This window comes from Cannabis sativa, chromosome 3, assembly GCF_029168945.1.
Source record: "Cannabis sativa cultivar Pink pepper isolate KNU-18-1 chromosome 3, ASM2916894v1, whole genome shotgun sequence".
NCBI classification, from domain to species: domain Eukaryota; kingdom Viridiplantae; phylum Streptophyta; class Magnoliopsida; order Rosales; family Cannabaceae; genus Cannabis; species Cannabis sativa.
In genome coordinates this window covers 50110347-50181095 of record NC_083603.1, presented here as the reverse complement: position 1 = coordinate 50181095, position 70749 = coordinate 50110347, and the positions used below count along the sequence as shown (strand labels likewise).

The window sequence follows — 70749 nt, the reverse complement described above, 5'->3', positions numbered from 1 at the left end:
GATTTTGTGATTGATCTGGCATCTGGAGCCGAACCTGTTTCTAAAGCTCCATATAGAATGGCTCCAGCAGAACTCAAGGAGCTTAAGTTATAGCTTCAGGGGATGCTTGATATTGGGTTTACCCGACCCAGTGTATAGCCCTGGGGAGCTCTGGTTCTGTTTGTGAAAAAGAAAGATGGTTCCCTCAGAATGTGTATTGACTATTGGGAATTGAACAAGTTGACAATTAAGAACAAGTACCCGTCACCCAGGATCGATGATTTGTTCGATCAGCTTTAGGGAAAGACAGTGTTTTCGAAGATTGACCTACGATCCGGTTATCATCAACTCAGAATTCGGGAAGAGGACATACCAAAAACTTCGTTTCGAACCCGATATGGGCACTATGAGTTTCTGGTAATGTCATTCGGATTGACTAATGCTCCTGCAGCCTTTATGGATCTCATGAATAGGGTATTTAAGGATTTCCTCGATAACTGTGTCATAGTGTTTATCGATGACATCCTTGTATACTCTTAGTCAGAAGAGGAGCACGAGCATCATCTTCGAATGGTATTGCAATGACTTAGGGATAACAAGTTGTATGCAAAGTTTAAAAAGTGTGAATTCTGGTTGTCAGAGGTGTCTTTTCTAGGACATATTGTCGGAAGGAATGGGATTATGGTTGATCCAAGCAAGATTGAGTCTGTGAAGAATTGGCCGAGGCCAAAATCAGTAATAGAAATTTGTAGTTTTCTCGGTTTCGCAGGGTATTATCGACGTTTTGTCAAAGGATTTTCTAAAATATCTATGCCACTGACCGAGTTAACTAAGAAAAATCAGAGATTTGTGTGGTCAGACAAATGTGAAGTAAGTTTTCAGGAGTTTAAACAACGTTTGATAACAGCTCCGGTGTTAGCTTTGCCATTAGATCAAGAGAAATTTATTGTTTATTGTGATGCATCCAGACAAGGTCTGGAATGTGTTCTGATGCAAGCTAATAGCGTCATAGCTTATGCCTCTCGTCAACTGGAAGATTATGAACAACGCTACCCAACTCATGACCTAGAGCTTGCTGCTGTAGTTTTTGCTCTAAAAATATGGTGGAATTATCTTTATGGTGAAAAGTACGAGATTTATACTGATCATAAGAGTCTCAAATACTTTTTCACCCAGAAAGATTTGAACATGAGGCAGAGGAGGTGGCTGGAACTGGTTAAAGACTACGACTGTGAAATTCTGTATCACCCCGGGAAAGCCAATGTTGTGGCTGATGCTTTGAGTAGAAGAGGTCCCGGGCAGGTTTACACCACAGTTTTGATAGCCCCTCAACTAGTCTCTGAGATGGTTAGTTCAGGGATTGAGTTTGTAGTTGGAAAGTTGCACAACTTAACACTTCAATCTAATCTGTTAGAGAGAATCAGAAAAGCTCAACTAGAAGATCATGAGCTAGTGAATGTTCGAGATGAGGTAATGGCTGGTCGGCCTAGAGACTTTTCAGTCTCGAATAATGGAATATTGTTGTATAAAGCTCGAGTTTGTGTTCCTGGTGTGGATGAGCTTAAGAAAGAGATTCTTGATGAAGCTCACACCACACCTTATTCACTGCATCCGGGAACCACCAAAATGTATCAGGATTTGAAACCCTACTTCTGGTGGTATGGGATGAAAAGAGATGTGGTGGACTACGTGTCCAAATTCTTAACCTGCCAGCAAATCAAAGCTGAAAATCAAAGGCCGACAGGGTTATTGCAACCTTTAGTCCTTCCTGAGTGGAAGTGGGAGGACATTGCAATGGATTTTGTAATTGGTTTACCTAGAACCACAGGAATGTACGATTCGGTATGGGTCATAGTGGATAGATTCACAAAATCAGCTCACTTTCTGCCAGTGAAAGTTAAATATTCAGTGGATCAGTACGCTGAACTGTATGTTAAGGAGTTAGTTCGTCTCCATGGAGCCTCTAAATCTATTATTTCAGACAGGGATCCAAAGTTTACATCAAAGTTTTGGGTGAGTCTTCAGAAGGCCATGGGTACCAAGCTGAAGTTTAGCAGAGCCTTCCACCCTCAGATTGATGGTCAGTCAGAAAGAACAATTCAAATACTGGAAGATTTACTGCGAGCCTGTGTCATGGACTTTGAGGGTTCATGGAGTAAGTACTGTTGGAATATTTTTACCAGGATCTTAGATCTACTCACAAGTATGTTGTTTAAACACCCTAAATATGAACTTTCTAAAACGATAAATTAAACACATATAAAGTTAAGAAAACCTTACATTGATGCAGCGGAATTAATGTCTCCTTCCACTCAGATCTCTAACCCTTGAATCCTTTCTGTAGCAGAGTATAATCAAGATCTGAGCCCGAATGTCCTTCTTCTTCAAGTTTGATCCTTCACAGTCTTCCAATCTATGATTGAGTTACTGCTTGCTGTGTGTGGGCACTTACTCTTTCACTAGGGTCAAAAAAGATGAAGGAGAAAAGAGGAGAGAGGGTTTCGGCCAGGTATAGAAAGTGGGGAAGGCTCAGTTTTTCTGAAGAGAGAAATTTCTGTCAGAAAGGCTTGTGAAAAACTTATGAATTGACTGAGCCATCACTTTCTATTTATAGGCAACTACTAGGTTTAGGTTAGGAATGATTTGGCATTAAAATAATGAAAATATTAATTTGAAAAACCTATTTAAGTGGCCGGCCATGGTGTGTTATTGGGCCTCACTTAATTTTGCAGTTTTATCAAATTTTATCTCTATTTTCTCAAAAACGCCAATTTTCTAATTCTAACCTTTTAAATGCCAAAACTAATTATTTAATAACTAAAATAGATTATTAAATAATATTGTCATTTAATTTAATTATTAATTAGACATATAAAGTCTATTAATAAATAAATAAACCTAGAAACTCTTTTCTTTACAATTTCACCCCTGCTTAGTGAAAATTCATAAAATTAGACATAGTCTAACTTTAGAATTATAATTGATCAATCACGAATCAATTAATGAGTCTTACAAGCAGAATATTCTCAACTAGAATGGGGACCATGGATCTATATGCTGAGCTTCCAATAAGTGAACCAAATTTACCAAGTAAATTCCTACTTATTAATTCTTCGTTGAATCCACTCTTAGAACTTAGAATTGCACTCTCAGACTTATATAGAGCATATTGTATGTTCCACGATATCAATATACTATCTCATTTAACCATTGTTATAATCTTATTGTGATTTAAAGATCCTCTATATAGATGATCTACATCGAGATGGGATTTCTTTACCGTTCTCACCCCTCAATGTATTTTGCCCCTTAAAACACTTAGCTACCTATAAATGGTGTTTAGTGATCTAATAATTAGTCAGTTAAACAAGAGCTCATCCATTTACTTCTATTTGCTAAGCTCGAAGGGAATCATCACTTGACTTCTATACACCAGTAGAAGCTATAGATTCCATATTTATGTTCAGCACTCCCACTCAATCATACTATCATGTTCCCAAAATATACGTATCACCCTGACCCAAAAGTAGGCTTAACTAATAAATCAAAGAACATGAATAGCACTCCTGAGTTGAGCCCAAGCATATCAGGATTTAGATTCTTTTAATCTTAAGATCAACTACTGATATTGACTTGGAAAGATATGTGTAACGGTAAGTTTGTAATATCTTAACTTAGTTGCAATATCGGTCCAGTCCAATGTATACTCCATACATTCGAAACTAGTATACTTTACTAATGTCCTGGAAAGAACATAACACTTACTCCAAGTGTAAGTACACATCATCGCTGATTATCACATTAGTGTAAATCCAATAACACTGATGAAACAGGGACCAAAACTTTTGATTCATATGATCACAATCACATTCCACTGTGTTGACGATACTGTAATTGTGAATAAACATATGATCTGGATTTAACTGATTTTGTGTGTATGAATGTAATAAACATATTAAACCATTAGCATGTAAAATTCATGCAAACATCAATCACTTCAAATTTCTTATATTGATAACTAATTAGATTGTAAAGAGTTTTATTTAGGGCATAAAACCCAACAAGTACTTCCCTTTGATTGAGTTCTCCTACAACAATAGCTACCAGAGTACAATAAGGATGGCTCCCTATGAGATGCTATATGGTAGGAAATGTCTCTCCCCTATTCATTGGGACGAAACTAGAGAAAGGAAGTACTTGGGTCCAGAATTAGTTCAGAGGACCAACAAAGCTATTGGTAAGATCAAGGCTCGGATGCTTGCTTCTCAAAGCAGGCAGAAAAGTTATGTTGATCCGAAGCACAGAGTTGTCACATTTAAGGCAGGGGAACATGTTTTCCTGCAAGTTTCACAAATGAAGGGTATTAGGCGTTTTGGGAAAAAGGGTAAACTGAGCCCTACGTTCATTGGGCCATTTCAGATACTTGAGATGGTCGGGCAGGTAGCGTATCGGCTAGCCTTACCACCAGCACTTTCGGCTGTCCATGATGTATTCCATATTTCAATGTTGAGGAAATATGTTTCAGACCCGACTCATATCTTGAGTTATGAAGCCCGTGAACTGCAAACAGACTTATTCTATGAAGAGCAACCTGTTCAGATCCTTGATAGAAAGGAGAAGGTTCTTCGGAACAAGACCATTGCCTTAGTTAAACTGCTCTGGAGAAACAGCAAGGTGGAAGAAGCCACCTGGGAGTTAGAGTCTGACATGAGGACTCAACATCCAGAGCTATTCAGGTTAGATTTCGAGGACGTAATCCTTTTTACGGGGGGATAATTGTAATGATCGCTTAAGTAATTTGGATTAGTAAAGGAAATTAACACTAATTTCTGTTATTTTTATAATTATTTATGAATTTAATTATTTGTGGACCCCATTATTAGAAATGAGCATTAGAGTTATAATTTCTCAATTAAGGAGATTTCATTAAACTCTAAGGGTATTTTATGAATTATATATGAAATATGTTATTTTTGTAATTTTTGCTCGGCGACAACGGAAAATGTGATGGATGGCTAGTTTGATCACATGGGTAAGTTTAGAACCTTATTTCTCAGTGGGAAATATGTTAGAGAAAATAAAATATTGGGATTAAGCGGGGTTATGGAATTTGACCATTTTACCCCTAGCTTTAGAAATACCTAAGTTATAACCTAAAGGGCATTTTAGTCATTTATTCTTAAGGTGGTTAGGTGGCTGCCTAATTAGAAGACACCTAGCAACTAATGTTTTCAGCAAGAGATTGATTAATCTCTTTTCATTTGAAGCAATTAAGGAAATTGAAGAAAACCAAAAATTGAAGGAAACCCTCTCCTTCCCTTCTCTCTCTTTGAACTAGCCAAGAACAAGGGAGTTTGTTGCTAAACTTTGGTGATTTCAGCAAGGGATTCAAGGAGGTTTAAGCTAAGGTAACCCTAGTTATTTTCTAGTTGTGTTTTCTCAAGATTTTTATTAGTTTCAAGTAGTGATTTTACAAATTGGTGGCTGTTAGGGTTAGGAATGTTTAGGGTTTGAATATTTGGGTTCATTTGAGTTGAATTTAGTTTCTAGCAGCTGGTTTTGATGTTTGGATTAGGTTTTGTGCAAGTTTGAGCTTTGAGTTCAAAGCTTTGATCTTTAATGGCATAATGTGATTCATTGAGTTTTTCTGTGAAATACTGGTTGGAAAATATTGTCTATGCATTATTTAGGTACTCTGGAAGGTTTGGTTGCATTTGGTGGAAAATTGAGCAAGAAATGGAAAGTTTGGGGTGAACAGGTGCAAACCGGTTAGCCGGTTTTACTAGTACCTCTAAAACCGGCTAACCGGTTTTGGCAGGGTCCCCAAACGCTTCATTTTCTCGATTTTTATCCATTTTAGTGCCGAAGTTGGGTGTTTCCCTATTTCTAGAGTTTGAGTAACCTCTAGAGAGTATAACAGAACCTAGGGTTATGGGTTCAGGTTTCCCAAATTAGGGCTTTTGATCGTGTGATTTACCCGATTGCATTATGTGATTAGGGCATCCATCTAGCGCGAGACTTTCCGTTCAGGTCGGCCAGCACACTTGAATCTGGAAAGAAGGTAAGAGCTGTATATAATGTGTGATATTAATAACTGAGTGTATGTATATGTTATGTGTATATGCATGCTTATGGTTTAGTTGCACTACCAACACTTGTACAAGTTATGGTACAGAGTGCATTGGTATAGTGAATATTGTTTATGAGTACAATACAGTGATACCAGCACAAGTACGGAAAAGTACTGAGTGTGTGTGGTACATCACTCAATGGTACTCAGGGTACGAAAGAAACCCCACCAACACTCGTACAGTGAGGTACGTGGTGTATGTGGTATAGTGGCTATACCCTAGTATGGAACGTTCTTACTCATCTATTGAGCCTTGTAAATAGGTGTATGGGCGCCTAAATACAAGTCAGAAATTATATGATATGTTATATGCTTTTCTTACTGAGTCTGTCGACTCACAGTTCTGCTTCCATGTGTAGGTAAAAGAAAGGCAAAGCTGAACATGAGTGAACCTGAGCTGGGATGAGGTTGTACATGTCGAGGCAGCACGACCTGGAGTGTTCGGTCTCGGGACATCTGGGGATACTATTTTGGTAGTCGCTGTGGGACCAGTAATGTATTTTGGTATTTTATGTATAAAAGCTTTTAAACGGGATCCCGTTACTTATAATAGGGTTGTAAATTATAAAGTTTATTAATCAAAATAAAAGTTTTAATTTGACACGTTTTTCAAGAAAATTCTTTGATTAGCAAAGACAGCACTGCAATTGTAAAAGCACTATAGCGTGCCTTAGCATTAGGGCGTTACAAGTACCTTGAGTTTAATTTTAATGTGGTCTAGGGTCATTACCCTAGATTATTATATAGGTAAGAAAGCGTTAATATATGGTAATATTATTAATCCAGTGAAAATATGAGTTAGGGTTATTACCCTAAGATTTTATATTATGTGGTGAATATTGAATACATCCATATATGTTAAGAGGTATTTGTATAAGACATAACTGGGTTAGACCTGGTATATATCACCAGGATAAACCATCGAAGGAACGTAATGTATGGATTACGTATATATTTGAATAGGGTTATGCGAGCAAGGCATAACCAGGTTAGGCTCGGTAACCAAAACCAAGGTAAACTGTACTAAGGCCTTATTTTATATAGACGTGTGAGAGAAACACGTAGGTCTACGCCACGTAGACATAAATAGGCATGTGAGCGTAATATGCAGGTCTATAACAAATAGACAAATAGTGTAGTGGCACCATTAATTATGTGTTATACATATTGAGATTAAGGGCTATGCGTACAAGGCATAATCAAGTTGGACTCGGTAACCAGAACCGAGATGAACTATTCTAAGGCCTTATTGTATTTAGACGTGTGAGAGCAACACGTAGGTCTATGTCATGTAGACATAAATAGACGTGTGAGCGCAACACGTAGGTCTGAGCGCAACATGCAGGTTTGTGTCACACAGGCATATATGTATGGAATTATTTTTTATATAGTACGATAAGCATGATATTGATATTTTATACTGTCTTGTTGGGCTTGGCTCTTGGGTGCTCTACTGTGCAGGAAAGGGTAAAGTTGTTTCTGGTCAGCCATGAGTGTAGGAGCTGGACGAAGAGTGTACATGTTCAGGCCACACTAGACCAAGCGAGTTGGGGTCTAGAGGAAACGAACTTGTAGTAACATTTTGTAAATTATTTTTGGGATCCCAACACATGTATCTTTTATTTGTAAAGTGAAAAAGTATTACAAGTTTATTTTCATTTCGTTTATAATTAAAGTTTAATTTTCGCACTAATTTTAATAGTAATCCCGATTAGGGGATTAGGGTTTTTGTAAGTATATTGGGTAGCGTGCCTAATGAATTAGGGCGTTACAATTTGGTATCAGAGCGCCAAGGTTTTCAAACTTCTTGTAGACCGGCCGAACATGTACATTCATCGTCAGAGACAAGCTCGACTCATGGTGCAGTAAGTATTGAGAGTCAATACTTTACTGTTTATGCAATCATGTGTTTACCGCTTTCCATTTTACGCAGTATGCAAGCATCTAGAGTATTTATGTGTTATGTGATGCCATGCTTTAAATGCTATATGATTAAGTGTTTATGTATATGGAATAAATAGTTAAGTTAGGATTTAAGGCAATACGTGCGTAAGTGTGGGATTGGTGCCTGACTTGCTGTGGTTGTTGATTATTGGGTTATTTGTAGAATGGACCCTCTTTAATCATCTAGACCATAGGGCGAGCTTGTAGAGCCTGGTGTAGACCAAACCAATCCACCGGCACCGCCTCCACCTCCGCAGAATCTGAGGGATAATGTGGGGGGTTGGCAATGCTAATCCTCCTGCTGACTGGCAGCAGATGTTTCAAGAAATGCGAGGTATCATACTTTGTCAAGAGGAAGAGTTGGGACGATTAAGGCAACCGGCACCGGCTGCCCCTGTTGATCAAGTGTTACCACCAACACCTGTGCCAGTGGTGGGTAACCAGGGTTTTGTAATGCCACATAGAGACTCGGTATTTGAGCGGTTCTTGAAGCTGCAACCTTCGACTTTTCTGGGAGGTCCTAATATATTAAAGGTCGAGTAGTGGATGAGTACTATTACCCGTATCCTCAATAATATGGGAGTGACGGGAACAGAGAGATTGAACTGTGCATCCTTCATGTTGTAAGACCATGCCCGCGTCTAGTGGGATAACTGTTGGGTTTTGTGCCCTAAATAAAACCCATTTCAATATAATCAGATTTACTAATAAAGATCAGAAATCACATTTTATGTTGCATGGTTCACATGATTTATTTCATGAGGTATAAATTGTATTAAGTCCAGAACATATGTATTTGTTCATGATTATAGTGTTGTCAGCACAGTGGAACATAATCAATGATTAAATGTTCAAAAGTTTATTTCCCTTATTTGTCAGTTCAGTGGATTTAGACTGGCATGATAATCAGTGATAGGTATACTTACACCTTGGATAAGTGTTATGTCCTTTCCAGGGCATTGACAAAGTTTACCAGTATCGGATGTATGGAGTATACATTGGAAGGGACCGATATTGAACTTTGATTAGATATGATAATTTTACCGTGATATCTATTCAATCCAATATAACCTAGTTGATCCTAGATCAAATGATCTTAATCCTGACATGATTAGTTTTGATCTCAAGAGTGTTATACGTGTTCTTTGATTTGTTAGTTAAGTCTACTTTTTGGTCAGGGTGATACGTACATTTTGGGAACATAGTAGTGCAATTGAGTGGGAGCGCTAATCATATATATGGATTCTATAGCTTCTATCCAGACATAGAAGTGAAACGATGATTTCCTTTGAGCTTGCTAAATAGAGATAAATGATTGAACACTCATTTAGTGATATTAGTTCACTATAATATCATTTATAGGTGAGCAAGTGTTTTAAGGATAAAATACATTGAAAGGGTGTAACGGTAATTTTATCCCTATGCAATGTAGATAATCTATAGAGGATCATTGATTATTGGGATTATAACAATGGATAATTAATAGCGTATCTATATCGTGGAACATATAGAGCGTTCTATATGAATGAGAGTGCAATTCCAAGTTCTATTAGTGGATGCAATGAGGAATTAATAAGTCAGTGAATTTACTTGGTGAATCTTGGGACTGCTTATTGGAAGCTCGGTTATATAGGCCCATGGTCCCCATACTAGTTGAGACCATACTCCTTGTAAGACTCAGATAATTGATTTTAATTAATCAATTATAATTCTAAAATTAGACTATGTCTAGTTTATGAATTTTTACTAAGCAAGAGCTTAATTGTGAAGAAAAAAGATTGTAGGTCTTATTTATTAATTGATAGATTTTATTAAGTCTAATCTATATATATAAAAGAGAAGTATAAAGCGGTGACGTGATGCTCTAAAATCATCTCAAATGCTTCGATATAAAAAAAAATCCTACTCCTTAACTAATATATATATATCTAAACTATTATTTATTTTTTCTTCTCACCTTTTTTATTTTCTCTCAAAAAGAATTCCTATTCCTTAACTAATATATGACTCTAAAATACTATTTCTTTTCTCTGCTCACTTTTTCTATTTTCTCTCTTCGTTATTATCATCTAGAATAACTTTCTCTCATACTCACAAATAATTATATAATTAACAGGTATATGTTGAATAATCTCACAATCAATTATCATATTTACAGTAATTTCTCTCTCCCACCAAGTCCTGGCATAGTCTATCACAAGAAAAGCATTCGATAAATAATTGAATAAATTGTACGTCACTTATCTTAGTTTTATATAACGTAAGAGTTTTTAATTTTTGTCATTTTTAATTTAAAATTGTATCAATATATAATCTTAGATTTTATATAATTTTATAGTTTTATTTTTAACTAAATTGTATCTTCCCTTCTAAATTCTATGAATTTTTTTTTCGGAAAAGAATATACTTCTTTAATTTGAATTATTTATTTTTTTTATAAACATTTTATTTTAATTCTATGATTTTAGATGAAAATTTTTGTCAAAACCCTCATCAGAAAAGACCATCACTTTAGAGGTCGAAAGCTTAGCCATTATTGAGACTATATATATATTAGTAATTTTATCTCAGTAATTTCACATTAGTTTTTAATTGTTATTTTTTTTCCCGGACTCTACTTTTTGTTTGGTATTTTTACTTCATCTATTTTACAAATGGTTTGCTTGCATGTGTTATAAATGTACATTTCATTGTCTGTACTATAATTTTTTTTAATTACTTTGCCTTAGTAATATCATTTATTTATCATAGAAAATATATGATATGATAACCATATAAAATCTGATTTTTGCACCAAAATTTTTAATTGAAGGAATATAATAGAAATTTTTACATGAAAAATCCTTTTTACACACTTTATTACAAAATTACCCTCACACGCCTATTACTACATTTCTACTTACAAAGTTATTTTTATTACACATTTACCACTTACTCATCATACCATGCATACACGTGTGCTCTCCCCATGCATCATCAATCAAATCATACTCTCTTCCCTCTCTTTTTTCTTTTTGTTTTCATTTCATTTTCGATTCTTCATTTCTGTTCTCTAAGTTCATTTTGAATTCAAGTAACCTCCATTAACCACCCATAATTTATCACGTTTTTCCCTCTTATTTTTGGTTCATCCACGAATTTTCAACTTCCTCTTAGCCCACGATTTAGCAACTGTTTTTCCCTCTCTGTTTCAGTTTTTTTCAATCTTATTTATAGGATGGCAATCACTCGTTCATCTTCATCCCCTTCTCCAGTTCTCAAACAGAAATAAAAAATGGGCAAGAAATCTTTGGCCAACAAATCCAAGGGTAAACGCCCAATCATTGATGATTTTAATTCTGATTTTGAAGCTCCAATGCCGAAGCGTGTGAGACCCCATTCTTCGAAGAAAACGAAGCTGAACTTGGAGGAGCACACGCTTCCAGAAATTTCTGGGAAAAAATTTCAAAAATCTATTACACATGCTGAAGATCGGACTGAGGTTGGTTTTTAGTTTTATTTTCGTTTCCCCCTTTCTTCCATTTATGCTTTACCCAGATTTTGGCGTTTTCATGTTCATTATGCTTTGTGTAATTTTAGGGTTTCATTTGCGCATTTTGTTTCATGTTTTTAAATTTTTTAGTTATTTATTGTTGCTTTTGATCATTTCATTTGATTGATGCAGGTGTTGTTCTTTAATTTGGTTTTGTTTTCTTTATTTTCAGTGTTTTTTTGTGCTTACAGGTTATGTGTTTTGTTTTCGTTTTTGGTGTTTTCAATCAGTCGTCTGTAGTTTCTTTTCGAGTTTTTAATAGTTTATTCTTGGTATGTTTTGATGTGTTTTCGATTTTCATTAGGTTTAGTTGTTTGTTTGTTATATTTTAGATTTCAAAACGATTTTCAAATCTTTGCTCTATATTTTTCTATAGTTGTATATGTTTTTTAGTTTGTTTGTTGTTTTAATATAGTTTTATTGTTCTTTTTATACTGCATTTTCCAATTTCTTTTAGGGTTAGTTGTTTACTGTTTTTTTTATGTTTCCAAACGATTTCAGGTCTTTACTGTTATTTTCTGTGTAGTTGTTTGTCATTGATAGTTTGTTTTTAGTTTGTTTGTAGTTGTATTACAGTTTTCATACTGTTTTATTCAGGATTTATAATTTATCTTGGCCCTTTTCGTTATGTTGCGGGTTTGGAATTTGTAAATTTAGTCCTTCGATTTTTACGGATCTAAGTGTGTATGCACCAGTGTTTATTCTGTGATAGATAATATTAAAAACACTTTATCTGTTAATTTGCTTTCTTTGTTTCGTCAGACTCAGTTTGGGCATTTTCTGGATATGCCTGAGTTTGTTTTTCATCCACAAGTCGTACATAGTTTATTACTAAGGGAAGTTTCTGACCTAATCCTAAGGAGTTTTGGGCTAAGGTTCCGGCCGTTGCATACGGTTTAGTGCGAAGAATTTTACCTGATTTCTGGTTTAGATTGTTTCGGTGATTGCAAAAGTTGTTGTTTTCACAGGAAACAAATCAATTGGTAGAAACATGTTTCCGTGGTGTAAAAACTATTGACAACAAAGCCATCGAGGATGCTTTTTTGGGTAGTCGGTGGGGTTTGGATGAGTCTATTGGTTTGAAAATGGCTGTTTTGTATTTCATTCAGTGTTTTCTTCTTAGCAATACTCCTGACAAAGAAGTGTCTAGGTTTGTTCTAGATGTAGTTGATAGCGGTCGGTGGGATGAGTATTGTTGGGGTAGGGAATCATTTGAATTGACAATTGACTCATTCAAAGGTAGGATTGAGCATGGGATCATTATGAAAAATAGAAAGGCGAGAGAAGGGAGGCCAATATGATGGGTGGTATAGGGCATTGGGATGTCCTTGGGTTTTCACTTTGTTTGGTTTTATGAATGCCGTCCCGCAATGGTGAACTCTTTACGTAAGAGAGTTTCATCTTCTATTCCCGGGATTCGAACGGAGCAACACCATCGTCACCAAAAATCCAACCCTTCGAGACTTGAAGGGCAAGATTTTTGATTTACCTTTGGAGAAGGTACTTTACAGTTTCTTTACTGTTTTTTTCTGTTTCTTTTCGGTTTTATTTATGTTGTTGTTTTTTGGTTTTTCCAATTGTTTTAATTTTTTTTCATATTATGTTTGATTATCTTTGTTCGGTTGAAGATAAAAAACATGCGTCCTGCGATGAAGAGAGGCGGCGGCTTCAACTTGACGGTCTATTTATCGATCAATCTATTGATGAACGTGGTGTAGCGAAGCAATCCTTCGAGGGTGGGTCATCTTCAAAGAAGTCGATTCGGCGGATATTGATTGGATGAAATCTAAGTGGAGATGCTCATTTCGAATCAATCTTCATTGGCCGAGGACTTCATTTCATTGAGGTGTTTTGTTGATTTTAATTTCAAATCCGTAATGACTGTAATTAAGGATATCCAAGAGAAAGTTAATGCCATTCATCGTCGTCCTTCTGACGAGGTATTTATTCTTATTTTATTGTTTAGGTTTTTTTATATTTTTTTTGTATAGTTTCTTTACTGTTTTATTTAAGTTTCATTTATGTTGGTTGTTACAGGGAAAGTCATCGGATGAATTAGTAACTCAAGATTCTGATGATGATGCTGATGATGATGATGATGATGATGATGATGCCGAGGATGATGAGAAGCAATTGCCTGATCCAGAAAATATTGATTCCGACTTCGACGATGGTGGTGAGTTGGTTAAAGTTGGTGGGGATGCTGATGATGCTGACAAGGCATTACCGCCGTTCCTTCGCCGATGTGAATCCTTCTGAGGATGTTGGAGGGAGTGATAAAAATGTTAAGGATGTTGAGAAGCCGAAGGGCGATGAGTCTCGATTGAAGGGGGACGATTTCTTTGATGGGTTGAGCCAGCTTGTAATAGATGATGATCAAGTTGTGTTGGCTGGCTTGGAGGCTGTTGCTAAAATCAATGTAAGTTTACTTTTAATTGTTTTCAAAAAAACTAGGTTTCTTTTTGGTTGCTCATTAGTTTCTAGTATGTTTTGCAACTGTTTTAATGCATTCTTTATTTTTTAGGTCCCCGCACCCAATCCGTATGTTGTTGGTGAAAAGTCGGATGCCCTTCATGCCGATGAAGAAACCGAGGATACCGTCTCTCGATACACCTCTCGTTGGATAAGAGGAAGCGTGCTCCGCCTTGAAATCTCCATTTGTTGATTTCGGGTCCGCGATGTCGGGAGCACTCCAATGGAGCTTATGTCCTCGTGGTTCTCAATCATTTGGGGATGATAGGGATTTCAAAATGGTGACTTATGTGAAGGGCCTTTATGCTCTTAATGATGCTTTTGCTGATCCCGTATCTACCGAGATTGAGGCAAAATTTGACTCTTGGATTGGTGAAGGATTGCTTAAACATCCTAGGTCACTGTTTTTATTAAATCTGTTTTTGTATTATTTTTTTTTTCAGTTTTATTCCTGTTTTAATGCTATTTTTTTGCTGTTTTTTTGTTGTTGTAGGCATTATAATTGTTATGAAGACGGCGCAAAGAAATTTACCCCGGGTTTTAGGCTAGGTGTTGATTATGTTGAGGATAAAACTTGGTTTTACCATTTGGCCACATGCGACATGTTTATGAACGACTCGGTAAAGTTTCCAATTTATATTGTACTTATGGTAGTTTGTTTTTAGTTGCTTTATAAATGTTTTTTAGTTTTGATACTACATTTCAGTTTTTTTACAGTTGTTAAACCTTTTCATTTGTGTTTCTGTGTTGTTTTTTTTTTCTCAGCATATGAACACCATATTCTATTACCTTCGGAAAAAAGGTAAGTATTCTTCCGCTGTGACGTTGAATTTCGCAACTACTGATTGTCTTTTTGATGATTCCATCCAAGCATTGTACCACAAATTTAACAAGGCCAAGTCAATGAAGACTAAGATGTCACACATTCACGCTGCCCACCCAATTGCGCATTACATCCGAGGTATGCACATTCCCTGTTCCAAGCCTTGGTATGAAGCCGATCACGTGCTTTTCATCATCAATTTAAGAAGGGAAAGTCATTGGGTTTTTGGGCGTCTTGACGTGAACGAAGGGACGTTGTTTCTGTACAATTCTTTGAGAACCGCGAAGATGAATGCCGCGGTAGGAATGCGATGAAGGCTTATTCCGTGTTGTTGCCTTTGTTTTTCGATTTACTTGGGTTACGGAAAAATAGAGCACAAGCTCCTCGCCTCGGTTTCGACCTACAGCTCCATTCAGAATCGTGGAGCTTAGTGGTCTTGCGTCTCAGCAGAAGAAGTGAGTGTTTCTTTTAAGTTTCTTTTATGTTGTTTTTTAGTTTCTAAACTGTTTATTTTTTCTCTATGTTCTTTAACAGTGATTGTGGAGCATATGTTGCTGCCTTTGCTGAATTCTTTATACACGGAAAGGATGTCCCTGCAGACTTTGACATCGAAGTTTATCGAACCCGACTTGCTTCACTTTTCTACTCGTACGGTCAAAGGAAAATTGACGAAAGTATTGACAGCGAGGATGAGAAGCAAACCAAGTCTTCTAAGGCATCTAAATTGAAGAAATAGGATCTTTTAATTTGGTGGCTCTATTCTGTTATTTGTTGAATCTATTTACTTGACAAGTTTTAGTGTTGTTGTTTCAATGTAGGTATTATATTTGATTTTTATACTATGTAGCTGGTTTAAAACTTTTAGGATATTTGACATTCACTCCTTATAATATCTTTATTGTATAGGTTTGTATTTCCCAAAGTTGTTTGTTTTTTTTAATTGTTTAAGTTCTTATATACGGTCGCACAACTATAGAGAAACTATTAAACAACTAAATACAAACTATGTTTTCATTTTTCCTAAATAGTGCTATGAATGTATATTTATTCTTCGTATTCCATTAATCCTTTTCCCTTATTCAAGTTATATTTTATCAATTATTGACTGACTGCCTTTAAAACTGTGAAGAAGAAGTCATTCCGCCACTTAATATTTTACAAAGGGTCGCAACTGTAACAAAACGATTTTGAAACTATTAAAAAACTGTTTCAAATTTCATAAAAATGAAATCCCATGTATTTAGAACATCACAGATCAACCTATTTGAATTTGCACACAAAATTAAACATTTCAAATATTTCATATGTATCTATTTTATTGCTTGATTGTTGCATGTCTTTCGATTGTGTCCGTGTTGTCCACATTTGCCGCACCTGTTATGTTTTTTTGTATCCCATTCAGATAAAAACCTTCGTTTCCTTGGTCTTCCAGATCTTATTTTTTGGTTTGGTGGCAGAACAATGATATCGTTTATGTTTTGTGGCACATCCCAAGTTGTGTGATTGTGTACCGGATATGTTGAGCCGATGTATGTTTCAAGCCATGTTCGCGTGGTGTAATAACCCGAACAGTAGTTGTAAACATTCAAGTTCATCTCTTTTATAACAGCAAGCGCATGAGCACACGGTAACTCATCAAGTTGGAATCTGTTGCAACTGCATGTTTTCTCCTTCAGGTTGATGACCCATGATCTGGTTAGTTCAATGACTTCGAACATGGTCTCGTTTATTGGTTTTACCTGCGTATTAAGTGTAAAACTATTAATATGTATAACAACGAAAAACAAACTATAAATAAACTATAATGCAACTAAAATATTAAACATGTCATTACATTTTCTGTCAATGATTCCACAAAGTTGTCGACTAATTTCTTTTCTGCTGTAGGTGTTAAAAATGTTGTTGTTTTATGTGCTTTTTTCCTGTTTGTGTATGTCCATTGTTGAACCAATGCTCTCAATGACTCCATCAGTGTTGTGATTGGTAGCTCTCTAGTCGCCAAGTTTGTCCGCATTTAGAGATTCGGCAATGTTTGAAGTCATAGTTGAATACCCGTTGTTTTTGCAAAGTGGTATCTTGACCATTTGTGGTATCCAACTTGTTGTAAATATGGTCTTACACGGATGTCCAAGCCGTCCAACTCGCTCATATGGTATTCAAATTTCCTCTCTCGTGTATGCTGCGGCTTGCGGCGAAGAATGGTTTATCCGGCTTTTGCTTGCATTCTTCTTGAAGGTTGCTTTTAGGTTGCTTAACGGTAGTATACACAATAGCAATGTGTGATTTACGGAAATACTTGACAAGCTGCCTTACTTATGCTCTCATGTCTATCTGAGATCAAGCACTGTTCCTCTCTAATCCCATATGTTTCTCTCACTTTTGTGAAAAACCATTGCCATGAGTTGTTGTTTTCTGAATCCACAACAGAAAAAGCTAGTGGAAAAATGTGCCCATTTGCATCCTGTGTACAAGCGAGAGAGCGAGTGTACCTCCATATGTTGATTTAAGGAAAGTTCCGTCAACAACTATTATAGGTTTGCATTTCTTCCATCCTTTTATTGATGCATCCAAAGGCGACAAACAAGTACTTGAAGCTGTTGTCATCCTCTGTTTCCATGTGCACTATTGTTCCGGGATTAGTTTTTTGCAACATGTGCAAAAAGCAGGCAAAGAACTCCGTATGATTCGTTGGCTTTTCCTCGTAATTCTTCTTGCGCGTGCTCTTTGCTTCTCCATGCTTTCATGTAGTTCATTCTGACCCCATACTTGTGTTTCATTTCTCTCTGATGTCTTGTGGCGTTTGAGTTGTTTTTATGTTGGTGAACCGTGGCTTGATGTAGTTTCCAATCAATTTCGTTGTAGCTTGTCTCTTGTCGGCAAATGCGATGTTTAGATCACAAGTGTGTATCACCTACGTCGTACTTTCGAATGATGAATGACTTTGTTGGCCCGTTTCTGGATGCTGTTAGTGCCCACTTGCATTTTGGATCCAAACAACAAATCTTGTATGTTCTTGCACATGATTTTTTAACTCTGAATTGGAAGTTGTTCCTAATTGCACGTAAACCAAGCACACTCTGCAGTTGTTTCTTTGTCTTTGTATATTTGTGCTTCTTCTATTTACGGATGATGCGGATCCGTGATTAGTAGTTCGTCATAATCTGTGATTTACGGTTCCTTTTTTCTGTTGTTTTCCAGTTGCTCAACCATTTCCTCTGCCACAAGTTTTGCATAGTCCATGAAGTCAAAACTTTCTTCCCCAAATTCCAGTACTCTTGCTTCAATTATATGTTGTTGATTTGTTGAGTCTTCTGTTGTTGCTGCATTGTATTCGATTGGTTGGAAGGCGCTTCTATGTGTAATTAATGAATTGTCATTTCCAAAGAATGTTGCATCGATGGTTGTTGTTGGGTTGTTGATGACATTCACACACATTGGGTATGTTGTGAAGTCGGGGTCTTTCAGTTTGAGTTGTATGTAGAAATGCAGGCTTTGATCATCCTTTATCCTCAATGGTTGGTATCCTTCCTTCACTTGATATTTCAGTTGCAAAACAGTGTTTTCTTGGTTGCATTCCAGGGCATCTTTGAGTTTCTGTTGCAAATCTTCATAGTTACAATTGGCAGAAATGTAGTGTCCACTGGCTTCATAATTTTCATAATTCATTCGATCATCGAATTTTCCATTGTAGAAGACTAGGAATGGAATGTCTTTCCTTTCCTGTGTTTTTGCAATGGTTATTAGTCCGAGGCAACGAATTTTAAAACTGGTTTTATTATGTTATGAAATAGAGTACAAACTTACTTCTATCTCTGTTCCTTTGTTCAAGCATTGTATTTCCTGTCCTGATTCCTGATTTTGCCATTTTTTGGTTGTTAATAAACTACAAAGAAACGAGAATAAAACTATTAAGAAACTTCATTTAAATTTTGGGAAACTAACCATTTCTCAAACTGTTCTGTCCTCTATCTTTTCCACAATAAATTCCTGCAAAAAACGTAATGAAACTATTATTAAATGATTATGCAACTGTAAACCAACTGAAAAACCACAATTATATTCCCAAAATTACATAGTTCTTACTCATTGTCATTTTTCATCATGTTTATTCGAATCAGATCGATTTACAACTATTATAAAACTAATTTGCTACCATTAACATACATCTTACCTTGTATATATGCTAGCTCTTGGTACTTGTCATATAACACTTCTTCATGATTTCTAAACCTTTTTCAAACGATAATGCAACTGTAAGCCAACGCAAAAAAAATTAAAAAAAGTTATTAGTATCCCTTGGTTCCTTAATCAGAATCAGTTCTTGTTCATTGGTTTTACCATATGAATTGCCTGTTGCACACCATTGAATCAACCAGAATGCAACTAAAAATGTTGTGTATCATTGTTGAAAAAAAAATTCAGTTCATACCTTTTTTTTGGATTTGAGGGGGAGCTCCAGATCTGTTCAATACAGATTTACATTGCTTCAATCTGAATTTTCGACGATCGTTTGAGTGATATTGCACTATAAAAACCGAAATCAAATGTTGAATTTCAGTTTCTCCACGGTTGTCCTGCTATTTTTTTAAAAAAATTTATGTTTAGATCGTTGGATTTGATCGTTTCCTATTGAAATTCGACGGGATTTACAGCTGTTTTACGTTCGATCTGGTTTCATTATGGTTGCGTGGCCGACTGCATCGATGGAGCTTCATTCATTCTCTCCGTTTGTGACGTGCGGCTGAAGGTAAGGGCAAGTGGTATTTTTGTAATATTTTCCTTTTGGGCTGTACAAATGTTCATTGGGCCGGCCCACAGTATTGTTGTAATATTTTTCCCTTTTTAGAATATTCCTGTTTTTTTCCCGAGTTTATGACTACAACTAATTTATAATGATTTAAAATTTAAACTGAAAATATATATTCTACTGTTATTATAGAATTTTATTATTGTTTTATATACACTTTATAATGTTATTAACTAAATATTATTTTTATAATTATAAGATTGATCAAATATTTGGTATAGAAAAATAGAACTTACTAAAATTATTTTTCTAATTTTTTTAATTATTTTTTCTAAATTTTTATTATTAATATATAAAACAAAACATTAAAAAAATTTACATTAAAAAAAAAAGCATTAATATACACGTATGGTTTTTTTTTTTTTTTAAATCTATTTTTTGTCTTACATATAACTAATTAAAGTTATGAATATGAATACAAAGCTTCACACCCAACAAAAAAATTCTACCATATTTTTTTTTTTTTAAAAAAAAAAACTATATACATGTGATCAAATATTTATGTTAATTAACCCAATATCAACAAAAAAATATCTTAAATTTAAACAATATAACCATGAATATATATAATATTTATATTAAATAACCAATTAATTAATAAAAATATCTTAAACCTAAACAATATAACCATATTACCTTATTTTTTAATATAAAATAATAATTTTAAAATATAATTTTTACTCTCAATCTCACTTTTGAGATTTCAAAATTAACTAAAATGAAGAGACATGTACCTCCCTTGAAGATTGAATATTCATTCATTATTTTTTTTTTTAAAAAAAATCAATTATTTTAAGTTATATATTATGATTTAAATAAAAAATATAATAAATCAAATCAGAATTTAAATTTAAATTACATATATTTTTACAATATAGAGTGAAAAATATAAATAAAATCTTCCTTTTTTTAAAAAAAATAATTTATAATAAATACACAAAATATGAGATACGATCCATAAAAAATATTATAATATGTAAATATTTTAAGCTAAAAAATTAATCGAGAAAATAGACTAAAAAGATTAAAACAATGTGTGATAACTTCTTTTTTTAAATGTGACACTTTAAAATCTTTCAAAATCATTGTATTTTTGTATTTTTTTATTATCAATATTTTCAAAAAAATATTTAATATCAAATAAAATATCAATATTAATAATATTAACAAATTAAGTAAATATAAATAAATTTATTTATTTATTTTAAATTAATATATAATTTTATTGTTCAATTAATATTCACACATATAATTTAAAATTTATATAAATAGCCATGCGAAGCGCGACCTGTTTACTAGTTAATAAATATGTTAAATGACAATATTATTTAATAATTAATTTTAGTTATTAAATAATTAGTTTTGGCATTTAAATGGTTAAAATTGGAAAAATGGTATTTTTAGAAAAATAAGGAAAATTGTGATAAAATGGAAAATTCCAAGTGGGGCCCAATAATTCCTATGGGCGGCCACTAAGGAAAGGTTTTCCCACTTAATATTTTTATTATTTTAATGCCTAATAAATTCTAACCTAAACCTAGGTGGTTACCTATAAACAGATAGTGATGGCTCACACTTAAAGATTGATGATGGATGAAATTTCACTTTCAGAAAAATTTTCTCGAGCCTTCTTTCTATTAGGCTGAAACCACTTCTCTCTTCCTTCTTCTTCATAATTTCAAACCTTGAGTGATAGAGTGAGTGCCCACACATATCAAGTGGTATCTCAATCATAGTATGTAAGACTATGAAGAATCCAATCAACAAGAAGGAGAGAAAGAGATCCCGGTTCAGATCTTGATAATGCTCTGCTATAGAAAGAAATCAAGGGCTAGAGATCTGAACGGAAGGAGTCATTATATTCCGCTGCACCCAATGTAAGGTTTCTTAAACTTTATATGTGTTTATTTCGTTGTTTTAAAAATTCATATTAGGATGTTAAGGAAACATACTTGTAAAGCCCGCTTAGTTAATTTGGAAATTAGCAGTTGTTTATGTTTAATTATGAAATTATTTATAGCTATTTAAATAATTTATTACTGTTATTTATGGAATTCAGAAATGCATGATTATGTCATCAGTAGTTTTTTTTATATTTTGCATTTCCGGTGTCCGGTATTTTGGAACTCGGCGTTTGGCTCAGTAGAAATCACAACTTAGTATGTTAGTAATTTGAGGACGGCTTTTAGACATTGGGAATGTCGGGAATGGTCGGGAATTTAGAATTTCCCAAAAATACCCCTTTAGTATGATTTTCATGATTTTATGGTGGAGGGGCAAAATGGTCTTTTTGCCCCATTAGTGTTTTGTCTTATGTGACTTTATGAAATGAAAAATAAATGTTATTTTATTTAATTGTTGGCTGAAATATAAGTTGATAAGTGGATTTATACTTATTTCTTTATTTTTACAAAACATAACACTTAGAAAAATTTACAACTTTCAAACACTCTCTCTCAAGCCTCTCTCTTTTCGGCCCTCTTTGAGCAGCAAGGAGGAGGAGTTTTCCTTGGTGATTCAAGTCCTTTTTGTGTTGATTTTATGATCCATAGTTGCTAGTAAGTGGTTCTCAACCCTTCTTTTTGTTCTTGATGTTTTTGAGGTGAAAATGGTAGGTTGCATGTTAGTTTGTAAAGCTGTATGTTGCTGTGTTTAATTGTTGTTTCCAGTAGCTTAATTAGGTTTTAAATGGATGGATTATATAGGTTTTAATGCATGCTAGTGGTGTTGTTTAAGCTTTGAATTTCCTATGCAAATATGTGATTTTTGAGAGAAAAGGTTCTATTTTGTTGCTGTGATGTTGAGGATGTTTGCTTGAGTTTCCAGAGGTTATTTTGAGCTTGATTATGTAGAATTAAGTTGGTTTGATTGCTTGTTAGGTGGATTTGCTCAAGTTTGAGTTTAGAACTCAAAGCTTGAGCTCCAATGGTGATTTTTGATTCTGTGGTTTCTGGGTTAGTTTGAGGCCTTAGAAATGTACTAGGGAAGGTATAGAACAGGTCTGGAAAGTTTGAACCAATTTGGGGTTGAATTGGTCGAGTTATGAATATTTGAGGTTGCTGCATGCGAGGAACCGGAATTCCGGTTGTGCATCCAGAATTCCGGATGGGGGTCCTGAATTTCCCAGAACCGGAATTCCGGTTGGGCAACCGGTCTACCGGTTGGGGGATTTTTCAGAACCCTAGTTTTCCTCGTTTTTATGGTTTTAGGGGTATTGCCATGCTTTTTATCGATAGGGAAACTTTTAGTTCCAAGTTTTAGTCCCCGGGAAGTGATTTAGCGTGTCACTTATAGCGTTGTGATTTTTATGGTTTAAGAGCCGATGTCCGCCGCTCGGCTTCGGTTCCGGTCGGGTTGGCCAAGCACACCTGAAATCGGAATCCAGGTAAGATTAGTATAACAATATGCATATGTAGATTACATGTTTAGCGTGCATGTAGGAAGCCTGCTAGTTTACATTAGTTATGTATATAGGCTTCGAACCATCCAACCCTGTCACGTCGGTACAGGCTGGAGTATGACCGACGGCGGAGTATGACCGGTTTGACCGATCAGTGACATTTGGTTGGTGGTTCGGTCTTATTGACCTATCCCGTCGGTACAGTGGAGTATGACCGACGGCGGAGTATGACCGGTTCGACCGATCAGGAGGATACTTGTCAATAGTACCGTCCCTGTGAACGTTCAAAACTCAGTACCATGTTGGACATGGCAGTAGTGGCTCAGTACCATGTTGGACATGGCAGTAGCGGGACTCAGTATCGTGTTGGACACGGCAGTTAGTATTATGTATGATATTATTATGCTTTTCTTACTGAGTCTGTCGACTCACAGTTTATGTTCATGTGTAGGTAAAGGCAAGGCTATAGCTGATGGACCGTGAGCGAGCTTATGAGATTGTACATGTCGGGGCGGTTAGGCCTGGAGCGTACGATCCTCGGGACAGCAAGGCTGAGTTTTTGTAACTGGTCGTTAGACGACTTTTGTTTTGATGTATCAGTTAAACAGTTAAACTTTTTGTAAATATTTTTATAATCGGGATCCCGAGTCTTTTGTAATATGGTTTACAAGTTTAATCAAAAAGCAAAATTTTAATTAATCACGTTTTTCCATAAACCTCGTTGATTAGCAACGAGCTGCACAGTACGTTTAAAAATCACGTAATACGCCTAAGTTAGTTAGGGTGTTACAATTTGGTATCGTAGCCGCTGTGTTGTCTTCCGAAGATCGTCACGACATGTACAATCATCATCAGCAGTTAGCTCGGTTCACGGTTCAGTAAGCCTTTATTGCTTTAGTAGTTTATTTTATTCAGTTATGAAAAAGAAAAGCCTGTTAGGAAGCATGTTAGTAGCCTGATAGTAGAATAGGCGCATGTTTCGTTTTTAATTTCCAAATTAAGCGGCATTAGTAAGCTCTCCTTGAATACGACCTGATATGCCAACTCTTGGTTTCGCAGGCGGTTCTAACTAGATGGACGCCAGGCGGACTACCAGGAGTCAGGGCAACTCCGTAGGGTCGAACCAAGGACAGGGAGCTCAGTTTCCCCCACCTGCTAGGGGCCGTGGTAGAGGTCCCCGAGGCAGGGCTCGTGGCCGGGGTGATGAGAACCCGCCACAGGCTGCCCAGGCTCCCCCAGCCGATCAGGGAGCCCCGACCTGGGAGTTACGGTTTGCGCAGATGCAAGCCGGATCGAAGAACAAGACCTCGAGATTCGAGAGGTTGAGACGGCGGGGTGCTCCTGCCGGTTCCGGTGCCCATAGTTCCGGTGGCACACCGCCCCCGCCGCCTGTGCCGAGATAGTGGTGGCGGCCCATAGATTGGAACCATTATATGAGCGGTTCCGGAAGCAAGCACCTCCGGTATTCCTGGGAGGTCCGGACGTAATGAAAGCCGAGCAATGGCTGACGGTGATCACCAAGATACTGAATTTCATGGGTGTCACCGGTAACGACAGAGTGGTGTGCGCCACGTTTCAGTTCCAGGAGGACGCGTTGGTATGGTGGGACATGGTGTCTCAGATCCATGACGTCACCACCATGACCTGGGAAAGGTTCCAGGAACTCTTCAACGCGAAGTATTACAATGAGGCGGTCAGAAGTGCCAAGAGGAAAGAGTTCGTTCACCTGACCCAGCAGGAGAACATGAGCGTCACTGAGTATACTACTCAGTTTGATCGGTTGGCGAGGTTAGCCTCGGGAATTGTGCCGACCGACTTCAGCAAGAAGGAGAAGTATCTGGACGGGTTGAATCCCAAGATCAGGCATGACCTGATGATCACCACAGACGACAGCACCACCTATGCTCAGATGGTGGAGAAGGCACTGCGAGCTGAGGGCGCAGTGGGGTGTATGTCAGAATCAGCCAGTACTCCGGTTGGTGGCGGGGCTCCTACCCCTCCTGCATCAGGTTATAGCAGGGGGAGTAGTGGTTCGGCCATTGATCAGAGGAAGAGGGCACCCACTGCTTCCGGTGGCTCGAGTCAGAACAAGAGGTTCCGGGGGAACCAGAATAGAGGGAGTCGTCTGGTGGTGCGAGACCCGATTCTCCTATCCCGAGTGCCCTAGCCGCAAGAGGCACCATCGGGGTGAGTGCAAAGGTCGGGGATGCTTTCATTGCGGCATGCCGGACACTTCAAGAGGGAATGTCCCCAGCTCCGACCTGAGGCACCGCGAGCTCCAGCGATACCCACTCCAGCCAGGGTGTTCGCTATCACGCAGGCTGATGCAGATGCCAGCCCATCAGTAGTCACAGGTCAGCTTTCTATTAACAACTCGCTATATTCAGTGCTGTTTGATTCTGGGGCTACACGTTCTTATGTGGCGGCCATAGTCTTTAGTAAGTTGGGTAGACCCTTTGATAGATATGAATTAGGGTTTGGAACCCTGTTACCTGGCGGAGAATGGGTTATCTCCAATAGGTGGATTAGGTCTATGCCGATCAGGATAGATGGTAGAGAGTTAAGCGCTGATCTGATAGAGATGAGCTTAGTCGAATTTGATATTATTTTAGGAATGGATTTCCTATCTAAATATTCGGCGAGCATTGATTGTAAGAGGAAGATGGTGGTCTTCCAACCGGAAAGTGAAGAACCGTTTGTATTTGTGGGTTCAGTTCAGGGATCTCGGATCCCGGTGATCTCGGCTATGTCAGCGAGAGAATTGTTGCACGGCGGGTGCTTAGGGTTTCTGGCCGTGGTAGTGGACACCACTCGGCCAGACACCATTCGGCCAGAGGACATCAGAGTGGTTCGGGAATTTTTAGACGTATTTCCCGAAGAACTTCCAGGGTTACCACCTCAGCGGGAGATTGATTTTGTGATTGACTTGGCACCAGGGGTGGATCCGGTTTCCAAAGCCCCATATAGAATGGCTCCAGCTGAACTTAAGGAATTAAAGATTCAGCTCCAAGGGTTGCTTGACATAGGGTTCATTCGGCCCAGTGTGTCACCCTGGGGAGCCCCGGTTTTGTTCGTCAAGAAGAAGGATGGATCTATGAGGATGTGCATCGACTACAGGGAATTGAACAAGCTGACGGTGAAGAATAAATATCCATTACCTAGGATCGATGACTTGTTCGATCAGCTTCAGGGGAAGACGGTCTTTTCTAAGATTGATCTCCGTTCGGGTTATCATCAGTTGAGGATCCGAGAGGAGGACATTCCAAAGACGGCTTTCCGCACTAGGTATGGACATTACGAGTTCCTGGTTATGTCATTCGGACTAACCAATGCTCCTGCAAAGATTCATGGACACGATGAATAGAGTATTCAAGGATTTCCTCGATATCTGTGTGATTGTGTTTATCGACGACATCCTCGTGTACTCTCAATCAGAAGAGGAGCATGAGTTACATCTTCAGATGGTACTGCAACGACTTCGAGAACATAAGCTCTACGCCAAGTTCAAGAAATGTGAGTTCTGGTTGTCTCAGGTGTCCTTCCTAGGGCACATTGTGAGTAAAGATGGGATCAAGGTGGATCCCGGGAAGATTGAATCCGTCAGGGATTGGCCGAGACCGAAGAACGGTGACGGAGATCGAAGCTTCTTGGGATTAGCTGGGTACTACCGTAGGTTCGTGGAGGGGTTCTCCAAAATTTCAATGCCCCTAACCGAGCTTACAAAGAAGAATCAGCGATTTATCTGGTCAGATAAATGCGAAGCTAGTTTTCAGGAGCTGAAACAGAGGTTGATTACTGCTCCGGTACTAGCTTTGCCTTCGGACGAGGAGAAGTTCGTAGTCTACTGTGACGCATCCAAACAGGGTTTGGGGTGTGTATTGATGCAAGCCGACCGGGTTATCGCTTATGCCTCCCGTCAGTTAAAGGATTATGAACAACGATACCCGACTCATGATTTAGAATTAGCCGCAGTGGTTTTTGCACTGAAGATTTGGCGACATTACCTGTATGGAGAGAAGTGTGAGATCTATACCGACCATAAGAGTCTCAAGTATTTCTTTACTCAGAAAGATTTGAACATGAGACAAAGGCGTTGGTTGGAATTAGTGAAGGATTACGATTGCGAGATCCTCTATCATCCCGGAAAAGCCAATGTAGTGGCCGATGCCCTGAGCAGAAAGGGTCCCGGGGAAGTAGCTAGCATGGTTCAGATCTCACCCCAGCTAGCTGAGGATATGGTTAGATCCAGCATTGAGTTTGTGGTAGGTCAGCTTCACAACTTGACGTTGCAATCTGATCTATTAGAAAGAATAAAAGTCGCTCAGATGACAGATCCGGAGTTAGTAAAAATCCGAGATGAGGTATTGGCTGGTCAAGCCAAGGACTTTTCAGTGTCAGATAGTGGGATGCTTTTGTATAAAGCCAGGGTTTGTGTTCCGAACAGTGTGGAACTGAGAAATGAGATTTTTGAGGAGGCTCATTCTACCCCATATTCTCTGCATCCCGGCACCACCAAGATGTACCGAGATTTGAAACCGTACTTCTGGTGGAGCGGTATGAAGAAGAATTTAGTAGAATTCGTATCGAGATGCCTCACTTGTCAGCAGATTAAGGCTGAACATCAGAGACCAGCAGGGTTGTTGCAGCCTCTAACCCTACCAGAATGGAAATGGGAAGATATTACGATGGATTTTGTGGTCGGGTTACCTAGGACCACGGGTTTGTATGATTCCATCTGGGTAGTGGTGGACCGATTTACGAAATCTGCTCATTTTCTGCCGGTTAGAACAACGTTCACAGTGGATCAGTTGGCAGAACTGTACGTCAGAGAGATAGTGAGACTTCACGGGGTACCGAAGTCTATAGTTTCGGACAGGGATCCGAAATTCACCTCCAAATTTTGGCAAAGTTTGCAACGGGCAATGGGTACGAAGCTAAAATTCAGTACAGCATTCCATCCTCAGACAGATGGTCAGTCCGAAAGGACAATTCAGATATTGGAGGATATGTTGAGAGCCTGTGTTATGGACTTTGAAGGCTCATGGAGTAAGTATCTACCATTGATAGAATTCTCGTACAACAACAGTTATCAGAGTACGATAGGGATGGCTCCCTATGAACTGTTGTACGGTAGGAAATGCAGATCCCCTATCCACTGGGATGAGACAGGGGAGAGGAAATACCTAGGTCCAGAGTCAGTTCAGCGGACCAATGAGGCAATAGAAAAGATAAAAGCTAGAATGCTTGCCTCACAGAGCAGACAGAAGAGTTACGCAGATCCGAAACGCAGAGATGTTGAGTTCCAAGTAGGGGAACATGTGTTTTTACGAGTATCTCCGATGAAGGGGATTAAACGTTTCGGGAAAAGAGGCAAGTTATGCCCTAGATTTACTGGACCTTTCGAGATTCTCGAGAAGATAGGTCAAGTGGCATATCGGTTAGCATTGCCTCCAGCCTTGTCAGCAGTGCACAACGTATTCCATGTCTCAATGTTGAGAAAATACGTTTCAGACCCCTCTCATATACTCAGTTATGAGAGTCTTCAACTTCAACCAGATATGACTTATGAGGAACAGCCAGTGCAGATCCTGGATAGAAAGGATAAAGTCCTTCGGAATAAGACCATAGCATTGGTCAAGGTTCTCTGGAGAAACAGCAAGGTGGAGGAAGCCACCTGGGAGCTAGAGTCAGATATGAGGGCTCAATATCCAGAGTTATTCAGGTTAGATTTCGGGGACGAAATCCTTTTAAGGAGGGAATAGTTGTAAAGCCCGCTTAGTTAATTTGGAAATTAGTAGTTGTTTATGTTTAATTATGAAATTATTTATAGCTATTTAAATAATTTATTACTGTTATTTATGGAATTCAGAAATGCATGATTATGTCATCAGTAGTTTTTTTTATATTTTGCATTTCCGGTGTCCGGTATTTTGGAACTCGGCGTTTGGCTCAGTAGAAATCACAACTTAGTATGTTAGTAATTTGGGGACGGGTTTTAGACATTGGGAATGTCGGGAATGGCCGGGAATTTAGAATTTCCCAAAAATACCCCTTTAGTATGATTTTCATGATTTTATGGTGGAGGGGCAAAATGGTCTTTTTGCCCCATTAGTGTTTTGTCTTATGTGACTTTATGAAATGAAAAATAAATGTTATTTTATTTAGTTGTTGGCTGAAATGTAAGTTGATAAGTGGATTTATACTTATTTCTTTATTTTTACAAAACATAACACTTAGAAAAATTTACAACTTTCAAACACTCTCTCTCAAGCCTCTCTCTTTTCGGCCCTCTTTGAGCAGCAAGGAGGAGGAGTTTTCCTTGGTGATTCAAGTCCTTTTTGTGTTGATTTTATGATCCATAGTTGCTAGTAAGTGGTTCTCAACCCTTCTTTTTGTTCTTGATGTTTTTGAGGTGAAAATGGTAGGTTGCATGTTAGTTTGTAAAGCTGTATGTTGCTGTGTTTAATTGTTGTTTCCAGTAGCTTAATTAGGTTTTAAATGGATGGATTATATAGGTTTTAATGCATGCTAGTGGTGTTGTTTAAGCTTTGAATTTCCTATGCAAATATGTGATTTTTGAGAGAAAAGGTTCTATTTTGTTGCTGTGATGTTGAGGATGTTTGCTTGAGTTTCCAGAGGTTATTTTGAGCTTGATTATGTAGAATTAAGTTGGTTTGATTGCTTGTTAGGTGGATTTGCTCAAGTTTGAGTTTAGAACTCAAAGCTTGAGCTCCAATGGTGATTTTTGATTCTGTGGTTTCTGGGTTAGTTTGAGGCCTTAGAAATGTACTAGGGAAGGTATAGAACAGGTCTGGAAAGTTTGAACCAATTTGGGGTTGAATTGGTCGAGTTATGAATATTTGAGCTTGCTTTCGCGAGGAACCGGAATTCGGTTGTGCATCCGAATTCGGATGGGGTCCCGAATTTCCCGAACCGAATTCCGGTTGGGCAACCTGGTCTAGGTTGGGGGATTTTTCAGAACCCTAGTTTTCCTCGTTTTTATTGTTTTAGGGGTATTGCCATGCTTTTTATCGATAGGGAAACTTTTAGTTCCAAGTTTTAGTCCCCGGGAAGTGATTTAGCGTGTCACTTATAGCGTTGTGATTTTTATGGTTTAGGAGCCGATGTCCGCCGCTCAGCTTCAGTTCCAGTCAGGTTGACCGGCACACCTGAAATCGGAATCCAGGTAAGATTAGTATAACAGTATGCATATGTAGATTACATGTTTAGCGTGCATGTAGGAAGCCTGCTAGTTTACATTAGTTATGTATATAGGCTTCGAACCATCCAACCCTGTCACGTCGGTACAGGCTGGAGTATGACCAAGAATGGCGGAGTATGACCGGTTTGACCGATCAGTGACATTTTGTTGGTGGTTCGGTGCTATTGACCTATCCCGTCGGTACGAGCTGGAGTATGACCACGGCGGAGTATGACCGGTTCGACCGATCAGGAGGATACTTGTCAATAGTACCGTCCCTGTGAACGTTCAAAACTCAGTACCATGTTGGACATGGCAGTAGTGGCTCAGTACCATGTTGGACATGGCAGTAGCGGGACTCAGTATCGTGTTGGACACGGCAGTTAGTATTATGTATGATATTATTATGCTTTTCTTACTGAGTCTGTCGACTCACAGTTTATGTTCATGTGTAGGTAAAGGCAAGGCTATAGCTGATGGACCGTGAGCGAGCTTATGAGATTGTACATGTCGGGGCGGTTAGGCCTGGAGCGTACGATCCTCGGGACAGCAAGGCTGAGTTTTTGTAACTGGTCGTTAGACGACTTTTGTTTTGATGTATCAGTTAAACAGTTAAACTTTTTGTAAATATTTTTATAATCGGGATCCCGAGGCTTTTGTAATATGGTTTACAAGTTTAATCAAAAAGCAAAATTTTAATTAATCACGTTTTTCCATAAACCTCGTTGATTAGCAACGAGCTGCACAGTACGTTTAAAAATCACGTAATACGCCTAAGTTAGTTAGGGTGTTACAATACTTGTTAGTAAATCTAGGTCCTGGTAAAATAATTCCAACAACTAGTATCAGAGCCATAGTAATGATTTACTTTCATGTAATATGAATTAAAACGATGTTTGTGTTGATTTGGATGGTTTCATGATGGTTTATGTGCTTTTGTGATGAATGTATGTGAATTACGAAATTTTTCCATGAAAATATTTTTATTTTATTTCAGAAATTTTTTTATTTGGATTTCTTGTGAAAAATTAAGCAATTTTGGTTTTTACGGAACTCAATTCCGATAAAAATTGAAAAAGTTATGAATTTTGGAAGTTTCGGGTTGAGTTGGTGCATCGAGTGCACCAGGCACTCGAACAAGTCGGGTTCCGCACGCGTGACAGGGGAAAAATTCCCTGTCTGAAGCGCACGCACGCAGGCCTTTGAACATGATGCTGTTGGAAATTATTTTACCAGGATCTTAGATCTACTTAAAAGTATGTTGATTAACAACCTAAATATGAACTTCTAAAACGATTATAAATTAAACACATATAAAGTATGAGAAACCTTACATTGGGTGCAGCAGAATATTATGTCTCCTTCCACTCAGATCTCTAACCTTTGTATCCTTTCTGTCGCAGATTATTATCAAGATCTGAGCCCGAATGTCCTTCTTGTTGAATGTCTTTTTTCACGATCTTCCTCACTATGATTGAGGTACTACTTGCTGTGTGTGGGCACTACTCTATCACTAAGAGGTTCGAAATTTACAATGAAGAAGAAAGAGAGGAAGGTGGCGGCTAGGTAAGAGTGAAAGGCTCAGGTTTTTCTCTGAAGGAAACAAGATGTGAAGGTCACTTTTTCATGAAGCCATCACTATCTATTTATAGCATGCCACATAGGGTTAGGTTTGAATTATTTGGCATTAAAATAATAAAAATATTAAATGATAAATCCTACTAAGGTGGCCGGCCATGGCTAGTGGATTTGGGCCTCACTTTTGCAATTTTGCTGTTTTATCATTTCTGCATCTCATTTTCTCAAAAATGCCAATTTTCAAATTCAACCATTTAAATGCCAATTCTAACTATTTAATAACTATAAATAATTATTAAATAATATTGTCATTTATCATATTTATTAATTGGACCATACAAAGTATCTTAATTAACAAATATGCCCTAAAAACTCTTTCTTTACAATTTCACCCTTGCTTAGTGAAAAATTCACAAATAGACATAGTCTAATTTGAGAATTATAATTGATTAATCAAAACCAATTAAATGAGTCTTACAAGTAATATTGTCTCAACTAATGGGGGGACCATGGGTCTATATATCCGAGCTTCCAATAAGCAGATCAAGAATTTACATCCTAAATTCACTGACTTGTTAATTCTTCGTTGAATCCACGCATAGAACTTAGAATTACACTCTTAGTATATAGAACGCTCTATATGTTCCACCATATAGACACGTCATTAGTTATCCATTGTTACAATCCTAATTTGATCAATGATTCTATGTATAGATGATCTACACTATAAAGGAATTAGATTACCGTGACACCCTACAATGTATTTTATCCTTAAAAACATTTAACCCCGTATAAATGATATTTCAGCTAAGTGAAATGAGTACTCCACCATTTATTTTCGTTTGGTCAAGCTCGAAGGAAATCATCCTTTACTTTCTATTTGCCAGATAGATGCTATAGATTCCATATTTATATTAGCGCTCCCACTCAATTGCACTACCGTGTTCCCAAAATGTACGTATCACCCTGATCCAAAAGTAGGCTTAACTAACAAATCAAAGAACCCGAATAACACTCTTGAGATTGAACCTAATCATATCAGGATTAAGATCATTTGATCTAGGATCAACTAGGCGATATTGACTTGAATAGATATTACGGTAAGTTTAATAAATCTATGTCAAAGTTCAATATCGGTCCCTACCGATGCATACTCCATGCACCCAACCCAAGCTTTACTTTAACCAATGCTCTGGAAAGAACATAGCAATTTTCCAAATGCAAGTAAACTCTGTTGTAGATTATCATATCAGTAAAACCCTGTGTTTTGATAAATCTAGGAATCTTTATTTACATAGTCATGTTTACTTTCCACTGTGTTGACAACGCAATAAACAGGATCAAGTATGTGAAAAGGGTTTGGATGAATTTATAAATCAAATAGACAAGTAATTTATAAGATGAACCAAAACATACAAATGAATGAAAAATACTTCTGTTTCTTTATTGATATTGAATAAAATGGATTACATTGAAATGGAGTTTTATTTAGGGCATAAAACCCAACAAACTCCCACTTGCACTAATATAAAACTAATCAGTACATATCAATTAATCCTAAATTCTGACGGTGCTTTTCAAATGCAGTCACTGCCAAGACTTTGGTGAATGCATCAGCTAAGTTGTCTTCTGTGTCCACTTTCTCAACCAGTACATCCCCTCTTGCCACATATTCTCTAATGATGTGATACTTCCTTTCTATATGTTTGCTTCTCTTGTGACTTCGAGGTTCCTTACTATTGGCTATTGCTCCATTATTATCACAAAGTAGGACCAGAGGCTTCTCCATTCTAGGCACGACACCGATACTGGTGAAGAACTTTCTCAGCCAGACAAGCTCTTTAGCAGCTTATGGTGCTGCTATGTATTCTGCTTCCATCGTAGAGTCTGAAATCGCGGTTTGTTTAGCACTTCTCCAAACCACTGCTCCACCCCCAAGAGTAAACACTATCCCAGATGTAGATTTCCTGTCTTCAAGACATGCCTGGAAATCTGAATCGGTATAGCCTATGGGATTTAAAGCACCACCCTTGTAGACTAACACAAGATTTCTTGTACTCTTTAAGTATTTCAGAATATACTTAACTGCATTCCAATGTTCCTGACCTGGATTTGATTGATACCTGCTCACGATTCCAACTGCATAGCAGATGTCAGGTCTAGTGCATAACATTGCATACATTAGACTTCCAACTGCAGAAGCATAAGGAATTTTCGCCATGTCCTCTATCTCTTGAGGATCAGTAGGAGACTGTTCCTTAGATAGACGAATACCATATCTAGAAGGCATATTCGCCCCATTGGTGTTGTTCATGGAGAATCTCTCTAAAACTTTGTCAATGTAAGTTGTTTGAGAGAGAGCAAGAGATCTGTTCTTCCGGTTTCTGATAATCTGAATACCAAGAACATAGGCTGCCTCACCCAAATCTTTCATATCGAATTGAGTGTCAAGCCATTCCTTGATGTTAGTCATTTTCTTGATATTGTTTCCAATAATCAAAATGTCGTCAACATAAAGGACCAGGAATACTACTACTTGGTCTTCCTTGAGTTGGTAAACACAAGGTTCATCTTCATTCTGAAGAAAGCCGTAGGTCTTGATGATTTTATCAAACCTTTTGTTCCATGAGCAAGAAGCTTGCTTAAGTCCATAGATAGACTTATTTAATTTGCAAACTTTCTTTTCCTGCCCTGGAAGAACATAGCCTTCTGGTTGCTCCATATAGATGGTTTCTTCAAGTACCCCATTAAGGAAGGCTCTCTTGACATCCATTTGCCAGATTTCATAATCGAAAGCGGCAGCTATGGAGAGAAGAATTCGGATGGATTTGAGCATGGCGACAGGACTAAAAGTTTCCTCATAGTCCAGACCTTCTCTTTGGGTATAACCCTTGGCTACCAGTCTAGCTTTAAAAGTTTCGACTTCGCCTCCAGCGCTTCTTTTCTTCTTGTAAACCCACTTACATCCGATTGGACGATAGTCATCGGGTGCGTCTACATATTCCCAGACTTTGTTCTTTTTCATGGAATCCACCTGTGAATCCATGCCGGCTGACCATCGTTTCCATTGCGAACTTGCCATTGCCTGTTTATAGGTTAATGGGTCGTCATCAATACCGTCACCAACGACCATATTGATTTCACCATCCAAGCCATAACGAGCTGGTTTTGTTGAAACCCTCCCACTACGACGAGGAGCAGTGATCTTCTGAAAAGGAACTTTGGTAGTAGTTTTCTCAGTTGGTTCGACTGAGGGAGTGGGATTATCCTCTTCTTGAGTGGAAGAGGACGGAACATTGGAAGGAGTTATATCTGCAAGCAATTTCCTCCAATACTACTTTACTTTGTGGTTTGAAATTCTTAATATAGTCATCTTCAAGGAAACTGGCGTTTGTGGAAACAAACACTTTATCATCCTTGCGACTATAAAATAGTCCACCCCTAGTCTCTTTAGAATTTTTGACAAACATACAAACCTCAGTTCGCTTTTCAAGTTTGCCATCTTTCTTTCTTAAGACATGAGCAGGGCACCCCCAGATTCTATAATGGCGTAAACTAGGTGTACGACCATTCCATAGTTCTAAAGGTGTCTTAGGGACTGATTTAGATGGAACAATATTTAAAATGTCAGTTTCCATCTAAATTGCATATCCCCAGAAGGACGTAGGTAGAGTTGAATAACTAAGCATGGACCTAACCATTTCCAAAAGTGTGCGATTCCTTCTTTCTGCAACTCCATTTTGTTGTGGAGTGCTAGGGGCAGTTAATTAGGATTCAATGCCAAGTTCGATCAAATGATCTTTGAACTGCATATCCATATATTCTCCACCCCTATCAGTTCGCAAGATCTTTAACGTTTTACCTAATTGGTTTTGAGCCAATGCTTGAAATTCCTGAAACTTTTCAAACATTTCAGATTTCTTATGCATAAGGTAAATATGTCCATATCTAGAGTAATCGTCAATGAAAGTGACAAAGTACTCATAACCACCTCGGGCTTTTACATTCAAAGGTCCGCAAACATCTGAATGCACTAACCCTAGGGGTTGTTTGGCATGCTCTCCCTTTGTAAAGAAAGAACTTTTGGTCATCTTTCCTTCTAGGCAAGACTCGCAAACAGGTAATTCACCTAAGACGACATTTTTTAATGGACCGTCTTTGGTTAGCCTATTTAGTCTGTCATAGCCTATGTGACCTAAACGTAAATGCCATAGATATGTTTCATTATCATCATCGATCTTTTGCTTTTTGTAGTTTCTAGGTTTAGCTACTTTAAAAAATTCGTTATGTAGGGCAAATGGTGTTTTTGGTCTAAGAACATAAAGCCCCTATTCCATGGATGCAACACAAATATGAATGTCATTTCGATAAATGGTAGAACCAGAACTCAAAAAATCTAATTTGTATTGTTGCAATTGTAAGCATGAAACAGAAATCAAGTTTCTACTGAAATTTGGAATGTATAAGACATTGTCTAATTCCAAAATTCTGTTTTGAAACTTGAGTTTGGCTTTTCCTCTAGCTCTAACAGAAACCATTTCACCATTACCAACCTTAAGTTTCAACTCTCCGGATTTCAAATAATTCCATTTCTCAAGCAATTGCAATGGACAACTTACATGGTTTGTAGACCCAGAATCAAGAATCCAAATGGATTTATCATTCTCTAAAACACATGATTCGAAGACTAAAGTATCACTGCTTATTCGTTTGTGAATTGTTGTTCTTGCTGGTTCATTTTGTTGTGAAGTATAACTTGAGGAAGTGGAATCACTTTCTCTTATCTTCTCAACTGAGCTTGAATCAGTAGGATTTATGGAGTTATGAACTATTTTCTCTTCAGAGTGAACAATTCCCAGCTTATCTGCTTTCTGAAATTTCATGTTCATCATGAGCACATGTGAAGTATTACTCTGACCAGGAGTTTATATCTTCAAGTTCATTTGCTAAGATATTAACTAGGAGTGGATTGGGATGAGGGTTATTTGCACTACAACATATCAATAAAACAGAAGTAAGTTTTGGTTCAATAAATTCATACACAAGTTCAGAAAATAACAAATAATCACATATGTTATAAAAATACTAAATCTAACATAGTTTATTTTCCAAGGTTTCCAACATAATGAAATACAGTGTCCCAGTAGGCGAGAGTCAAAGATAACATTATTTGAATAGAGTAGTCAGCTCATCTAAAATAAAACCATTTTAGCAACCTTTTATTCGATCAAAATGAGAATCCAACGTTGTCCTGGTAGGCGAGAGTCAATGTTATTCTCATTTTATGAGCTTCCACCATTGTTTCATGTTTTATGAGTTTATCTCTAAGTAGTCACCGTAGGGGAGAGTCTAATAGAGACGAAAACTCACAAAACACTTATCAAATGAGATCTTACGGTGTTAAAAGTTTTCAACAAATAACCATCCATAAGGGGGACGAAGTCTAGCGTTTCGAGGTTATATTGAAAAAATTTAACTATTGTAAGACCAACAATGGAGATCGAATATCTTTTGATTAAAGCTCATTATTTAAAAAAAATATTTATATTATTTAATCATCTGTTCCATATTTTAATAATGAAAAATTACAAATTAAAATTGGTTTTAAAAAAAATTATATAAAAAATATCCAACTTTAATTAAATTTCAATTATTATATAAATTCGAAAAATAAATTCAAAAAAAATGGAACAAATTTGAAAATATCTTGTTTAAGTTGTTTAGAAAAATCTAAAAAAAATCAACTTAAATATCTTTCAAATTAGATTTAATTAAATATGAAAATTAAGTTGTAACCACTTAATTTGAAAATATTCCATTTTAAGTTTATATTTGAAAAAATATAAACTTGAAAAATATCTAAAGAATCTTAATAACCAATTCCTAAAATTCCTCAACTTAATTTTGAAATTTAAAATTCAAAAGATATTCAGATTTAAGTTGATTAGTTAGAAATAACTAATTTTCAACTTAAATAGGAATATTTAATGAAATAATTTAAATTAAGCTTCAGAAAAAATCTAGTTGGTTATAATTCTATATTTAATTAAAACAAGAAAATACATATACTTTAGCTTTGAATATAATTCATTAAATTATGTTTTTCTTAAATTAATTCCAAAATAAATAAAATTAATTATGTTGCTAATCAATTTTATTAGGTTAAACTAATTTAATTAACCTAGTACAATTATCCAAATCAGGCAAATAGGCCTTCACAATTGGGGTAGTTCATGTGAGGAGGAGCTGGGTTCAGTATGTCGTACCCACTTCTATTGGCCCCCAACTCTCACACAAGGCCCAAAAGAGAGGAATTTATCCTTAAAATGAACAACTGTTATTAATTGAATAGGCCCAAAAACTAAATGGGCCTAAATAAAATCTATCAAAATCTATGACATTTTATTTAGCAACAACAACCTATATGCATCTATAATAAAAGTAAACATATAGGCACACAGGTACACATTTGGATGGATCCTATCATGTTGCTAGGTCATACACAGATGAAAGAAGATTGTAAAATTTACCTGTTACAAATTATTTACTTGACCTATTGACAATTGAACCATGGTTAAAATCAGATCATTGGATCTGTCAACAAGTTAACCGTGGCAATTTAGATCAAGCAATAATAGGTTTTATAAAACTTACACATAAGCTAAAACACATACTCCTGCAACAAGATAAATTGGATAGTTTGATGTAGGATTTATTTAATTTTAAATAATTATTTTTGAAAATAATTAATAAATAAAAAAAAATATTTTCATTATTTAAAATGAAATAAAATAATAAAAAAATTTAAAATTAAACCTACAATTTTTTAAAAAATAGGTTTCAACTAACCTAAATATCATTTAAAAAAAAATTGCTAACCACATTTTAAATTTTTAAAGTTATTTTATAAATTAAATATAAAAATAAAAAATAAATATTTTTCAAATTTTTTAATTTAATTTAAATAAAAATAACAAAATTTAAAAAATTAGCAAAATATCTTATTTCTATTTAAAATTACATGATTATAGTAATCTTATTTTAAATTTAAATAGGGTCAAATTATTTAAAAAAAAATTTAATTTAAAAAATATTTAATATTTGACCTTTAAATTTAAAAAATAAGACAAAATGATCAAATTTAAAAATAAGATATAAAATCAAGCAAAAAGATAGATTTTTACGTGTTTTTCAAATTCAAATTACACTAATATTTAAAATTAAATTTAAAAAATTCAAATTAATTTATTTCTGATATTAGATTTGAAAATTGAAAAGTAAAAATCAAAATACAAAACTACACAAAAAATCGGAAGTTAATTCCATGAAATAGCATGAAAAATCGAAGAAAACGAAAGAATTTGCGAGCTCTACGGACAGTATGCATTGCATACTGTCCGCGCGCGGGCATGGGGTGGACTGACCGAGAAACCTCGGCGCAGGAGGCTGCTAGCAGCCTCTCCACGCGCACAAGGGAGGTTTTCAGACACAAAATCGTGTCTGTGCGCGTGTTGTCCGAGGGAAGCCCCTCATCCGCGCGCGTGGGGTAGTTGCACCATCCCGATATTTTCCGATTTTCAAAAATTCAAAACTAATTCTAATAAAATCAAAATTAAGTTCTGTAAAAAAGTAAATTGCTTAATTTTTTCCAAACTATCCAACAAAAATAATTCCAGAAACAGATTTTCAATTATTTTTCACGAAAATTCACAAACATCAATCAATCATCATACAACACATAAAACAACATGATACCATCCAAATCACAAACAAATCGTTTAAGTCTAAATTTCTTGCAAGAAAATCAATTACCATGGCTCTGAGGCCAGTTTTTGGAAATTATTTTACCAGGATCTTAGATCTACTCACAAGTATGTTGATTAACACCCTAAATATGAACTTCTAAAACGATTATAAATTAAACACATATAAAGTATGAGAAACCTTACATTGGGTGCAACGGAATAATATGTCTCCTTCCACTCAGATCTCTAACCCTTGTATCCTTTCTGTCGCAGAGTATTATCAAGATCTGAGCCCGAATGTCCTTCTTGTTGAATGTCTTTCTTCACGATCTTCCTCACTATGATAAAGGTACTACTTGCTGTGTGTGGGCACTACTCTATCACTAAGAGGTTTGAAATTGACAATGAAGAAGAAGGAGAGGAAGGTGGCAGCTAGGTTAGAGTGAAAGGCTCAGGTTTTTCTCTGAAGGAAACAAGATGTGAAAGTCACTTTTTCATGAAGCCATCACTATCTATTTATAGCATGCCACATAGGGTTAGGTTTGAATTATTTGGCATTAAAATAATAAAAATATTAAATGATAAATCCTACAAAGGTGGCCGGCCATGGCTAGTGGATTTGGGCCTCACTTTTGCAATTTTGCTGTTTTATCAATTCGGCATCTCATTTTCTCAAAAAGGCCAATTTTCAAATTCAACCATTTAAATGCCAATTCTAACTATTTAATAACTATAAATAATTATTAAATAATATTGTCATTTATCATATTTATTAATTGGACCATACAAAGTATCTTAATTAACAAATATGCCCTAAAAACTCTTTCTTTACAATTTCGCCCTTGCTTAGTGAAAAATTCACAAATAGACATAATCTAATTTGAGAATTATAATTGATTAATCAAAACCAATTAAATGAGTCTTACAAGTAATATTGTCTCAACTAGTGGGGGGGACCATGGGTCTATATATCTGAGCTTCCAATAAGCAAATCAAGAATTTACATCCTAAATTCACTGACTTATTAATTCTTCGTTGAATCCACGCATAGAACTTAGAATTGCACTCTCAGTATATAGAACGCTCTATATGTTCCACCATATAGACACGTCATTAGTTATCCATTGTTATAATCCTAATTTGATCAATGATCCTCTATATAGATGATCTACACTGTAAAGGGATTAGATTACCGTGACACCCTACAATGTATTTTATCCTTAAAACACTTGACCCCGTATAAATGATATTTCAGCTAAGTGAAATGAGTACTCTGTTAGGTTTTGTGCCCTAAATAAAACCCATTTCAATATAATCAGATTTACTTATTAATAAAGATCAGAAATAACATTTTATGTTGCATGGTTCACATGATTTATTTCATGATTATATATATAAGTATGAATTCTATTTAAGTCCAGAACATATGAATTTGTTAAAGATTATAGTGTTGTCAGCACAGTGGAATATAATCTTTATAATATGTTCGAAAGTTTATTCCCTGATTTGTCAGAACACTGTATTTAGACTGACATTGTATGATCAGCGATAGGTATTCTTACACCTTGGAAAAGTGTTATGTCTATTCCAGGATATCGGCAAAGTTTACCAGTATCGGATGTATGGAGTATACATCGGAAGGGACCGATATTGAACTTTGATCAACAGGCCTGTTGATCCTAGATCAAATGATCTTAATCTTGATATGATTAGGTTCAATCTCAAGAGTGTTATTCGTGTTCTTTGATTTTTTAGTTAAGCCTACTTTTGGGTCAGGGTGATACATACATTTTGGGAACACGGTAGTGCAATTGAGTGGGAGCGCTAACATAAATATGGAATCTATAGCTTCTATCTGGCGAATAAAAAGTAAAGGATGATTTCCTTCGAGCTTAACCAAACGAAAATAAATGGTGGAGTACTCATTTAACTTAGCTGAAATATCATTTATACAGGGTTAAGTGTTTTAAGGATAAAATACATTGTAGGGTGTTACGGTAATTTAATCCCTTTACAGTGTAAATCATCTATATAGAGGATCATTGATCAAATTAAGATTATAACAATGGATAACTAATGACGTATCTATATCATGGAACATATAGAGCGTTCTATATGACTGAGAGTGCAATTTCAAGTTCTAAGAGTGGATTCAATAAGGAATTAATAAGTTAGGGAATTTACTTGGTAAATTCGGTTCGACTTATTGGAAACTCGGTTATATAGACCCATGGTCCCCATACTAGTTGAGACCATACTACTTGTAAGACTCAGTTAATTGATTTTAATTAATCAATTATAATTCTAAAAGTTAGACTATGTCTACTTTATGAATTTTCACTAAGCAAGGGCGAAATTATAAAGAAAAGAGATTCTAGGTTTATTTATTAATTAAGAGACTTTATATGTCTAAATTAATAAATATATTAAATGGCAATATTATTTAATAATTATTTTTAAGTTATTAAATAATTAGAATTGGCATTTAAAAGGTTAAATTAGAAAAATGGTATTTTTGAGAAAATGGGAATGAGAAATAACAAAATGGGAAAGTTGCAAAGTGAGGCCCAATTTCCTTAAATGGCCGCCCACTATGCAAAGCCCTTTACTATTTTATTTTTTCATTATTTTAATGCCATACAATTCTAACCTAAACCTAGAGGGCATTCTATAAATAGAAAGTGTTTGCTTCAGGAAACTTACACAACATGCATCTCATTCCTTCAGAGCAAACTTTCTACACGCCACTTTCTCTCTCTTTTCTTCTCTAAAATTTCGAAACCCTTGAGTGATAGAGTAGTGCCCACACACATCAAGTGGTACCTCAATCATAGTATGTAAGACTATGGAAAATCATCATCAAAGAAGGAGAGAAAGAAATCCAGATTCAGATCTTGATTATGCTCTGCTACAGAAAGGAATCAAGGGCTAGAGATCTGAATGGAAGGAGTCATAATATTCTGCTGCACCCAATGTAAGGTTTTCTTAAACTCTTATGTGTTTATTTCATTGTTTTAGAATTCATATTAGGATGTTAATGAAACATACTTGGTAGTAAATCTAGATCCTGGTAAAATATTTCCAACATACTCCACAATTTATTTTCGTTTGGTCAAGCTCGAAGGAAATCATCCTTTACTTTCTATTTGCCAGATAGAAGCCATAGATTCCATATTTATGTTAGCGCTCCCACTCAATTACTCTACCGTGTTCCCAAAATGTACGTATCTGTTGGAAATTATTTTACCAGGATCTTAGATCTACTCACAAGTATGTTTATTAACATCCTAAATAAGAACTTTCTAAAACGATAAATTAAACACATATAAAGTTTAAGAAACCTTACATTGGGTGAAGCGGAATAAAATGACTCCTTCCGTTCAGATATCTAGCCCTTGATTCCTTTCTGTAGCAGAGCATTATCAATATCTGAACCTGGATCTCTTTCTCTGAATCTTTGATGCTGAATCTCCTTTGCTGATGATCTTTCTTCACGATCTTCCTCACTATGATTGAGGTATTGCTTGATGTGTGTGGGCACTACTCATACACTAAGGTAGTTCGAAATTCAAAGGAAGAGAAAGAAGAAGTGGTAGCTAAAGATAGGGAGAGAGAGAGGCTCAGTTTTTCTGAATCAGAAGAAGTGTTTTTCCTGAAGCCTTCACTATCTATTTATAGCATTCCACTAGGGTTAGATTTGAATTATATGGCATTAAAATAATGAAAAAATCAACTTAAAATACTACAATAGGTGGCCGGCCATACACTAATGGATTGGGCCTTGCTTTTTGCAATTTTGCAATTTTAACACCTTTTGTATCTGATTTTCTCAAAAATGCCAATTTCCTAATTCAACCATTTAAATGCCAATTCTAACTATTTAATAACTATAAATAATTATTAAATAATATTGTCATTTATCATATTTATTAATTGAACCATACAAAGTATCATAATTAACAAATATGCCCCTAACACTCTTTCTTTACAATTTCGCCCTTACTTAGTGAAAAATTTACAAATAGACATAGTCTAATTTGAGAATTATAATTGATTAATCAAAACCAATTACATGAGTCTTACAAGCAATATTATCTCAACTAGTGGGGGGACCATGGGTCTATATAACCGAGCTTCCAATAAGTAGATCAAGAATTTAGCACTAAAATTCATAAACTTATTAATTCTTCGTTGAATCCACGCATAGAACTTAGAATTGCACTCTCAGTATATAGAATGCTCTATATGTTCCACCATATAGACACATCATTAGTTATCCATTGTTATAATCCTAATTTGATCAATTATCCTCTATATGAATGATCTACACAGTAAAGGGATTAAATTACCGTAACACCCTACTATGTATTTTATCCTTAAAACACTTGACCCCGTATAAATGATATTTCAGCTTATGTGAAATGAGATCTCCACCATTTATTTTCGTTTGGTCAAGCTTGAAGGAGATCATCCTTTGCTTACTATTCGCCAGATAGAAGCTATAGATTCCATGTTTATGCTAGCGCTCCCACTCAATTGCACTACCGTGTTTCCAAAAAGTACGTATCACCCTGACCTAAAAGTAGGCTTAACTTACAATTCAAGGAACACGAATAGCCTTTCAAGATTGAGCCTAATCATAACAGGATTAAGATCATTTGATCTAGGATCAACTAGGCGATATTGACTTGAATAGATTTTACGGTAAGTTTAATTAAATCTAAGTCAAAGTTCAATATCGGTCCCTTCCGATGCATACTCCATGCATCCAACCTGAGCTTTACTTTAACCAATGTTCTGGAAAGAACATAGTATTTCTCCAAATACAAGTAAACTCTTGTTGTAGATTATCATATCAGTAAAACCCTGTGTCTGATAAATCTAGGAAACTTTATTCACATAGTCATGTTTACTTTCCAATGTGTTGACAGCACAATAAACAGGATCAAGTATGTGAAAAGGGTTTCAAATGAATTTATACATTATGTACATATAATCATGAAATAAATCATGTGAACCATGCAACATTAAATGTTATTTCTGATCTATATTAATAAGTAAATCTGATTATATTGAAATGAGTTTTATTTAGGGCATAAAACCCAACAAACTCCCACTTGCACTAATATAAAACAAAAAGTGCGTTTCAAATAATCTCAACACCTTGATATACAAATCAAGTGTAGTAGTGGTAAACTCCTCGTAATAGGATCTGAAAGGTTGAATTAACCACAACCTTTTCTCCACTATTACTCTTCCTTTAATCACAAAATCATTGATAATGTGAAATTCCTCTCTGTATGTCTACTCTCTTGGGATACTCGATTCTATATCTTTGGCAACTACTTTTGGTTAATCAGGAAATTAACACTAGTAGTTTAAGGCAATTTGGAATGATGCCAAAAATGTATAGAACTTTCCTTAGACTGAATAAGTACCTTTCCTGCAACCTTAACATTCAGTCCCTCTCTGGTAGACCTAGAGACTTCAGATAGGTTTTTACACTTCTCCAAAATCACTATTCCACCCCCAGAGTAACCACCATCTTATCAAAAATATTTACTAGCACATAGGCAAATTTCGAAATCTGATGTGGTGTAGTCTAAGAGTTTTAAACACACTCTTATAGACTAACATATAGTTCCTCTTCTTAATCTTAGGATTTACTTGATTGTCTTCCAATGTTCTTCTCCTGGATTAATCTGATACCTACTCATTACTCCCACTCAACAGCAGGTGTCTGGTCTAAGGCATACAAAAGCATATCTAAGACCTCTCACTGTTGATATAAGAAATTCTTTCATGGCTTTATCTTTTCTGGAATAGTTGAGACTTTTCCTTAGATAAAATCTATGTCTAAGAAGTTGTGAAGCTTCTATAGATTGCCATTAGAAAGAAAATTCTTCAGCATCTTACTAAAGTAAGTTGCTTGCATTAGAGTAAGTAATTACCAGGTATACCACAAGCCATAGGTTTAGATAAACTCAAACCTATAATACTAGGATCAGGAAGTTTGTTAAGTCCATTGAATGGACTTGTAAACGAAAATTTCCTTTTATGTCCTTGTAATAGAAAACTTTAGGTTACTCCATGTGAATGGATTAAACAATAGTTCTATTGGCTTTCTTCTTAGTTTCTTAGTTTCTTATCTTGACAATCCATTACTTGTTTAAATCTTCTGGTTGTTTTTTTACTTGGAACAATAAGCAGAATCCTGAAGACAGAACGTACTCTAAAATAGATAGAGCTATGGTGAACTCTAGGTGGACGGATGCATATCTAAATTCAGAAGTGGTGTTTCTACCTGAAGGGGAGTTTGATCATTGTCCCATACTAATATCCTTTTATAAGGAAGCATGCTCTGGCAAGAAACCATTCAGGTATTTTAGTATGTGGAAATCGGCTCTAGATTACAAGAATAAAGTTCGGGATTGTTGGCAGCAAGCTACTACAGGCACAAAAATGTTTCAGGTGGTCCAGAAGTTAAAAAAGCTCAAAGGGATATTCAAGGTAATCAACCGAGAAGGGTATAATGAGGTACAAAAAATATCAGCCACAACAAAGCAAGAATTGATGGAAATACAGGAGGCTTTACATCAAGATCCAACCAATGGAGATCTTATAACCAAAGAGCAATCGGCTAGGGAGAAACATTCTCATTTCAACAAGGCTCATCTTCAATTTTTAGCTCAAAAGGCCAAACTCAATTGGGCTAAAAGTGGAGATGAAAACACTAGCTTCTTTCATGCTGCACTGAAAAGTAGAAGAGCTCAAAACAGAATTAATGCAATTAAAAATGAAGAAGGCACCAGGGTAGAAGATCCGAGAGAAGTTCAAAAAGCTTTTCTCCAGTATTATGAGAAGCTATTGGGGAGCACAATGAGAAATCGGAAGAGGGTGAGCAAAACTGTGATGGCGACTGGTCCATTACTCTCAGAGGAACACAAGCACATCTTGAATCAACCGTATACTAGACTTGAGGTTAAAGATGCAATTTTTGCTATCCCGAGTTTGAAGGCTCCTGGCCCAGATGGATACGGTAGTGCATTTTATCATGATAACTGGGATTTAGTGGGAACTGAAGTGGAGGATGCAGTGATTAGTTTCCTAAACACTGGGAAATTGCTTAAAGAAATTAATGCAACAACCATTACATTAATTCCTAAAAGCAAATGCCCAGATAGTGTGAAGGACTACCGGCCAATTTCATGTTGCAATGTGATTTATAAGGCTGCTACAAAGGTTATTTGTTCAAGATTGAGAAGAATTCTGCCTGAGATCATAGCTGATAACCAGAGTGGATTTGTTCATGGGAGATACATTGCTCATAATATTCTAGTGTGCCAAGATATTGTGAGACATTATGGGAGGAAGAACTGTAAACCAAGCTGCATGATCAAAATCGACTTGAGGAAAGCGTATGACACAGTTGATTGGAACTTTCTTGAAGAAATGCTAACTGCCTTCCACTTTCCGCAACAGTTCATTGAGCTTATCATGGTATGTGTCAAAACCCCGAAATTCTCCTTACTGATTAATGGTGAATTGCATGGATTTTTTGAATCTAAAAGGGGATTGAGACAGGGAGATCCGATGTCTCCTCTCTTATTTGTTCTTGGCATGGAATACATGTCGAGAATCATGAGAGTTGTGAGCACTCGGCCTGGATTTAAACATCATGATAGGTGTACTACTTTAAAGCTTAATCATCTGTGTTTTGCTGACGACCTATTACTATTCTGCCATGGTGATTATGTATCCATTCTCTTAATGCTACAAGGGTTAAAGCTCTTCTCTTCCACTTCGGGTTTAGAGCCAAATGAAGAAAAAACTGCAGTGTTTTGTAGTGGAATGAAAAATGAAGAGGTCAAAAGAGTGCTAGAAGTATCAGGGTATTCAAGGGCCAATCTTCCATTTAGGTACCTTGGTATTCCAATTTGCTCCAAGAAAATATCTGCAGCTGACTGTAATAGTATCCTTGAGAAGATGGTGGCACGCATTAAAGTTTGGAGTTCGAGGAACTTGTCCTATATGGGGAGAATAACACTCATCAACTCGGTGTTAATTACTATTCACTCATATTGGGCTCAAATCACAATATTGCCCAAGAAATTGCTAAAGGATGTAGAGAGCATGTGTAGAGCGTTTCTTTGGAAAGGCATGACAAACAACTCAGGTCCTGGATTAGTAGCATGGCAACAGATATGTGCACCAAAGAAGGCTGGGGGACTAGGATTTCGAAACATTCATGATTGGAATACTGCAGCAATGGGGAAATATGTTTGGGCAATTGCCACCAAAAAAGACAATTTATTTGTCAAATGGATCAATGAAGTATATTTGATGGGGAAGAATTGGTGGGAGTACCAGCCACCAATTGATTGCAGCTGGTACTGGAAGAGAATTGTAGCAGTCAAGAACACCCTCACAACTAAGATTGATCAACAAACCTTTGCGGCTTTGAGGTATGATATCAAAACTGGTATTGATCTATTGTTTAACAAACCTGTGGATGTAAACTGGAGTAAGATAGTTTGGAATAGGCAGACTATACCGAAACACAGGGTTATTTTATGGTTGATAATGTTGCAGAAACTCAGAACAAAAGAGCAAATACAAAAGTTCAATCCCTTGGTAGATGAGACTTGTTTATTGTGTAGTAATGGATCCGAAACATTGGAACACCTCTTCTTTACTTGTCATTACAGCAACATGTGTGTACAAAGTGTTAAAGATTGGCTGGAATGGAAAACATCGACAAACAGTTTGCTGCAGCTAGCTAAATGGACAGATAAATCGAAGTTATCTGCAACTCGGAAGAGTATTTTTCATGCTGCTCTTGCTGCCATGGCTTACCATATATGGAGGGTCCGAAATGATGCTCTTTGGAATCAAAAGGTATGGTGTATTCGGAATACTGTACAGAAAATCAAAATAGATTTGCAATATAGAATATGTCATGTAATGCCCAAAAAGGCTAAAGCTATAGATAGAGAATGGTTCATGGGAAGATGTACACAATAGGTAGGAAATTCAGGGGTTATGTAAATGTTTGAAGTGTAGTTGATGTATGAAATTGGTGTATGTAATTGGAGGTTGAGCAATATAATGATTCTTATTCATCAAAAAAAAAAAACTCACAATGGATTTTAATCACTAGTGTAACGCCCTGTCCAACAGGGACGCCACGTGTGTGCACTTTATTTAAAATACCAATAATTATATAAGATGTAATTATACTAAAAGTGTGGATAATTAAATTTTTGATAGTTAAAACTCAACCTTTAAACTGTTTAACGAAAGATAAGTAACATGATTTATGGGGTCCCCCTATTTTCAAAATATTTACAAACTGGTTTCAAAGTATTTTACAACATAAGCTTTATATTCTCCAAAATACAATCAAAATAGAGCATCCTGTAACTGGGCTGCCTACGGCTGGTATGTACATTGCTGCTGCGACCATAAACTCATGGTTGCTCGACTTTAGCCTTTCCTTTACCTGCACCATAAAGCACCAGTGAGTCACAGAGACTCAGCAAGAAAGTGATCAAAACAATAATCGAAAGAAAATGATTATCAACTTATTCTCATGCCATTTTATTTACTCACTATTCGATAATATTAAGCATTCCTTTAAACATCACACATTCCTGGTACTTAATAAAGTACCACTTTTTTACCACTCGTCACATACGAGCTGAGTATGTCACTATCGTTGCCCGATAAAGCAAACGATAAGTAAGAAACCTAACCGCGGTTTCAAGAGTAATTACTCATAACGGTAATAACCGTTTCCAACCCTAGGTCATAACCTAGGCTTAATAAACTTTTAATCAGCATTATGATAATAATTTAAGGCCACTTCCATTCATCCATTAATCTTTAACCACATACGGTGCTTACCACTTTTCTTACCTTAATTCAGAAGTCAAAAGTATGGCCGACCTGAGTGGAAGAACAAGATAAGCTATTCCGGTCCTATGTCACGACAATTGAAACACAATAAATACCTTTAACTCAAAGTTCCGGATTAAAACCCTAATTTAGAAATCAAACGTAACCTAACTCCCAGCAACCCCAATTTAGGTCAAGCATCCCATATTTAATTTAAAACAGATAGTACACAACTCCCCGGGTCAAACTGAACATAAAGCAAACCCGAAAAAATTCTCCTCGCAGTAACCGGTCGGCAGGTTCTCGGTACACAGAACCCATCCGGTCGACCGGTTCGCGAACCAGAACAAAAGTTCCTCTTCACCAAAATCGAACCAAAACCCCTCCAAACCTAACCAAACTTTCCAGAACAGTATATTAACATAAATATGGCATAACCTAAGCTGCAAAACACAGTGGTTCAATCTCTAGCTTAAAATCACACACTCAAGTGAAGAAATCAAATTTCTTTTAGCTTCCTCACTCACCAATCAATCCCAACAGCCATGAATTCAATTCAAACATGCATTAACAGACCTTATTGAACTTGGATAACAAACCTAAACCTTCACTAAACCTACAGCTTTGAAAACTTTCAAAAAAAGTAACAAACCTAGCTTGAAAACCTAAGAAAACATCAAAACAAAAAGGATGAACTTACCTAGGGTGCAAGGTTAACTTGAAGATGGAGTTTAGCTCTGAAATTTGGAGTTGGCTGAAGCAAATCAATCCCCCTAGTGGCTGGTTTCAGCTGCTCGAAGGAAGAGGAGAAGAAGGTTGAGAAAAGATGTTACTTGCCTTGGAAGAAAGCTTCCTCTTTCTTAAAAAAATGCTTTGTTTTCTTTTTTTTTTTAAATTTCCTTCCTTAAATAACAATAGGCAGCAGCAAAGAAAAAGAAGAAAAGCCAAAAAAAGTTTTCTTGAATTCCTAATTTACCCCTCTCACATAATTAATAAATTTTTTTTAAAAGAAACCCTAGGGGCATTTTGGTAATTTTACTAATTCCCCATTCCGAAATTCTAATAAAATTCTAACTTAATCCGAGATATTCTCAAAATAATTCTTTCATTTAATGTCGTGACATTGCTAACCACATAGCTAAAATTCCACAATTGCCGGGCCCAAAATAACGTATTTCATTAAATAATTTCTCAACAATTTATCTAAGTAAGATCATAATCCTACTTCATTTTCCAAGTAATTACATATTTAATAAAATATGTCCATTTAAATATTATTTATTTTCTGGGATATTACAACTATCCCCCACTTATAGGAATTTCGTCCTCGAAATTTACCTGAAAAGCTCGGGATACAACTCCCGCATCTGCGACTCTAATTCCCAAGTCGCTTCTTCAACTTTGCTGTTCCGCCACAACACTTTGACTAGTGAAATAGTCTTGTTTCGCAACACCTTTTCTTTCCTGTCTAAGATCTGTACTGGTTGTTCTTCATACGACAGGTCGGTTTGAAGCTCAATGTCTTCATAACTTAAAATATGAGTTGTATCAGATACATATTTCCGAAGCATCGAGACATGAAACACGTTATGAACCCCAGATAAAGCAGGAGGTAGAGCCAACCAATAAGCTACCTGACCTACTTTCTCAAGAATCTCAAATGGACCAATAAAGCTGGGACTCAACCTTCCTTTCTTCCCGAACCTTCGAATTCCCTTCATTGGGGACACCCGAAGAAAAACAAAATCCCCAACTTGGAATTCAACATCTCTACGCTTTGGATCTGCGTAGCTTTTCTGTCTACTTTGGGAAGCAAGCATACGAGCTCGAATTTTTTCAATAGCCTCGCTCGTTCTTTGGACAGCTTCAGGTCCAAGGTACCTACGTTCACCGACCTCATCCCAGTGAATAGGTGATCGACATTTCCTTCCATAAAGCATCTCATACGGGGCCATGCCAATGGTACTCTGATAACTATTGTTATAAGAAAACTCAATCAGAGGTAGGTACTTGTTCCAAGAACCTTCAAAGTCCATTACACATGCTCTCAACATATCTTCAAGTATCTGGATAGTCCTTTCAGATTGACCATCGGTTTGAGGATGAAAAGCTGTACTGAATTTCAACTTAGTACCCATCGCTTGCTGTAAACTTTCCCAGAATTTGGATGTAAATTTTGGATCTCGATCTGAAACTATCGACTTTGGGGCACCATGAAGTCGAACTATCTCCTTAATATACAAATCAGCATATTGATCCACTGTATACGTGGTCCTCACCGGGAGAAAGTGAGCAGACTTCGTATATCGATCCATTATCACCCAAATAGAATCATAATACCCTACTGTTCTGGGCAATCCTACCACAAAATCCATGGTGATGTCTTCCCATTTCCATTTAGGAATCTTCAGAGGTTGAAGCAAACCTGCCGGCCTTTGATGTTCTGCTTTAATTTGTTGACAGATTAAGCATTTTGACACATATTCAACAATATCCCTCTTCATACCCGGCCACCAGTATAAAGCTTTCACATCATGATACATCTTGGTTGTTCCCGGGTGTAAGGAGTACGGTGTAGTATGAGATTCATCAAGAATCTCTTGTCTGATTTCTTTATCAACCTACAGATTCTGTTTTTGTATCGCAACAACCCATCAGATAAGCACGAAAAGTCTCTTGCCAATCCAGCCTCTAACTTCTCCTTATGTCCCTGTAGCTCAAGGTCACTTTGTTGGGCTACTCTAATTCTTTCCAACAGATTAGATTGTATAGTGATATTAGCAAGTTTTCCAATTACAAATTCAATTCCCGCTCTCGTCATATCCTCAGCCAACTTTGATGAGATTTCCTTTAGTTCACAAACTTGCCCTGGTCCTTTCCGACTTAGAGCATCCGCTACCACATTTGCTTTACCATGGTGGTAGAGAATCTCGCAGTCATAATCTTTGACCAGTTCTAACCATCGTCGTTGCCTCATATTTAAATCCTTCTGAGTGAAAAAGTACTTGAGGCTTTTGTGATCTGTATAAATTTCACACTTCTCACCGTATAGATAGTGACGCCAAACTTTTAGTGCAAAGACAACCGCTGCTAATTCAATATCATGGGTAGGATATCGTTGTTCATATTCCTTCAATTGCCTGGATGCATAAGCAATCACTTTCCCTGATTGCATAAGAACACAACCTAACCCTTGTTTGGATGCATCACAATAAATCACAAACTTTTCATCACTTTTTGGTAAAGTCAGCACAGGAGCGGTAATCAACCTTTGCTTCAATTCCTGGAAACTTCCTTCACACTTGTCAGTCCAAACAAACTTACGATTCTTTCGGGTCAATTCAGTTAAAGGCGTAGAAATCTTTGCAAAGCCCTCAACAAATCTTCGGTAATACCCTGCTAACCCCAGGAAACTTCTAACTTCAGTTGCTGACTTAGGTCGAGGCCGATCCACGAATCGCTTCAATCTTTACTGGATCCACTAAAATACCATCTTTACTCACCACATGCCCCAAGAAACTCACCTGAGGTAACCAAAATTCACATTTCTTAAACTTGGCATACAACTTATGCTCCCTGAGACGTTGTAATACCATTCGAAGATGTCTTTCGTGAGTCTCTTCCGAGTCTAAATAAATTAGAATATCATCGATAAAGACAATAACAAAATCATCCAGAAAATCTTTGAACACTCGGTTCATCAAATCCATAAATGCTGCCGGGGCATTTGTTAATCCGAAGGACATTACCAGGAATTCATAATGACCATACCGGGTCCGAAAAGCTGTCTTGGGAATATCCTCCTCTCGAATCCTCAGTTGGTGATAACCAGATCGAAGATCAATTTTAGAAAAGACAGTTTTACCCTGCAACTGATCAAATAAATCATCTATTCTTGGCAGAGGGTACTTGTTCTTCACTGTTAATTTGTTTAACTCCCGATAATCTATACACATTCGTAATGTTCCATTTTTCTTTTTCACAAACAAAACTGGTGCACCCCAAGGTGAAGTACTAGGTCTAGTAAATTTTAAATCCATCATCCCCTGTAACTGAACTTTTAACTCTTTCAGCTCTGCAGGTGCCATCCTGTAGGGAGCTTTCGATACAGGCTCAGCTCCTGGTATTAAATCAATCTCAAAATCAATTTCACGTTTTGGTGGCAACCCTGGTAACTCTTCTGGGAACACATCCAGAAATTCTCGAACCACTGGGACATGCTCCGGTCCCGCTAGTGGTTCCCTGGAAATATCCACAACACTTGCCAAGAAACCAATGCACCCCTCACACAACAAATCCCTTGCCTTAAGGGCTGAAATTAAGGGAATCCGAGATCCTTGCATCTTACCCACAAATACAAAGGGGTCCTCGCCCTCAGGCTGAAAAGTTACCATCTTTCGTTTACAATCAATGGTGGCATTTTATTTAGCAAGCCAATCCATCCCCAAAATAACATCAAAATCCTCCAGATTTAATTCTATCAGATCAACTGATAACTCTCTTCCTTCCACAAACACTGGAAGGGATCGAACCCACCTGCTGGAGATAACCAACTCCCCAGTAGGCAACAAGGTTCCAAAACCTCTAGAAAGCACATCACTAGGTTTATTCAGCTGCTCAATTATTCTACTTGAAATATAAGAATGCGTCGCACCAGAATCAATTAACACAGTCAATAAAGTACCAGCAACAGAAAGCTGACCTGTCACAGTAGAAGGACCAGCATCAGCCTCAGCTTGAGTCAGGGCAAACACTCGGGCAGGAGCGGGTGTATCATCCTTCTTTTGCTCTAACCGTAGCAATTGTGGACAATTTCTCTTCATATGACCCACCATTCCACAGTGGAAACAGGCCCTAGCTTGACACTCGCCCAGGTGATGCCTTTTACACCTCGGACATTCAGGAAAAGTCCGCCAGTTTTCATTTCCACTACGACGGAAACCTTGGTTACCCTGGAATCTTTTGTTTGGGCCTACCGCTGATGATTCACTAGGTCTTTTCTTGCGGTCGCTAAGATCAGTACCCCTACCCGAACCAGCACCTGCTGTTTGCTTCCATGAATCCCTTCTAGCAATATTTTTCTTTCGTATCTGAGCCTCTGCACCCTCAGAAACTAAGGCCAACTCAACTATTTGAGCATAAGTTCGGGCAACCCCGGGTTGTTTAGAAGCAACAATCACATCCCGGGCGATGTGTTCATCTAGCCCCCGTATAAACTTTGCTTTTCTAGCAGCTTCAGTAGCCACCTCATCTGAGGCAAACTTTGCCAGTCGATCAAACTTAGTAGCATACTCTGTCACAGTCATACTACCCTGAGTTAACCGTATAAACTCTTCTGCCTTTGCTGCCTTAATAGACTCATTATAATACTTCTCATAAAATAAGGCCCGAAAAGTTTCCCAGGTCATGTTATTCAGATCATGACCCTGAGATACAATTTCCCACCAAATACGGGCATCATCTCGTAGCATATATGTAGCACACCTGACCCGGTCATTATCTTCAACTCGCATAAAATCAAAGATGGATGTTATCATACTCATCCATTGCTCCGCCTTGAGTGGATCAGGACCACCCTCAAACACTGGCGGATTCTGCTTTCTGAACCGCTCATATAATGGTTCCAAACGATTCCCTGCATCCGGTGGCACTACTAGAGGTGCCGGAGGATCAGGATTAAGATTTAGAGCAGGCTGAGCTCGCTGCTCTCTTAATTCTCTGATTTGCTCACCCTGCTGCCGAATAGTTTCTTGCATAGCAGCATATAACTCTTCCCAATTAGGTGGTGGTAAAGGGTTCTCACCCTCACCGGCAGCCCCGAGCCCAGCTAGCTCGCGGGCACCCCTACCAGTCCGCCTTGGGTGCATAACTATACACCTGCGATCACATTCCAAGTAATAACAATACTGATAAGTATTTCCATATATTATAATCCTTCCCACAACATTCTGATTTCAACATAATTCAAATAATCAGGTAATCAGAAAATTAACAAGCTATCTTTTAACTTAAAGCTTACTAAACCATGAGTCGATCAGGTCCTTGCAGCCAATGTACATATCAAACCAGTCTTCAGGATCTAAAAACCTTGGCGCTCTGATACCATGTTGTAACGCCCTGTCCAACAGGGACGCCACGTGTGTGCACTTTATTTAAAATACCAATAATTATATAAGATGTAATTATACTAAAAGTGTGGATAATTAAATTTTTGATAGTTAAAACTCAACCTTTAAACTGTTTAACGAAAGATAAGTAACATGATTTATGGGGTCCCCCTATTTTCAAAATATTTACAAACTGGTTTCAAAGTATTTTACAACATAAGCTTTATATTCTCCAAAATACAATCAAAATAGAGCATCCTGTAACTGGGCTGCCTACGGCTGGTATGTACATTGCTGCTGCGACCATAAACTCATGGTTGCTCGACTTTAGCCTTTCCTTTACCTGCACCATAAAGCACCAGTGAGTCACAGAGACTCAGCAAGAAAGTGATCAAAACAATAATCGAAAGAAAATGATTATCAACTTATTCTCATGCCATTTTATTTACTCACTATTCGATAATATTAAGCATTCCTTTAAACATCACACATTCCTGGTACTTAATAAAGTACCACTTTTTTACCACTCGTCACATACGAGCTGAGTATGTCACTATCGTTGCCCGATAAAGCAAACGATAAGTAAGAAACCTAACCGCGGTTTCAAGAGTAATTACTCATAACGGTAATAACCGTTTCCAACCCTAGGTCATAACCTAGGCTTAATAAACTTTTAATCAGCATTATGATAATAATTTAAGGCCACTTCCATTCATCCATTAATCTTTAACCACATACGGTGCTTACCACTTTTCTTACCTTAATTCAGAAGTCAAAAGTATGGCCGACCTGAGTGGAAGAATAAGCTAAGCTATTCCGGTCCTATGTCACGACAATTGAAACACAATAAATACCTTTAACTCAAAGTTCCGAATTAAAACCCTAATTTAGAAATCAAACGTAACCTAACTCCCAGCAACCCCAATTTAGGTCAAGCATCCCATATTTAATTTAAAACAGATAGTACACAACTCCCCGGGTCAAACTGAACATAAAGCAAACCCGAAAAAATTCTCCCCTGCAGGCAACCGGTCGACCGGTTCTGGTACACCAGAACCCATCCGGTCGACCGGTTCTGGCAGACCAGGAACAAAAGTTCCTCTTCACCAAAATCGAACCAAAACCCCTCCAAACCTAACCAAACTTTCCAGAACAGTATATTAACATAAATATGGCATAACCTAAGCTGCAAAACACAGTGGTTCAATCTCTTGCTTAAAATCACACACTCAAGTGAAGAAATCAAATTTCTTTTAGCTTCCTCACTCACCAATCAATCCCAACAGCCATGAATTCAATTCAAACATGCATTAACAGACCTTATTCAACTTGGATAACAAACCTAAACCTTCACTAAACCTACAGCTTTGAAAACTTTCAAAAAAAGTAACAAACCTAGCTTGAAAACCTAAGAAAACATCAAAACAAAAAGGATGAACTTACCTAGGGTGCAAGGTTAACTTGAAGATGGAGTTTAGCTCTGAAATTTGGAGTTGGCTGAAGCAAATCAATCCCCCTAGTGGCTGGTTTCAGCTGCTCGAAGGAAGAGGAGAAGAAGGTTGAGAAAAGATGTTACTTGCCTTGGAAGAAAGCTTCCTCTTTCTTAAAAAAATGCTTTGTTTTCTTTTTTTTTTTTAAATTTCCTTCCTTAAAAACAATAGGCAGCAGCAAAGAAAAAGAAGAAAAGCCAAAAAAAGTTTTCTTGAATTCCTAATTTACCCCTCTCACATAATTAATAAATTTTTTTTAAAAGAAACCCTAGGGGCATTTTGGTAATTTTACTAATTCCCCATTCCGACATTCTAATAAAATTCTAACTTAATCCGGGATATTCTCAAAATAATTCTTTCATTTAATGTCGTGACATTGCTAACCACATAGCTAAAATTCCACAATTGCCGGGCCCAAAATAACGTATTTCATTAAATAATTTCTCAACAATTTATCTAAGTAAGATCATAATCCTACTTCATTTTCCAAGTAATTACATATTTAATAAAATATGTCCATTTAAATATTATTTATTTTCTGGGATATTACAACTAGTGTCTCCCAAGTCATAAGAAGGTGAGTTCCTAGAAACTCTCACACTACGACAAGGCACCGTGAATTATGTCTAAGAAAACTAAATGGTATTGATCTCTTCGGTTGTGACAAGACAACAGAGGCAGTGGGATCATCATATGTTATATAAGATGATAGAACACTTTTGGAATCAAGAATTAAATATCTCCTTTATTTGCTACTTGTTTTTCAGACTTAGTCATTTTCTTAGAAAAGTAGTATTTGTTTGAACAAACACTTTCTTATCTATTGACAATGGGATGGTCCACCCCTAATCACTTAGAATAGCTAACAAACCATGGTTAACAGTTCTAGCTTTTCTTAAGATTTTGATTAGGTCATCCATGAATCTAGTAATGATTTACATTAAGTACCCAACCATTACATCATTCTGAAATTGTATTACCATAGAAGGATTTAGGCAACGACTAGTAACTAATCATCAATATGCAACTCGAAATTTCTGGGGAGGCAAGTTTGGATATAATTCAAAAATCAATTTAATGATCTTTGAACTGCATATCTACTAACTATTTCTCCACCCCTATCAGTTCGCAAGATCTTTAACCACTTACCTTAATGGTTTTAACCATTCCTAGAAATTAATGAAATTTTTCAAACATTTCAAATTTCTTTGCTAAAAGGTATAATCTAGAGTTATCGTTTTAAGAATACAACGAAAAACTCATATCCACCCCTGAATGTACATCCATCTGCGAATGAGATGAACTACTTTCAGTGGATATAGGCATATTAACTCTTTGCAGAGATTGATCTTGTCAAATCCACTATGAACAAGATTCAAATGCCATAGATTAAAAAAAAAATGGTAGTGTCTATTGATGACATAGGTTTAGTTACATAAAAGAGTTCTTAGAATACTGCAAGTGGATCCTGGTCACAGAATACCTAACTCATATTCCATACAGTTTTAATCCATTAATAGAAGATGGATATTAAACACTTGAGAAAGTGTAACTGTATTGTATCTGGAATTAGAAATATAAGAAAATTTCTGTTTGGATTCTAAAATTAAAGTCAAAGACTTAAATTCAACCAAATATAATGAGTAATTCTTTCTTGGACCACCACTACTAATACAAACTCTAAGTCAGATTTGCCCATACAAGTAGGAGATTTCTAAGATTGAGGATTTATATCAATTGGGAATAGAATTTCGGGATTATAATCATATGCGTCATTTAATTTCTTAAGAGAAAATATAATGACATGAAATAATTTATAGACCATTCATCCAATGATATATTATTGAGCTAATTCGAAATGAATAAGCTAAGAGGAATTAGGATAATTTCGTTTATAAATAAGAATCCAACGATGCTTCGATTAGTGAAAGACAAAGTAATCTTATTCATGTAATCTTCTTGTTTCATATCGTAAAAATACTAGTCTAAGGTGTCATCAATTGATGAACAGCTAGATGTCGCATATACAATATTTATCTTTCGAGATCTAACACTATTATGTATGTCTAATGGTGAAAATCCACTAGGGATTTATCTCATTAGATAAACAAACATGTTGGACCAACAATGAAGATTCGAAATTAAACTACAACTTAATAACAGAAAATAACATGGTTCAATATAAATTCATACACAATTCAGAAATTATAAGCATATAGCAAGTAGGAATGACAAGTGAAAATACTAAAACATACAATCCTAAATAATTTCCAAGGTTTTTCAACAACCGATACAAAGGTCCCGTTTAGGCGAGAGTCAAAGCATCATCCATTGAATAGAGTTGTCAGCTCATCTAAAATGATAACCATTCTAGCAACCTTTTTTCGATCAAGATTGGAATTCAGCGTTGTCCCGTTTAGGCGAGAGTCAAGGCAATTCTATCTTATGAGCTTCCACCATTGTTTCATAATTTGCAAGTCAAGTATGGTCGCCACCATTAGGGTGATCTATACCATACAAAACACTTACAAACTACTTATCATGCGAGATTAAACGGTGCGAAATTGCTAATGAACGTTCCTCCATTAGGGAGGATTACTCACTAAAACAAACGCGGTGTAAAACCCACAATGGAGATCGAATGTCTTAATAATAATCAAGCTCATTATTTAAAGTGAGTTGTATTTTCTTTGATTCTCTTTATTTAATTTATTTATTATAAATATATATTTATTTAAAATTTCCAATTTAGAATGAAAAATTCTAAATATAAATTTTAATTTAATATTTATAAATTTTACTTAGATGGATATGAAAATAACATGAATTATTTCCATCTTAGTAATAATTTCCAATAAATATTTAGAAAAATATTCAATTTAAGTTGTTACAAAATTAATATAAATTAATTTACAACTTAAATTTAATTTTCTATAAATATATATTGCATTTCGAAAAATTAAAGTATTTAAGAATACAATTTTCGAAAATGCATGTTAAAATAAAAAATTAATCCTGGAAAAATTATTCTAATTTAATGTTGGCCCAAAATTAATTAATAAAATTAATTTACAACAAAAAATATAATTTTCCTATTTAATTAAATATATATAAGAAAAATTTCAAATATTTAAGTATGATGATGAAAATCAACTTAAATATTAATTTTTTATTTAATTAAATACACTAGAAAAATACTTCAAGCAAAAATATCACCTATCTAGATTTTCCTTTGACTAATTAATTCAATTTCTAATAATATACTTTAATTCAATTTATTTTAAATTAATCAATAAATGAAAAAATCATTGATTTAAGTTAATCCAAGAATTAATTAAAATAAATAATTAATTTACAACTTAATCTATTTTTCAAGATAAAATTCGAAATTCCAGCATTTAAGAAATGCAATTTCGAAATTTGATTAATAAAATAAAGAAAAAATATATTTTGAAAATTATTTAAATTTAGTTGAAAAAATAAATTTCAACTAAAAATAATTTTCTATTTAATTAAGTGTCATGAAAAAGAAATATTTAAGTATCATGATGAAAATCAACTTAGATATTTAATTTTTCAAATTAATTAAATGTATTAAGTTCAAGAAATAAATAATTAAGTGTAGAGAAGGCTTAATTATTAATCTCTAGTTTAATACTAGGAAAAAATATACTTAAAATAAATTGTACCAAAATTAATTATTTAAATAATTAATTTCACAATTTATAATATGTTCCTATTTAATATTAGAAATTAGAAGTAGTCTAGAAATAACTATCTAGAAAATATCTTATTTGACTAAGTATCTTTTCCACAAAATTTGAAAAAATATCTAATTTAAGTTGTATTAGAAAAATCTAGAACTTAAATATTTTCAAATTTAAATTTAATTAAATATCAAAAATTAAGTTGTAACCACTTAATTTGAAAATATTCCATTTTAAGTTAATATTCGAAAAGATATTAACTTAAAAAATATCTAAAGAATCTTAATAACCAATGCCTAAAATTCCTCAACTTAATTTTGAAATTTGAAATTCAAAAGATATTCAGATTTAAGTTGGTTAGTTGTAGATAACTAAATATCAACTTAAATAAGAATATTTAATGAAAAATTTAAATTAAGTTCCAGAAAGAATCTAGATGGTTATAATTCTATATTTAATTAAATACAAGAAAATACATATAGTTTAGCTTAGAATAAAGAATTCTTTAAACTATAATTTTCTTAAATTAATTTCAAAATAAATGAAATTAATTATGTTGCTAATCAATTTTATTAGGTTAAACTAGTGTAATTAACCTAGTACAGTTGTTCAAATCAGGCAAATGGGCCTTCACAATTGGGGTGGTTCATGTGAGGGGGTGCTGGGTTCAGTATGTCGTACCCACTTCTATGGCTCCTAACTCTCACACAAGGCCCAAAAGAGAGGAATTTAACCTTAATAAGAACAACTGTTATTAATTGAATAAGCCCAATAACTAAATGGACCTAAATAAATTCTATCAAGAACTATGATAATTTATTTTAGCAACAACAACCTATACGTATCTATAATCAAATTAAACACATAGGCTCACACAGGCACAGTTTGGATGGGTCCTATCATGTTGCTAGGTCATACACAGATGAAAGAAGATTGTAAATATACCTGTTACAAATTATTATCTTGACCAAGGGAGCCATCAGATCATTAGATCTGGCAAAAAGTAACCATGGCTATTTGCAATCAAGTAATAATAGGTTTTGAAAACTTACACATAAGCTAAAACACATACTCCTGCAACAAGGTTAGTTGGATAGTTGGATGTAGGATTTATTTAATTTTAAATTAAATATTTAATTTCGAAAATAATTAATTAAATAAAAAAAAAATTTCGAAAATTTAAAAAAAAAATTGAAAAATTCGAAATTTTTAAAAAATTTAAATTTAAAATTAAACCTACAATTTTTGAAAAATTAGGTTTCAACCAACCTAAATATCATTTCAAAAATTTGCTAACTACTTTTAAATTTTAAATGTTATTTTATAAATAAAAATTAAATAAAAAATTAGAAAAGATAAATAAATATCTTTTTCAAATTTTAAATGTAATTTAAATAAATAAAATAACAAAATTTAAAAAATTAGCAAAATATCTTATATCATTTAAAATCTTCAAAAATTCATAACTAATTCAAATAAAATCGAAATTGAGTTCTGTAAAAGGCTAACTTGCTTAATTTTTCCCATACTATACAATAAAAATAATTCCAGAAACAAAATCGCAATTATTTTTCACGAAAATTTACAAACATCAATCAATCATCAAATAACACTCAATACAACATGATACCATCCAAAGAACATACAAACAATCGTTTTAAAGTCCAAATTTCTTGCAAGTAAATCAATTACCATGGCTCTGAGGCCAGTTGTTGGAAATTATTTTACCAGGATCTTAGATCTACTCACAAGTATGTTTATTAACATCCTAAATAAGAACTTTCTAAAACGATAAATTAAACACATATAAAGTTTAAGAAACCTTACATTGGGTGCAGCGGAATAATATGACTCCTTCCGTTCAGATATTTAGCCCTTGATTCCTTTCTGTAGCAGAGCATTATCAATATCTGAACCTGGATCTCTTTCTCTGAATCTTTGATGCTCAAACTCCTTTGCTGAATGTCTTTCTTCACGATCTTCCTCACTATGATTGAGGTATCACTTGATGTGTGTGGGCACTACTCATACACTAAGGTAGTTCGAAATTCAAAGGAAGAGAAATAAGAAGTGGTAGCTAAAGATAGGGAGAGAGAGAGGCTCAGTTTTTCTGAATCAGAAGAAGTGTTTTTCCTGAAGCCTTCACTATCTATTTATAGCATTCCACTAGGGTTAGATTTGAATTATATGGCATTAAAATAATGAAAAACTCAACTTAAAATACTACAATAGGTGGCCGGCCATACACTAATGGATTGGGCCTTGCTTTTTGCAATTTTGCAATTTTAACACCTTTTGTATCTGATTTTCTCAAAAATGCCAATTTCCTAATTCAACCATTTAAATGGCAATTCTAACTATGTAATAACTATAAATAATTATTAAATAATATTGTCATTTATCATATTTATTAATTGAACCATACAAAGTATCATAATTAACAAATATGCCCCTAACACTCTTTCTTTACAATTTCGCCCTTACTTAGTGAAAAATTCACAAATAGACATAGTCTAATTTGAGAATTATAATTGATTAATCAAAACCAATTACATGAGTCTTACAAGCAATATTATCTCAACTAGTGGGGGGACCATGGGTCTATATAACCGAGCTTCCAATAAGTAGATCAAGAATTTAGCACTAAAATTCACTAACTTATTAATTCTTCGTTGAATCCACGCATAGAACTTAGAATTGCACTCTCAGTATATAGAATGCTCTATATGTTCCACCATATAGACACATCATTAGTTATCCATTGTTATAATCCTAATTTGATCAATTATCCTCTATATGAATGATCTACACAGTAAAGGGATTAAATTACCGTAACACCCTACTATGTATTTTATCCTTAAAACACTTGACCCCGTATAAATGATATTTCAGCTTATGTGAAATGAGATCTCCACCATTTATTTTCGTTTGGTCAAGCTTGAAGGAGATCATCCTTTGCTTACTATTCGCCAGATAGAAGCTATAGATTCCATGTTTATGCTAGCGCTCCCACTCAATTGCACTACCGTGTTTCCAAAAAGTACGTATCACCCTGACCTAAAAGTAGGCTTAACTTACAATTCAAGGAACACGAATAGCCTTTCAAGATTGAGCCTAATCATAACAGGATTAAGATCATTTGATCTAGGATCAACTAGGCGATATTGACTTGAATAGATTTTACGGTAAGTTTAATTAAATCTAAGTCAAAGTTCAATATCGGTCCCTTCCGATGCATACTCCATGCATCCAACCTGAGCTTTACTTTAACCAATGTTCTGGAAAGAACATAGTATTTCTCCAAATACAAGTAAACTCTTGTTGTAGATTATCATATCAGTAAAACCCTGTGTCTGATAAATCTAGGAAACTTTATTCACATAGTCATGTTTACTTTCCAATGTGTTGACAGCACAATAAACAGGATCAAGTATGTGAAAAGGGTTTCAGATGAATTTATACATTATGTACATATAATCATGAAATAAATCATGTGAACCATGCAACATTAAATGTTATTTCTGATCTATATTAATAAGTAAATCTGATTATATTGAAATGAGTTTTATTTAGGGCATAAAACCCAACAGTATCACCCTGACCCAAAAGTAGGCTTAACTAACAAATCAAAGAACACAAATAACACTCTTGAGATTGAACCTAATCATATCAGGATTAAGATCATTTGATCTAGGATCAACTAGGCGATATTGACTTGAATAGATATTACGGTAAGTTTAATAAATCTATGTCAAAGTTCAATATCGGTCCCTTCCGATGCATACTCCATGCACCCAACCCAAGCTTTACTTTAACCAATGCTCTGGAAAGAACATAGCAATTTTCCAAATGCAAGTAAACTCTGTTGTAGATTATCATATCAGTAAAACCCCGTGTTCTGATAAATCTAGGAATCTTTATTCACATAGTCATGTTTACTTTCCACTGTGTTGACAACGCAATAAACAGGATCAAGTATGTGAAAAGGGTTTGGATGAATTTATAAATCAAATAGACAAGCAATTGATAAGATGAACCAAAACATACAAATGAATGAAAAATACTTCTGTTTCTTTATTGATATTGAATAAAATGGATTACATTGAAATGAAGTTTTATTTAGGGCATAAAACCCAACAGATGCACCCTGCATCCGCCCGTGTCTGATGCTGTACCTTCCGAAGTTTCCCGCACGTCCTCACTGCAATTCTCCACTTGCGCACTCGTAGGAGGCTGCATGCAGCCTCCTCGTGGGCAGCCAAGTGGTTTTCCCTAAAAATTGCGATTTTTGTGGGATTTTTTCCCAAATTCCGAATTTTTCCAATTTCAAACCCGAAAATTAAAATAAAATATTATTTTTAATATATTTAAACTTAAATATCTTTCTTTAAAATTAAGAATATTTATTTTTAATAGATTATTATTAATTCCTTGATATTTTGAGGTTTAAATTTAAAAATTGATTATTTATTTTTAAATTATAGTAAGATTTTAAAATTTGTTAATTTCTTTAATATTTATATATTATTTATTTATCACATCAGATATTTTAATATTTGACATATTTTAAATTAAAAGATAACTTTATCTTTTTTATTTGAAATATTATATTAAAATTATCTTATATGATAAATTAAATAATTAATAAATTTGAAATTAACCTAGATATTTTTTTATAGATATTCTAACCATAATATTTTCAAATTCAAAAATTTGTTTTTTTGTTAAATATTTAATTGATATAAATTATAAGTTTGAAAAATGATATTTTACTATTTTATATCATTTTACGTATTAGAAATTTATAAATTATATTTTAAATATTTAAATAACTTAGATATTTTTGTAGAAATTTGAATAATTCTTAATTTGAGATATTTTGACATATAATTAAGATAATTATTATTTATTTATTATTTTATTCTTAAAATAATAATTGCCTAACCATATCTATTTTAAAATTGGTTTATTTTATTATTTTAATTTTATTAAATTATAAGATTAGAAAATGATATTGAAAATATTATTTTTCAAATCATTTATCTTATTTGATAAAATAATTCAAATAAACCTTGATATTTTGAATTAGTTTTTATTTTTGAATTATAAATTTTGATGAGATTTTTAAGGTTGGATTTAACAACCCTAAATTTTTAAAATTTAGTTGGTTAGTTTAAAATAACAATTTAATTATATTAGTATCTTATTTCACATTTGTTACATGAACATTGTTTGTTTTTTTTTTGAAAAGAAACTTTATTAAACAACACCAACAAACTTACAAAGAATTGGAGAGGTCAGCCTTACAAACTATAGCTAACCAATCCGGAAAAGAATTGTAAAAAGAATGGGTGAATTTGTTTTCAAGGCTTCTCTTAGCTAAGTTATGAGCACCTACATTATGAGCTCTTTTTACATGAATGAACTTTGTACAAGAGGAAAAACCAAGGTGTCTCTTAATTTGATTTACAATCGGCTGAGCAGTACCAAGAAAGCTATCATTTGCTGAGATATCATCTACCAATTGCTTGCAGTCCGATCTGATCTCATAAGAGTTGTACATGGTCATCGGCCTATCCTGCAGAGCGGCAACAACAGCTTTTTCTTCAGCAACTATCACAGGGCAGCAAACAGGGAGAAATTTCATGCCAGTAGAGACAATGTTGCCCGACCAATCACGCCAAATATAGCCCAGCCCCACCCCTGCTTGGTTCAGTTGGATGGCTGCATCACAGTGAACACAGTAAGTGCCAACAGGAGGGGCCGACCAATGATCTTTGGGAACAACAGAGGGCACAGTAGTGATAATCCCTCTTTCACAGGTATACTCATCTCTCGGGTAGCTGCTGAAAACCCAGTCCAGCAACCGAGCCCCGTTCATGTAAGGTTGATTGTTCCATTGCCTATTCCGATTTTCCCATATGGCCCAAAGTACTTTGATCACGTCTTCAAACTCCTCCCTAGCTAGCTTTTGTCTAAATTCCACTAGCAAATCCATCATGGAATGACCTCTACTTTCTTTGATTAACTTGTAGCAAGGCCTAAGTTTCCACACTTTTTTGACTTTCTCACAAGTCCATAGGGCATGGGATAGGGACTCCTCAAACCTGCCACAATTATTACAAGTAGGGTCGATTTTCATACCTCTATGACATAAATTTGACTTTGCCGGGAGCCACTTTCGACAAAGTTTCCATCCAAACAGCTTCATTCGGGGAGGCAAGTTTAGATTCCACCACATCTTCCACCAAGCATGTGTTTGATCCATGTTAGAGCAACAGGTAGGAGTAAGGTTTATCTCCCTAGCAACTCTATAGCCACTCTTCACTATGTAATGCCCATTCGTAGAGAAAGGCCAAACCAGAATGTCTTCTGAGTGATTGTCTATTGGGGTCCCTAAGATCCAAGGAATATCCTCCTTATGAAAGTACCTGTTAAGTAAAGCCTCATTCCAATCTTCCTCGGTACTAAAAAGGCTATTCATTGTGAGATTGGGTGGTGTATAATTATTCCATTAGGCCGTGGCAGACATTTATCATGCCAAATTCGAATGGTTCTACCATTCCTAACTCTCCAACGGGCTCCTTCGTAGATAATCTCCCTTCCCCACACAATTCCTTTCCATATGCAAGAGGCATTCGGGGGCATTTTGCATTAAGAAAGGAAGAGTTAGGATAGTAACTATTTTTCAAAACTCTGCCTAATTATGAGTGAGGCTTATGTATGAGGTGTTGGGTTTTATGCCCTAAATAAAACTCATTTCATATAATCAGATTTTATTATTAATAAAGATCAGAAATAACATTTTATGTTGCATGGTTCACATGATTTATTTCATGATTATATGTATATAATGTATGAATTCTTTTTAAGTCCGAACATATGAGTTGGTTAAAGATTATAGTGTTGTCAGCACAGTGGAATATAATCTTAATCATATGTTCAAAAGTTTATTCCCTGATTTGTCAGAACACTGGATTTAGACTGACATGGTATAATCAGCGATAGGTATTCTTACACCTTGGAAAAGTGTTATGTCCTTTCCAGGACATTGTCAAAGTTTACCAGTATCGGATGTATGGAGTATACATCGGAAGGGACCGATATTGAACTTTGATTAGATATATTAAAACTTACCGTAATATCTATTCAATTTAATATTACCTGTTGATCCTAGATCAAATGATCTCAATCCTGATATGGTTAGGCTCAATCTCAAGAGTGTTATTCGTGTTCTTTGATTTGTTAAGTTAAGCCTACTTCTGGGTCAGGGTGATACTTACATTTTGGGAAAACGTTAGTGCAATTGAGTGGGAGCGCTAACATAAATATGGAATCTATAGCTTCTATCTGGCAAATAGAAGTAAAGGATGATTTCCTTCGAGCTTAACCAAACGAAGATAAATGGTGGAGATCTCATTTCACTTAGGTGAAATATCATTTATACAGGGTTAAGTGTTTTAAGGATAAAATACATTGAAGGTGTAGCGGTAACAGTAGTGCCTTTTCAATGTAGATCATCTATATAGAGGATCATTGATCACATTAGGGTTATAACAATGGATAACTAATGACGTGTCTATATCGTGGAACATATAGAGCGTTCTATATGACTGAGAGTGCAATTCCAAGTTCTAAGTGTGGATTCAATGAGGAATTAATAAGTTAGGGAATTTACTTGATAAATTCGGTTCGACTTATTGGAAGCTCGGTTATATAGACCCATGGTCCCCATACTAGTTGAGACCATACTGCTTGTAAGACTCAGTTAATTGATTTTGATTAATCAATTATAATTCTAAAAGTTAGACTATGTTTACTTTATGAATTCTCACAGTTTAAGGATGAAATCGTAAAGAAAAGGGTTTCTAGGTTTAATTATTAATTAAGAGACTTTGTATGTCTAATTAATAATTATTTTAAATGACAATATTATTTAATAATCTATTTTAGTTATTAAATAATTAGTTTTGGCATTTAAATGATTAGAATTGGAAAAGTGGCATTTTTGGAGAAATAGAAATAAAATTGAGGAAACTGCAAAATCCAAGTGAGACCCATTTCCCTCTATGGCCGGCCACTCCCTTTGCTTGTTTCCCAATTATTATTTTCAATTTTAATTGCCATGTAATTGCTAATCAAAGCCTAGCAATAATAGGAAAGTGGTGGATCACACTAAATAAGGCAGTTAATCAATTACACAGTAAAAGAGGAAACTGTTTATTTGGAAAGTTGTGCTCTCCCTTTTCCCTATATAAAGCAACCCTTGTTCTCTTCTCTTGGATGTCTTTGTATGTATCAAAAGCCACGAAATTCAAGAGAGAAAAAGAGAGAAAATTTCGAAATCCTTGTGAGATGAGTAGTGCCCACACACATCAAGTGGTATCTCCATCATAGTATGTAAGACTATGGAATTTCTGCATCAAAGAAGGAGAAAAGAAGATCCAGGTTCAGATCTTGGTGATGCTCTGCTACAGAAAGGAATCAAGGGCTAGAGATCTGAACGGAAGGAGTCATATTATTCCGGTGCACCCACTGTAAGGTTTTCTAACTTTATATGTATTTATTTTCATTGTTTTAGAATTCATATTAGGTTGTTAATCCAACATACTTGTTAGTAAATCTAGATCCTGGTAAAATAATTTCCAACAACTGGCACCAGAGCCATGGTAATGATTTACTTTCATGTAATATGAATTAAAACGATGATTGCATGTTTTTGTGTTGATTTGGATGGTTTCATGTTGGTTTATGTGCTTATGTGATGAATGTATGTGTTGTACGAAATTTTTCCATGAAATATTATTTTTCAATTTTTGAAAATATTTTATTTGGATTCCTTGTAAAAAATTGAGCAATTTTCGTTTTTACGGAACTCGATTCCGATAAAAATTGAGAAAGATATGAATTTTGGAAGATTGGAAATCATAGTTGCTGCATGCAGCCTATCCTCGCAGTTCCCCACAAATTGCGAATTTTTGAGGTTTTTTTCCAAAAAAATCCAATTTTTTCATGGGAATTTTTCCCAAAATTTATTTTTCAAATTTTAAATATTTCTAAATTGAAATGTTTCCAATTTTAAATATTTTCAATTTGGAATTTTTCCAATTTTTAAATATTTCTATTTTGGAATGTTTCCAATTTTAAATATTTCCTATTATGGTCAGATTTAAAAATTTGTTAACTTCTTTAATATTTATTTATTATTTAATTATAAGATTAGATATTTTGATATTTAAGATATTTTAAATTAAAAGATAACTTTGTCTTTTTATTTAAAATATTATATTAAAATTATCTTATATGACAAATTAAATAATTAATAAATTTGAAATTAACATAGATATTTTTATAGATATACTTACCATAATGTTTTTCAAATTCAAAAATTTGTTATTTTGTTAAATATTTAATTATTTATAAATTATAAGTTTAAAAATGATATTTTTTCTATATATATCATTTTTTTCTTTATTAGAAATTTATAAATCATATCTTAAATATTTAAATAACATAGATATTTTTGTGGAGATTTGAATATTGCTTAATTTGAGATATTTTGACATATAATTATGGTAATTATTATTCATTTATTATTTTATTCCTAAAATAATAATTATTTAACCAAATCTATTTTAAAATTGGTTTATTTTATTAAATTATAAGATCTGAAAGTTATATTGATGATTCTTTCCTTTCAAATCATTGATCTTATTAGATATTTAATTTAATTTGATTCAAATAAACCTAGATATTTTAAAATTAGTTTCCTTTATTTGGTTAGTTTAAGAATAATAATTTAATTATATTAATATCTTATTTTCACATCTGTTACATGGACAATGTTTGTTTATTTATATTGTTTATTCAAAACTTTTAACAAACCTATTATTTATCTGATCTTAATTGGTATGATTAACTTGTTGACAGATCCAAT

The 70749-nt window shown here is 35.3% G+C and overlaps 2 protein-coding genes across 2 annotated transcripts; one reads left to right on the top strand and one right to left on the bottom strand.

Annotated features, from left to right (window-relative positions):
• The first annotated feature begins 14263 nt into the window (after nucleotides 1-14263).
• On the top strand, nucleotides 14264-15194 carry LOC133036145 (uncharacterized). Its single transcript, XM_061112640.1, has 3 exons — nucleotides 14264-14454; nucleotides 14551-14677; nucleotides 14823-15194. Exons 1-3 carry the CDS (start codon nucleotides 14264-14266, stop codon nucleotides 15192-15194), a joined length of 690 nt encoding a protein of 229 aa, XP_060968623.1.
• A 2854-nt stretch (nucleotides 15195-18048) lies between these two features.
• LOC133036144 (uncharacterized) lies at nucleotides 18049-18869 on the bottom strand. The gene is made up of 3 exons (XM_061112639.1): nucleotides 18823-18869; nucleotides 18685-18732; nucleotides 18049-18600 (listed from the first exon to the last, which is right to left on the bottom strand). The coding sequence occupies exons 1-3, from the start codon at nucleotides 18823-18825 to the stop codon at nucleotides 18049-18051; spliced, it is 603 nt and encodes a 200-aa protein (XP_060968622.1). The 5' UTR covers nucleotides 18826-18869.
• Between the last annotated feature and the right edge of the window lie 51880 nt (nucleotides 18870-70749).

What these genes read in the sequence shown, in the direction of transcription:
- LOC133036144 (XM_061112639.1), bottom strand. An exon ending in ACAAAGGAACAGAGATAGAA is followed by an intron (nt 18,601 to 18,684) that starts GTAAGTTTGTAC and finishes GCAAAAACACAG; the next exon opens with GAAAGGAAAGACATTCCATT.
- LOC133036145 (XM_061112640.1), top strand. Translation starts at nt 14,264, where the DNA reads ATGTCGGGAGCACTCCAATGGAGCTTATGTCCTCGTGGTTCTCAATCA. An exon ending in GGATTGCTTAAACATCCTAG is followed by an intron (nt 14,455 to 14,550) that starts GTCACTGTTTTT and finishes TTGTTGTTGTAG; the next exon opens with GCATTATAATTGTTATGAAG. An exon ending in ACATGTTTATGAACGACTCG is followed by an intron (nt 14,678 to 14,822) that starts GTAAAGTTTCCA and finishes TTTTTTTCTCAG; the next exon opens with CATATGAACACCATATTCTA.